The following is a 67,460-nucleotide window of genomic DNA, read 5'->3' as shown; positions in this document are numbered from 1 at the left end:
TTTTCAACTTTGGACAGTCTTTCTTCCAATGCCCCTTTTCTCGGCAAAAGGCACATTCATCTTTGCTGGGTATGGATCTTGACTTGGATCTTCCTTTCTTCGTTCTCATATGATTTTGAGAACGACCTCTCACGACCAGTGCTTCTCCTTCTCCACTCTTTTGTTTTTCTCTCTTTCTTTGTTCATAGCTGTACAAGGCAGAACAAACTTCTTTGAGAGACACTTCATCATTCCCATGAAGTAGAGTAGTTTCGAGGTGCTCGTACTCATCGGGAAGTGAACTTAATAACATTAAGGCCATATCTCCATCACTAAAAGTCACGTCCATATTCTGCAAATCTATCGCCAACTTATTAAAGCTGGTGATATGATCATTCATTGTAGTACCAGGAACATATGTGAAGCGTAACAGTCTTTTTTTCATGTAAAGTTTATTTTGACTGTTTTTCTTCAAGAATTTATCCTCCAACGCATTCCACAATTTACTTGCAGAAGTTTCTTTTGTGTATGGATACTTCTGTTCTCTTGCGAGGTAAGATCGAATGGTACCACAAGCAACGTGGTTGATAATCTTCCAATCTCCTTCTCCGATATTGTCTGGTTTATTTTCTTCTATGGCAATATCTAGCCCCTGTTGAAAAAGGACATCAAGAACCTCAGCTTGCCACATCCCGAAATGTCTTGACCCGTCAAAAATTTCAACTGCAAATTTCACATTTGACATAATTCTTGTTATAAGCGAAGATGCCAACGACGTATTACTGACACCCGATGTGGACTCTTCATTTTTATTATCTCTCATTTTGCTATAGATACTATTTATTTGCTGACAGTACAGAACACCAAAGTAATTCTTTTCTGATGTGGAAGTTCAGACTATGCTGCAACCACAGAGCATACTAAGATAGAATCTTGGCTCTGATACCAATTGTTGCGGAAGCCGAATATATCGAGAGTGATTAAATCATAACTAATATATCTAAAGGTAGCTAATAAATAGTAAATGAGACAATATAAAATAAACACCAGAAATTAACGAGGTTTGGCAAAATTTAATTTTTTCCCTAGTCCTCGGACACAGTCAACTCAAATTTATTTCACTCCAAAAATACAAGTGAAATACTACAAGAGAGAAAGAAGATTCAAATGCCTTAGGAGATAAGAAGGCAAGTGAGAGATGTTTACAAATAAACAAAACCCTTGCTATTTATAGAAGAGAAATGGCCTTAATAATGTCATGCATGACATCATATTAAGTGTGAATATGCAATGTAAATGCATGAAAAATGCATCTACCAATTTCTTCCTAAAAGGAGGCTTCAAATATTCACACTAGTTCACATTAATCTTGTCAAAATTCAACAGTTTGGAACTTCTCTCAGTTAAGGCATCTCGATTGTTGGTGTAGGTATTTGGACTCTCCTCAGACGGCGTCAGAAAATGAGGTAAAGGACTGGGTTTTGAAAATTTACAAACCGTTTCTGGGTTGATACCTTCTTGTTGCACAAAGGAAATATTTGAAGGGTTTAAGAAAGTGAAGAAATTGAAAATTGCTGGTAAACCACGGGAATTTCATAGTGAGATTGATACCAAATTGTAGGTATAGATCAATAGAACAGTAATTAAGCGAAGGAGAGGAAGAGAAGGAAGGAAGAGAGAAACAGAGGATAGGAGAAATCAGAAGTTCCTTAGCATTCAAAAACGTGTCTTTCCCCTTACAATTCTCCTATTTATATAACTAATACAAGGAATTCAAATGAAATTCAAAAGAAGAGCAAAATAGTTGAAAATGCCACTAACTAACTTTCCCGCCATTATTCATTTTGAATTTTCGGCACAACAACTGCATGCTAAGCCTAACTGCTGGTCTACATGGCATCTTAGCTGGCATCTGAGTTGGTATTAGGCCCCTTAGCAGCTGAAATATGTGTATCAGAGATGGGATGGCATAATAATCTTAAATATTTAGTAGAGCTCGAGGCACTAACTGTTGCAGTTCGGTATCGCGCGTCGTGTTTAATAAATCCAAGCCTAGGTTCTTTCCCACTAAATCTCAAGAAGTTGAAACTTATCCGCACTCGACTTCCTTGGAACTGCATAAACATTTTTAGCAAGTTGCCCAATCTCGAGGTGCTCGAATTGAAGGCTTTGGCCTCCCTAGGTGAAGATTGGGATGTAACAGAGGCAGGATTCCCTAAATTGAAGTTCTTACTCCTTGAGTATCTGGATCTTCATTATTGGACAGCCACCGATGATTGTTTCCAATGCCTTGAGCGTGTGTACATCAGAGATTGCCATAACTTACAAGAGATCCCAGAAGAATTTGCAGATAGTGTGACACTGCAGCTAACTGAGTTGCATAAATGCTGCTATTCTCTTGTGACTTTTGCCAAGCAGATCCAGGAAACGCACGAGGAAATGGGAAACTACATGCTTAAAGTTTTTGCCCCTGATTCACGTAAGCAAATGTCATCAACAATGAACTTTCAATACCCATCAATTGTTGTTAGGATCGGAAACCCGGGTAGTGCGGAATTTAGCCAAACAACGGTATAATGACAATAACAAAGACAATGGAAGGTGATAATAACGGCAATTAAAGAATATAAAGAAGACACAAATTTAACGTGGTTCGGTCAAGGTGACCTACGTCCACAAAGCGGAGAGGAGCAATTTCACTATACCAACAAGAGTACAAAAGAGAGTACAAAATTAGAGTAAATACTCTAATTAATCCCAAATACCCCAAGAGAATAACCTCACAAGATCACTCCAAAGTAAGGGTTCACACAAGTGTTTCTCAATACTCACTCTCTTACAAAATACTCTATAATGAAATAAAGGAGGAGAAAGAAAGACAAGAGTGAAAAGCTCTTGAATTGGTGTGTTTGCAAATGAGGAGAAACTCCTTTATTTATAGCAAGAAATCTTTTGCCTAATAATGGATATTATGTCATGGCAAATGTCATGATCCACAAATTTGTTATAATGGATATTATGTCATGGCAAATGTCATGAATCACAAATTTGTTATAATGGATATTATGTCATGGCAAATGTCATGAAAATTTGGTCATATTACAAATCTCCACCTTGGCCTAATTTCGGCTTATAGTAAATTTGCTCCACCTTCTCCGCAAAAACCCCAATGGGCAAAATCATTATTCATAAATGCCAATCAAGTTCACGCAAAGCTTGAATTTGGATACTGGAAGAGGTTTTGTGAACATGTCAGTAGGATTGTCTCTAGTGTTGATCTTCTGAACAGAGACTTTTCTTTCAACAATGGTTTCTCGGATGAAATAATACTTTATATCAATGTGCTTTGTCCTCTCATGATACATTTGATCTTTAGTCAAGTGAATGGCACTTTGACTATCACAGAAAATGATAATACCACCTTGGTGTAAACTGAGTTCCGCAAATAGACCCTTTAACTTTAAAGCTTCTTTGATCGCCTCGGTCACTGCCATATATTCTGTTTCGGTAGTAGATAAAGCTACTACATGTTGTAATGTAGCTTTTCAACTAATAGTGCAACCCCCGATGCAAAATACATAGCCTGTCAGTGATCTTCTTTTGTCAAGATCACCTGCATAATTTGAGTCTACAAAACCAACCAAAGTGTTAGTATTTCTCCCAAACTCCAAACATGTGTTTGAAGTACCTCGCAAGTATCTGAGAATCCATTTTATAGCATGCCAATGTGCTTTACCAGGGTAAGCCATATACCGGCTTACCACGCTCACTGCTTGTGAAATGTCTAGACGTGTACAAACCATTGCATACATAATACTGCCGACTGCACTGGAATAAGGAACATGTGCCATGTACCTCTCTTCTTCCTCTGACTGCGGGAACTGAGCAGCTGATAACTTAAAATGAGCAGCAAGAGGGGTACTAACTGGTTTAGCATCTTTCATGCCAAAGACTTTCTCCAAGTACTTCTTCTGGGTCAGAAATAGCCTGTTGGCTTTTCGATCTCTTTTGATCTCCATGCCAAAGATTTTCTTAGCTGCTCTCAAATCTTTCATCTCAAATTCACTTTTCAGCTAATTTTTCAAATTGTGAATTTCTGTTAAATCCTTAGCAGCAATGAGCATATCATTAACATATAATAATAGGTACACAAATGAACCATCATTTAGCTTCCGGAAGTAAACACAACTATCATACATGCTCCTCGAATAACCATGACCCCACATAAAGGAATCAAACCTTTTATACCATTGCCTTGGAGACTGCTTTAATCTGTACAAGGATTTCTTCAACAAGCAAACATGATCTTCTTTTCCTTCAATTTCAAATCTTTCGGGTTGATGCATGTATATTTGTTCCTCAAGTTCGCCATGTAAGAAAGCTGTCTTAATATCAAGTTGTTCTAATTCCAAATCATACATGGCAACGAAGGTAAGCAAGACACGAATAGAGCTATGTTTAACAACAGGTGAGAAAATATCATTAAAATCAACTCCTTGTACCTGACTATAGCCCTTTGCAACTAATCGTGCCTTATACCTTGCATCTTCAACCCCTGGAATGTCATCCTTTTTCTTGAAGACCCATTTGCAACCAACAATTCTTTTTCCTGATGGCAGCTTCACAAAAGACCAAGTACCATTCTTGTGGAGAGACTCAATTTCTTCATTCATTGCAATCAGCCACTTGGCTGAGTCAGCACCAGAAACTGCTTCTGAATATTTTGATGGTTCTCCAATTTCTTCAGTTTCCTGTGCAACTGAAAAAGTAAATGCAACATAATCTCCAAACCTTAATGGTTGTTTACCTTCTCTTCTTGGTCTATGTTTGGCTATAGAATACTCCTCTTCTTCTAGTTCAACTTCAGGAGTCTCAACTTCAGGAATTTTAGCTTCTGTCTCAACTTCAGGAGTTTCAACTGTATTTTGCTCCAAAGTTGATGAGCTTGGCTCAGAAGGAATACCAATCTCAATCTCCACCCGGTTCTGTGTACTCTTTCCTTTATCTGTATTACAAGAACTAGAAGACTCTTTTCTAGAATGTAACATAGAGGATTCATCAAAAGAGAGTGAGCAATTTCACTATACCAACAAGAGTACAAAAGAGAGTACAAAATTAGAGTAAATACTCTAATTAATCCCAAATACCCCAAGAGAATAACCTCACAAAATCACTCCAAAGAAAGGGTTCACACAAGTGTTTCCCAACACTCACTCTCTTGCAAAATACTCTATAATGAAATAAAGGAGGAGAAAGAAAGACAAGAGTAAAAAGCTCTTGAATTGGTGTGTTTGCAAATGAGGAGAAACTACTCTATTTATAGCAAGAAATCCTTGGCCTAATAATGGATATTATGTCATGGCAAATATCATGAACCACAAATTTGTTATAATGGATATTATGTCATGGCAAATATCATGAAAATTTGGCCATATTACAATTGTTTTGACTTCTGATGAACTATGTTAAAGCAGTAGATGAGAATTAACCTATTGACAGAGATAGGATTTTATTTGCAAACTGCTGAATATGAGTACATTGTTTGACTGTGATAAGAGTTTGTTACATTCGTTGCTTGTAATTGTCTTAGGGCTGTTCACAATTGATTTGAAGAATCAAAAATATTTTCTCTAATTCCAAGAATGTCTGAGAAGTGAGAACAAGATCAATGTTTTGTTTGCAAAATTTGCTGTTGGGAGTGTTTTGCAGTTCGGTCCTGAATGTTTTTCTCAATTTTCATTTAAAGCCAAATCATCGAGGGGTCTAATTAATTGATCCCAAACACTACAGCCATTCCATTTACTGAATGCAACTACTTCAGTTGGTTAGGAAGAAGACCTAAGCTTTCTCTTCAATGTGCTACGGATGTCAAGGCAATGCTCGAAATCAATGCTAGTGGCTGGTTGATCGGAAACTGTGTAAAATGGAAATTCAATGGAATCTTTTCCGGTAAGACGCATTTCACTTCTCTATAAATTGTAGTGGTTGTTTGATATTTCTAATTTTACACTTTGTCATGTATGTCTGGCAGTTCGATAAGTGTTGGTTGTCTGAAATTTTTTGTAGGGATGGTCTCTGTAAATGCAGAGACTGAGCCGTTTTAGTTTGAGCTCATACTATCCTTGTACAGTTTGGCTATGTTAATATTCTGAATTTGGCCATTCCTGCTCTGTCGATCCTTGTACAGCTTGCCTATCCTTGTCAATTTTCTTTGATAAATTGAGCTCATACTGTCTTTGTTACGTCATTCTTATGAGGGCTCCTTAGTGTTTTGTTGTTTGTTGTTGCTGTATTTTTCTTTAGTGCTCTTTTGTGTGTTGCTCTGATGGTAAGCAACCTCCACTTCCAACCAAGAGGTTGTGAGTTCGAGTCACCCCAAGAGCAAGGTGGGGAGTTCTTGGAGGGAGGGAGCCGAGGGTCTATCGGAAACAACCTCTCTACCCCAGGGTAGGGGTAAGGTCTGCATACACACTACCCTCCCCAGACCCCACTAGTGGGATTATACTGGGTTGTTGTTGTTGTTGTTGTTGTTGTTGTTGTTGTTGTTGTTGTTGTTGTTGTTGTTGTATTGGGGGGGGGAGGGTCAATTTTCTTTAGTTTGTTCTTGCTATTATTTGGTTCTTCCTTCCTGATATCAGAGGAAAACTAAACCACTGCTCATTGAATAGACAAACATGTAAAGGTGAATCACAAATAATATTAGGTTTACTCTCACAGTGAATCTGATTCCTCGGTGAATTTGTGCGATTCTTTAGACTGCATATTGTAGTATACATTTTGTACTTTTCAGTTCTACAATGGAAGAAAGAGACCTGAATTCAAATTGTAGGGAGATTTGGTGATAGAAATATGTTAGGAACAATAAACCTTTTGAAAGGTGCCTTGCTTAGAGAACCATATCTTTATCTATTGTCTACTACTTGTATACCAAGGCTTCCCCACAACATCAACAAAAATTTTGAACAATTGTTGTTTGGTTGAAATTAGATATGTTGAATCATATAAGCTATGTGGATATGTCTTGCTTATGAAGAAGAAGGGCTATGAACTCTAATATTTTTTTGCTACTTTCACTTTACATTTACTCCATAGTCATTTGGGAGATTCTTTCAACAAATTACATTCGTGAACATGCAGATGAAGACTGAGAGGAAGGTGCATAATTTGAGCTTTGCTATGGTTGTATTTTGGTTTCCTTAAAAGAGATTGCTAAGGGATTAGCAGCTAGTACCAAGCTGCAGCTGACTGATTTACAAAGATATTGTCATTCCCTTGCGAATTTGCAACGACATCCAACAAGAGCTAGATATGTCAAGAGTTGTGTAACTTATGAAAATGACACCATGTAGCCACTCTAAAGGGCTGCTATTTAGGCTGCTAGTTAGTTATGTCTTTCCTGTTTTAGAGATGACAATATACCTGTGGTCCTTAAGATAGATAGGAAACAGGCCTTGAGTTAGTCCTATGCAAATACACTTGGCCTGTTCAATGTCTTTCCCATTGCCGATTCCCGGTCCCAATTTTGGATAAAGGAGAAAGATTGTGATAGGTTAACAACATATAAAACTAGACAATTCACGATAAATTTTCACGTACAAAAAACATTGGGACATGTCACCTAGGCATGCGTTACATCAACACTCAACACTCAATGTGATGAAAAATGAGTAAAGAGGATAACAGGATAAATCATTGAGCGAACGTAACATTCTTGCTGACAAATCTAGCCTTCTAATATTTCCAAAGAAATACTTGTTCACTTTTTCTTTTAATTTTAAATTGAGATGTTAAACGGGTCAAGTTAAATCTCGTAAGATGAGAGATTATATGTGGTGCTTCATTCAAATATACCTTGCCAGATTAAGTGGTCGACCATTAGGCGGCCACTTAAAGGATATATCATGGTATCCAATTATCCATTCATTTTAAGGAAAAGTAGATGAAAATTAACGACGTTAACAAGACAATAGTGCATCTAATTGAATTCATTGCCAATTCTGATCGACATACAAACGTTTTTAGCAGAAGATGACAGCTCTAGCACAAAACTTCCAATAGACCCCATTATTCAGCATGTTGTTCTCATGAGTTCAACTCAACAAAAAGGCTGGCCTGAGGGTGTAATCCAGCATCTTTCAGGGACAGAGCAAGCTTCTCTGAGCCATACACTGTGCGGGGGAAGTTAGACACAAGGCTGTATTTTTCAACCTCCAGGCATCCCAGAGAATCTACATAGTCATACAGAGATTGTATAGTTGAAGTACAGTGAAATCTCCTATCCTTGCGCTCACCAGTAGGAAACCTTACCAAAACCTGAAGGATACAAGCAAAAACAAAGAATTTAATCATCTGCGAAGTAGGTATTTCTACTGCATTTAATATATGCGTTTTACTGTCAAGGTTTTCTTTTTGCATGCTTAAAACCAACAAAAACAACCACATATTTACGGTTATGATATATACTGATAGACAGGTAAATAAAAGAACCAAGACCAAGATGATTACTTGAGTAACATCAGGACCCTTATCAGGTTCAGGGCCCAGTGACAGTAATTTCTCCTCACGCATCTTAGCCAATGCAGCTTCTCTTTCAGTGGCTTCACGGGCTGCTCTTTCACGAGCCTCTTCTTCCTCCTTTCTTTTCCTCTCAGCTTCAGCAGCTTCCCTTTCCTGCCGCTCTTGCTCTTCTCTCCTCTGACGCTCTCTAGCCTGGTATAGGATAAACAGTTCAGCAACGCACAAGGTACTTTTTCCCTGTTCTCAAGATTGAACTTGTAAAGCCTATTTAGAACCTAAAAGTACTTACCTGATCAGCTTCAAGTGCAGCACGATAAGCGGCATCCTGCTCCTCCCTCAAACGTATATTAGTTCTCCTTTCTTCTGCTTCAAGCCTGGCAGAAACAAGCACAGGTGCACTTTCCTCAAGCACCCTTTGCAGTGCAGTAAGCAATTCTTCAGGAGATTTTGGTCCCTCCACCTGCAGAGTGTTCATCAGAATATAATATACAAGAAGACATCAACCTGAAGGAGAGGATAATGAAGTAGCTGTTGTAGAAACCAGTCCAGCAAGTTTGCTGCCACAAAACATCAAATAATATCTGGTATGATTTTGCACTACTTTTGGTATATAACATAGTAAATACAACTAGAATTGGATTTCGCCGACAAATGGGAAAAAGCTTGCACAGCTACTTTTTGCTAGATAGCTAAGAAGGATAAAGCAATAGAAAGGAAGTACAGAACTAACAAAAACCCGGGAAAGAATGTCCACATGATATGTCCGAATTAATGACAAAACATTTCCAATACGTCAAATAGACTAAGCCAAACCGCTAAGCAAAAATACAACAACGCCAGATGCTAACCAGCGCCAAGTGCTAACCAGTGCTAATCAATACTATGTTTTCTAAGATAATTACAAGAGAGACCGCACTCAAGGGTTTAACTTCAAATCTAGAACTTCAAACATCATTAACATATTACCTATACAAAGGAACAGGGAGGTCAAAACTTCGTTTCCATGAGGGTAATAGAGCACAGCAGTTCACCTTTTAGCTAGAAAACCACCATCTTTCCTCCTAGATTAAGAGATAACAACAGTAAACCTAAGCAAACAAGGAAAACAGATATGCTTAAGGCGACCCCACACAAGCAGCTAAACCGAAAGAGAATAAAGCTTCTCATATGATTTTATTTCTTGACCAAAAGATCAGACTCAACAGAGCATCTAACACAATTCACAAATACAATTTTGGACATTGTCATATAGCAGCAACAAGGAATACCACATGCTAACCTCTCCAACAACCTGATTAATGAAGCATGGAACAGGATGAAGCAGTGTGCTGGAAGAACAAACAAGGATCAATTCGCTTCATTACAGAGATAACACTGTGTTCAACGATAATTCATGGGTGCTGAAAACCGGCGCTTTTAGGAAATATGACATGATAATACTCGCCCTTTTACTCACTTAGGGATGGATAAAAAAGTAAAAGGTAAACTTTAGGCTTGAGATTTACGGGGAAAAGTTTTTATTTCTGATAGAAGTGATTTCAGATATTTAAAGAGAGATAAATTTCCTAACAGAAAATACTTCAAGTGTGCCCTATTGTCCAGAACAACTGAAAAGTAATATTTTAAAAAACTACAAGCATTATGTGTGCCACCATTGCTAGTCAATGTCGGCATGAGTTGACTCTTGTGACAAAAATTGCAACCAGACAGCTTGTTTGGATGGTTGTTACCCATCGTTTTATAATGTATTGTATTGTATTATATTGTATTGTATAGTTTTATGAATACAACGTTTGGATAGATTGTATTGTTTGCTGTTGTTAATTAACATTTTGCTGTTTGGTTTGACTGTATCGTACGGACTATATCTGGTAAGTTCACTAAAATACTCTTAATTGTTTAAATATTAAATTTATCAAGAATTACGCATAAAAATAATTTAAGAAAACCCCTTTCTACTAATTTATCACCAAATATGTCTTTAACTATCATTAGAAAAAATAAATAAAGAACTATGATAAAGAAAGGAACGAGAATTGGCAGAACAAAGGAACAAAGAATTAGAGTTAAAGTAATCAAAATTGGAGTTAAAATCACATTAAGAGAAAAAACGAAACAAAAAGAAGGCAAAACCTATACCTTTTATGTTGGAGTTGGAAGCGGCAGAAGGAAAAAAGGGACTAAGATAAAGTAGGTTACAGGTTGGAGATTTGGTGTTAAAATAAAAAAAGGTAAAGGATAAAATAGATTTATGGAGTAATAAGTTAGGGCATAATTAGAAAGAAAAATAGGAAACAATCCCACCACACCAAATCAGTTGTTTCAAAAGATGGGACTTTTCATTGTTCCGGAACAATGGATTCAACAATACAATACAACTAATTTTAATGAAACAATCAAAACAAACATTGTTTTGGGATAACAATACAATACGATACAATGGGTAACAACCATCCAAACAAGCTGTTAAACGAATATTGAGGTGAAAAAGACAATGAAGCATAAAACCAAAGTGGGCAATAATGTGCAAAAGTTGATAAATCTGCTTCTAACAACAATCGATTTCGTCACACTGAGTAGTGAGTACATAGCATACAGGGGTAAAAAAAAATAGAACCTTGATACTTAAAAATATTAAACCTTGCTCCAATAATGATAAAAGGAAGCTTGTCTAACAAAGTTTGTTTCTTTTTTATGACAGTTTTAGACATCATTTCAGTAGGAAAATCTTTCTATCTTGATTAATATATTTCCTGTATGATGATGGTATGAGTTGAGCTTAAATGAAGAAGTGATGATTCATACAGCTGGCCCAACTTGTTTGGGACTGAGGTATTGTTGTTGTCGTTGGTGTATTTATATATTTCCTGATATTCAAGCTGGCGCAAAAGGTGTAACTATGTGGACAAGGAAAGAATGAGGTAGAAAGACAGGATCCACCATTTCTCTTTCTACTTCAAAGATTACTATTTCAGCATAACAAAGAGGGACACAACCATATGACATCTACATACCCAAAATCACAAAAATCAGCTGACTGAGCATACAACAGTTATTGCCCTCAGATCATTCTCTAACTCTAGAAAATGATTCAAAAGGAGCTTTTGTATACTAGTGCAACAGTAGTATAGAAGTTAACAGAAATAGCCAGACAACTTAATTGCAGTCAGGTAAGTAACTATACTTCAATCCCATAGTCAATTAGATCCTCTTGAATTTACCAGCAGTTCTATTCCAAATTCTCTCATTTCGTCATATTTTATTAGTGACAGAAAAAACCGACCATACGCTCTGTGTGTAGACAAATAGACATCTAGGAAAAACACATTAAGCTAGGCATTACTGATTTCCGCACTGAACTCGTTACTTATTAGGAAAACAAGTATCATATAAAACAAAGTATGGCAAACTGAGGAGTGTTTTATGATAAACTCAGGTGGTTGACAAATTGTTCAATGTTGTCATTGCTTTGTCTCGACCTGACAAGTCAACAAAGTCCTTGAATCAAATCCTGCCATGCCATTAAGTACGAAATCATATTTTGACATGCATTGCTCTCCAATATCCTATGTGGTTAATAAGTTAAAGATGGCTCTATCATGGACACACAAAAAAAAAAAAAAAAAAAAAAGGAATCGAAGGTTTATGAAGACCCCAAGTTTACAGGATTTTTTCCAAGCAATCCCCAGTTTGTCCAAGATTGTGCTGATTGCTTTCAAGTTACTGATCCAAATTCAATCTAGAATCATAATTTCCCTCACATAATCCAAAGCTAGTCTTTGACTAAATAAAGCAACTTTAAGCCAGGATTTAATATGCATTCACTTCAACTAAAGTATTTCCCCGAAATGTGTTAGACAAGATACAAACAATTTCTAGATACTATTTCCATTATGGGCTCCCAGTCAATCCAAATTCATATACTAACACTATATCGACAATTTGCAAAGCAATATAACAACATTTGCCTGATACAAACCATATCTAGAAATTGTTTCCTTTACGAGCTCTCTATTAATCCAAATCCATACACTAACAGCACATTGACAATTTGCAAAAAACAAAACGATCATATCATTAAATCGCCTAACAGACTTCATTGTTTACCTGCTGAAGTAGAGCAATCCTCTGGTTTGTCGCAGCCATAACAACAGCACAAAAGGGAAACCTTGAGGCCTTCAAGCTATTACTCATCTTGAAACCTTCACTAGCTCTAATACTCCCACCCCAGGAAACAAAATTCTCATTAATAAATGCCACCAACGCCTCATTGCACAAAGTCCTTTCGCAAAACATAGGCGTATCAGGATGCTCATGCGAATGCAAATACACGAAAAGCAGCTTAAACTCATGCCTAGACCTCTGTAAAGCATCCATAAAACCTTCAGCAATAAAATTCGGCCTTATACTCCCAAAATCCCTCTCAAAAATATTCACAAAATTCATTGACTCTGAAGCCGATGCAGATACAGATACTAAAGGTGACGTGGACTCGGCATTACGGCCCGAATTGAGCCCGATCATTCTCAACGAATAGGAAAGTACACCTCCCGCGGCCCATACACCAAACCCTAAAGCACCTGAAATTAACCCTAGACTACCGGAAATGATGGAGAACGGAAGAGTAATAATTTTCCAAGCTAGTCCCGGTGGTTGTCCGGCGGTTCCACCGGCGACAAGACCGGTTTCTTCCGGTGGTAAATTCGTGCTTGTGGTGGGTTCGGAGGCATAGTCAGTAGCAGAATGGTGATTTTCTGAAGAGTTTGATGATGTAAAAGTAGAGATCGCAAGCTCGAGATCCCAGCCATGAGCGGCGAGGATTTCAGTGCACAAATCGGCATCTTCGACACCTGTGATCGCTTGAAAATACGCTATCTTATCAGCTACATCGCTCATTTTTATCTTATTGTCCAATTCAATTTGAATTTCCGCCTATATTTTGCTCGCTATGTAAAATTAAGAGACAATAATCGCTCTGTATTCTTCTGCGAAGTGTTTGATGAAATGACAATTACAGAAATCGCGAAGCTTCTTCGCAACTATAATGTAATGGACTATGGCGTTGGGTTTTATCAGTTTTACGTGACGTCGAGTCGTGAAAAGCCAAAAATGCCTCTGACTACCTTTGTAATTACGAATCTACCATTCTCATTTTCTTAGTAGGTTATCTTTAATTTTAAAAAAAATATCAATGTTTTTTTACTCTTGTTTTCATTTGGTATGGTGATTGACAAGAATTGAGCTTAAATGGAAGAATTAAGCTTGAACGGCGAAGTGTCCGTTAGTAGTTGTTGAATTATTAACACAGCTAATTAATACAACACACAATGTACCAGCCTCAGTGCTAAATCAAGGAACATGCAGCCTTATAAAACGAAATGAAGAGAACACTACCAAAACATTTAAGTATTACTAACTACGTCTATGTATAAAGTAATTAGAAACACGTCTTCATGAGACATCCAATGACCAAAAGGACACAATTCAAAAGTAGAGTCGAGACTTGAAGCATTATGTGTGTGTGTGTGTGTGTGTATATATATATATATATATATATATATATATATATATATATATATATATATATATATATATATATATATAACACAAGTAGGAGAGATTTTTGCATTTTCCATACAACCTTTTTTTTTCTTTCATTGTTAAAAAAGAATTTGTTTCAGAAACTTGCATAAAATTCCAAAGAGAAAATAGTAGGACATAAAAATCCAGGCAACAGGAACTCTGGAATACATGAAAGAATAGTCAGTTATTCAATTTCCTTAATCAGAGGCTTGCCCTCATTTTGTACTTTCTCCATTTTTGGAAGACTTGTCTTACTCCCTATGACATCCATTAATCGGCTCTTCTCTGCCTCGACAATGGCTGCTAAGGAAGACCATGCTTCTCGTGGCTGCTCGTGAGCCCAGCACATTATAAAATAAACCTTCCTTTCAGCAGACTTGAGCTTCGTTCTGATTTCAGAACTTCTGGACTTGCGCGGCTTCTCTGACTTCAAATCCTTCTCTGCATGTTGAATTAGCCTCCTTAGATCGCAAAGTAAGCAAACTAAGGCTGGACCCTCGAGATGAAGAAGGGCTATTGTATCATTGAGTAGCCCCAACACAAATTGTAGGCCACCCATGTGTCTAAAAGCCGGTGAACGCGTTTGCTCCAGGCAATGCGATAGAGCTTCCAGCAGTGTCTCCGGTTGCCCCCCTTGACCAAGAACAGACGAGACGTTCAACAAGACCGTGACTGATCCTATGGGATCTGATTGCCAATCACCATTGTAGAGACGAAGAGTAAAGCAATAACTGTACATGATGTCAACCAGGTGAACAGCCAACAAAGGGGAAGGCTCAGCTGCACTGAGCTTACTAACTGAGGGTAATGGAGAGTTGGGGCCAAGTGGAATGTCGTGTAACGGACCACCTTCTATGTCATTTTCTGAAGACACAGCTGTATCCTCCCTCACAAGTGGTTGGACAAGTTGAGTTCCGTCCTGACCAAGAGATATATTCTTGGCAGAAGGCTTCAACCACCAAGGCTCCCAGGGTTTAATCAATTTGCTCAACTCTCCTGAGGCCACGGCTCTTTGAAAATGTTTCCTTTCTTCAACAGATAAATCATCAAAATTTATCTCCTCTCCTGCAAATAAAAGGAAGCAGCCACCATTCCATCCCCGATCAGAGAAAAATATTAGCTGTAAGGATAAATAATCCAGCTGCACCCCTCCCCCGGAGCCCAAATGTAAAAGAGAAAAAGAAACAGCATCAGAATATGATATTTCAGGAACATACCAGATAGAACTTTTTGAATAGTCTCCTCAGACAACGGGGAAACTGATGCAACAAAACCAATAAGCGAAAAGTTAAAGTTAAGAATTGCATAGCAATAAGAAATGTTAACTCATTTTGTCTTCAATAGTAGCATGTTATGTCAGTTCATCAATTTCACCAACTTTGTTGAAAGTATGATAACCTGGACTGAGTATCCTTATCAAGAAAATGAATAATAATAATACAAAAAAAGAATCCCGCAAAACAAAACTTCTTGAGCAAATCAAACTTTCCCCCTTGTTGTAAAATACAACAAAAGTTATATCAATATAATTTGTTCTTCTACTGTAAATAAGCGGGGTTTAGTGCACAGGGCTGCCCTTTTTTTAGATTGTAAGAAACAAAAACAATATTCCATATTACTCCTCTCTTAAATAAGTTAGCAATACAAATGCCTAATAATTAATGAAATGTCATTCTGGGGAAACGCATCAAGCAGGAATAAATTCATTATTCCATATAAGAATGCTTACCATCTTCATCCATGGTGTCTGCTTCATCTTCTGAGTGGAATCGTTTTAGTATGTCCAGCATTTTTTGCTTACTCCCCTCATCTGATTGTAATTGTTGTAGTTCCCCCATGACATTCTCTCTCATGAAGGATTCAGTGCAACGAAGACTATGAGACTGCCAAAAATACCATTAAGAAAAATCAGGAATGATGAATCAAAAGGGTCTCCACAATATATTGGACTTATAGCCATCACAGGCTAATAATAACAACTCTCAGCATAGGCAGACTACAAAAAAAATAGCAACTGCAGAATATCATCTTCTTTTTTTCAAGCTTCTTCACTACAAGGAATGAATTTCTCTCACTCACCTTGTAACAAGGAAGAGAACAATAACGGGTATTACATCGAGGGCAGGTATACTGCGAAAATTGCTTTTGACAACTGCACAAAAAAGTAGACGTTGCTATTAGTTTAGCCAAAGTCCACTCACAATTTTGATAGGCACGTAACTTGCTAACCATGAAACTATCGGATTTTCAATTTCCCTATTATAATGAATAGGTGACAGGAAAGATAGAATACGAATCAATGCAACCACATGCATACACATAACACTACAAGTTTCAACCATCTTAACTACAACTTTTCTTTTGGTCTTACCAAGATTACCTCAGAAACCAATACTTCTCATGTGCCTAGAATAGTAGATTGTCAAATAGGCAGGTTCAAAACGTAGATGATGATGAAGTCAACATATTGGGCTTAGTGAAACACTGCTTGTATGCCTAGCATTGGTGGAACGTAGAATAAGCAGGAATTGCATAATAGAAGAAATATGTAGGTAAAACTTCCTTGTTAAGTGAGTTCAATTCTAGGAATTGATTCTCAATCATAAAATGATGGCCCTTTCACCTGAAATTATCTTTTCAACCTGAAGGGAAAAGACATATTCATCGTCAATACAATCAGAGGAAAGTATCAGATTTTGTTAAAAAATTTCTACCGAGACTTGAATAACCCCACAACGAGGATTTCCACTTGAAACCGTCTACTACCTTATCAAATTTTCAGATGGTTCAGTAACATGTCTGATTGTCACTTCGATCCCAACAAAATCTGCATCCGCCCATAATTGTGCAAGCAAAATGCATATTTAAGATACGGATCTTATAGGCGCTCTAATATCCCCGAACGGAGAACTAGTCAAATATGCTGTTAAGTCACGTAAGTTCATCCAAGATATACTACGACGAAAAGTTCATCCAAGATACATCCACATAAGTTCCCCTTGGTGAAAGGTCAAGCAGTTACCGAGAAGAAAATGCAACTTTGTACCTATTAATTATCCATAATTGAGCAGCTTGCATTCTGGTGGTACAATGTAAAAATCCCAATTTGAAATTGAAGTTTTAAGCCAGTAGCTTTGGTCCTAGGATACATTACCAATGTATGATTTCATTTTGTTTTCTTTTTTCCTTAATCAAAGCATAATAGTACTAATGTATACAATCAGCCCAATTGCTGGCAAAGTTAGAAATTTGTGACAAAATTGTTGCTAATTAAAAAAAAAACTAAAAAATCCACAGGAAAAGAAAAGGCAATCAAAAAGGGCATAGTTTGAGCACAACAACGAGTCAAGAACCAAATCAATAATACCCGACATATCATACGGGTTGAGCAGAAAACTCACAACTAGCTAAAACTGAAAAATTGAATCAAATTAAGCAAGATAAAGAAACAGATATTGAAATCAAAGAAAAAAATAAGTCATACTTACACCCGACAAATTATACGGGATGAGGAGTTCAACTGGGACGAACTTGAAGCTGCCTCCGATGTTAAAATTGTCTCACCCATAGCAAACAATAAAAGCAATAATTTAATTCAAGAGAAAGATCAAAACTTTGAAGCAGTAGCTGACAGGAAAATTTTTACATGGGAGCAAAAAACAATTCCAGCACTTTTCTGGAAACCCCGCGAAGGTTTATTTTGTAAGGAAGAAGATGACGGGCTTTTTACTTCTGAACTCCAGTGGGGTTCCGGACTGGGCCATAGCAGGTACACAAACGGGCTCAAAGTTATTGGGCCAGGAAATAGTTGGGCGAAGTGCACGAACAGCCGTTTTTAGGATTGTTACACAAATAGCCTATCAGAATCCATATTTACTTTTTGTAGCCAGTATACATATATTATAAATTAATTATACATACACATACATATATATATATACACACACATACATATATATATATATATATATATATATATATATATATATATATATATATATATATATATCATGGGAACCGGATTTTTAGTTTAAGAGATTAGGTGGGCGACTATTTAGGTTTAATCCTCCTCTGACGGAGATGGTAAGGTTCTGGTGGAAGAGGCGTGTATCAGGAGTAGATGGCAGGAGTATTTCTATAGACTCTTGAACGAGGGAGAGGACACAAATATCGTGCTAGGTGAGCTAGAGAACTCAGGGAGTTCGAGGGATTTTGGATATTGTAGGCGTATTAGGAACAAGGAGGTTGAAGGGGCGGGCAATGCAGAAGATGAGCAGGGGTAAGGCAATTGGGCCTGACGAGATCCCAGTGGAATTTTAGAAGGAAGTGGGTCGGGCTAGCTTGGAATGGCTTACTGGTTTGTTTAATGTCATTTTTAGGACGAAGAAGATGCCTGAAGATTGGCGGTGGAGTTTGATGATCTCATTGTATAAAAACAAAGGTGATATACAGGACTGTAATAACTATAGAGGTATCAAGCTGCTGAGTCATACCATGAAAGTTTGGGAGAGGGTGGTGGAGAGTAGGATGCGACGTAGTGTTACTATTTTCGAGAACCAGTTCGAATTTATATCAGGGACAGTCTACTACAGAAGTCATTCACCTTGTGAGGAGATTGGTGGAGCAGTATAGGGAGAGGAAGAAGTACTTGCATATGATATTCATTGACCTAGAGAAGGTCTACGCTAAAGTCCCGAGAGAGATCCTATGGAGATTTATGGAGGCTAGCGATCGGGTGGCGTATATTAGAGTGATTAAGGACATGTACGAGGGAGCAAAGACTCGGGTGAGGACTGGGAGAGGAGATTCTGATCATTTTCCAGTGGAGATAGGGCTGCACTTGGGATCAGCTCTTAGCCCATTTTTGTTTACCTTAACGTTAAATGTGCTTACCCGACACATACATGGGGGGCATGGTGTATGCTATTCGTTGATTACATAGTATTGATTGACGAGACGCGAGGCGGAGTTAACGCTAGGTTGAAAGTTTGGAAATAGATGCTAGAGTCTAAAGGTTTCAAGTTGAGTATGTCAAAAACTAAGTACTTGGAGTGCAAGTTTAGTGATGAGTTGTATGAAGAAGGAGTGGAAGTGAAGATTAGTACTCAAGTCATCCCCAAAAGAGATAGTTTCAATTATCTTGGGGCCATTATTCAAGGTAATTGGGAGATTGACGAGGATGTTACTCATCGTATTGGAGCAGGGTAGATGAGATGGAGGCTCGCCTCAGGGGTTTTGTGTGATAAGAATGTACAACCCGGGTGGTGGTTAGACCAGTTATGTTGTATGAGGCTGAGTGGTGGCATATCAAGAAGTCTCATGTCTAGAAGATGAAAGTAGCTGAAATAAAGATGTTGAGATGGATGTGTGGGCATACCACGAAGGACAAGATTAGGAATGAAGTTATTAGGGGTGAGGTAGGAGTGACATCTATGGATGACAAGTTGCGGGAATCTAGGTTGAAATGGTTCGGGCATGTGAAGAGGAGAGACATAGATGCACTGCTCAGGAAGTGTGAGGGGTTGTCCATGGCGGGTCTGCGGAGGGGACGGGGAAGGTCTAAGAAGTATTGGGGAGAGGTTATTAGGCAGAACATGTCATTGCTTCAGCTTACCGATGATATGACTCATGATTGAAAGGTGTGAAAGTCGAGGATTAGGGTTGTAGGTTGATAGTTAGTAGTGTGTTCCTCCTAGGCCTACCAGTAATACTAAGATTAATTTTGTATTATCTTAGTCTTGGTGCTTTATTATTACATGTTGTGTATGTTGTTGTTGTGTCATTCACGCCTGTCACGATAATGTATTCATGTTGTCACCTTTGTTTACTACTTGACTGCTTTATCTTATCTATACTGTTTCTTGAGCCGAGAGTCTATCGGAAATAACCTCTCTATCTTTATAAGGTAGGGGTAAGGTCTGCGTACACACTACCCTCCCCATACCCCATTTATGGGATTAAACTGGTGTTGTTGTTGTTATTTAAAGAATAGTGGAAGCTTATAAGGTTTTAAACTCCAAACCGAGAATGGTATTAATATACAATGCATCAAATAAACATTTCGTACTAGCCGCGTATTGTTTCATGCACAGTGAAATGTTAAGAGTGGGATGGGTAGTACAACATGAGCATTTGGTCACCTGAAAATACTCAGACACATGAAATTGTGAGTAAAGTTTATCTATTAGGACTACTAGTTTATGATTTTGATGACTGATTTGCTTTGTTTCATCTTCTCAGCATCTTCAATTTTGAATTTGGCCATTTTGGATAATTCTTCAACTGCATCAACAACTCCTTCAATCCTCGTAGCGATTTCAATAACTAAAGAAGCAAATGTTGCAGCTGGTATAATTTCCACCATTGGTATAACATTACTAGTTCTCACAACTGGTTTTTCTTCATCCTTCTCATTCTTAGCCCCCTTTGGCACAATGAGTAAACCTGAAGCTTGTTTCAGCTGAGTTTCCAACTCTTGAATCGTGCTATTCTTTTCTTGTACTAAAATATCAATTCTGGAGGATTTTCTCATAGTTTTCATGTTCATTGCTAACTCTCTCAATATCTCAGCTGTACTTGAACTTACTCGTTGGCAAGTATTAGTAAGCTGCTTCCTCAGGAACTCAGATGCCTATAACACAATAAAGATTTTCGCCTTTTAGAAAATTTTAGAAAAAAGGGATTACATGACTAATGGATTTAAGAATTCAGATTATGAACCTGATTTTTTTGATTGACGCAGCTAGTTAGTGCCTCAATGCAACAGGCACAACTTCGCATCGATGCACTGATCTTAATATAATATTTCCATGGATGTTGAAAGTTAAAATTGCCATGAGCTGGTTCCCATCTAGCAAAGTTGGCCTAGAAAATAATTCCATGTTATAGCAGTAAAAGATGTGAAGGGGAGCCTTAGCATAACTGGTAAAGTTGCTGTCATGGGATCAGGAGGTTCCGGGTTCGAGCCGTAGAAACAGCCTCTGCAGAAATGCAAGGTAAGTCTGCGTATAATAGACCCTTGTGGTCCGGCCCTTCCTCGGACTCCATGCATAACGAGAGCTTAGCGCACCGGGGATTCCCTTTTATCAGTAAAAGATATATATATATAGTACTAGTAGTACTAAGTTTGGTTTAATCCCTGAAAGTTGTCAAGGTTTTTTATGTTGATGTTGACAGAAACTTACCATTGTTTCTTCTGAGGCCTTAGCATTCAGCACACACTTGAAAGCTAGCATTTTCTTAGTATTTGTTGTTGTGTCTTCACTGTCACTAAAATACTCAGCTACACAACCTAAAATGACATTTGAGGACCAAATTTAAGACAATATATATAATGAAATTTCAGAAACTATATCAAAAGTTTAGGCAAAACACATACATTCTAAGGAATCTGCTTGCTTTTCCAAATTACTAATGACAAGTTTATGGAGCTCTTCACCAGCCCAAATTGGATATATGAGAATGCTTGTAATAACACACAAAGAAGCTCCGATTATGATCGTTGATACTCTCTCGTGAGCCATGGTCAATAAGTTCTTAACTCGATATCCAGATATTGAAACCAAAGTGAAAGTCAAGATGAATATCATAGCGCCATAATCAAATCGCGCTTTCACTGCAGGAATGAATCTTGAGAAGGTTGCTGCTGAGCCTAATTGAGTGAAGGAAAAAAAAAATGAGAACAGATAATCCATATCACATATGCAAAAAGTAATGTTTATTTACAAAGATCACTCACCTAATATGAAAATGGAAGTTCCCATAATTATAGGCTCAAATCTTTTGCCTGATTGATTGGCAATCCAGTGGATTCCTATTGCAAGAAATCCAGCAAGAAAAGTTCCAGTAGCTCTGTTTAAGCATTTGTAAAGCGTTGCACCTGCAATTTTCTTGAAACATTTAGCCTTTTCATTTTCACTGTACACAAAAGAGTAAAATGAAGCTAGTAAAATATGTTTAGAATTGATGAATACCTACCTACAGTGTACTCAAAAACCACCACAACAGTCAGAACTGCCCACATTGCAGTTCCTCCAACACCTTCATACAAAGGTTTCATATAATAAAACAACGATACAACGCTTAGAGCTATTCCAACTTTGATACAGTGAATCACTTTTCTAGGCTCATTCATTCCTATGTTCCATGATTTTTCCAAGAATCTACAGAATACCAAGATTAAATTTTTAAAGAAGCTTTTAATCGAAAGACTTATTCTTGTGACAAGGCTTGATTCTGGTGCCAAAATCGCGAACGAGCCATCAGCCATCCTAATACTCCACTCTGCTGCCACAGCAGCAGCATTAATGGCATTCATGTTAATGTAATATAGCAGAGAAAATGAAGTAGATGAACAAAAATAACAAGTTTACACAGCTACAGAATATTGTGAATGTTAGTACTTCTTTAGGAGCTTAATGCCATGCACTACTAAGAATTGACCTTAGCTATATATTAATGCATGTATATAAAGATGATGCTGATGTAAAACTTTGGTCAGATAATTAATTTTTTAAGAAATCCATTTTCTTTTCAAGATTTTCAAATACTATTTGAGTAGGTCATGACTCAGTCGTTGCATTTCTCTATTTCCCTCTTATTTCTTGTACATGAATAAGCTAAGTATCAAATATCCGTTCATTTTATAAAGCAGTGAGTTTATAAATAATAAAATTCTCTCAAGATAGTAGGTCTAAAGATAACCAAAATTCCATCACAGTTTGGCTTAAACAGCTGGTGGTCACTAACTAATCCTTACTTTAAAGTATGGTTTAGGTCATCTTGTTGTTTATATTAGCTTTCCAGTTATAGTAATCCTTTCAGATTAGTGCTTCTTTCATCAGAATCCTCTAGCTATCAGTTTCTGACGATTAGCTTATCTAGCAAAGTCACTTAAAACTATGCTTTTTAAGTTTGTTTATAGTCTTTTTCTGCTATCTTAGTTTTAATGTTTTATGGTGGTATATTATGATTTGAGCTTGGGATTTTTAATTAATTCGTTTTTCCCCAAATTGAGAGGAATAGAGGATTTATTTACATTATAGCATCTAACGGTGTGGCCTATCCATCAACGAAATGATCATTAAAACCATGAGAGATCAGGGTCCAAATCTCAATAGAAAAAAAATAAAATATTCGGTGAGTTCTTTCCATTTGCCTAAATCTTGATAGGAAGAGTTACATGAATGTACACGATGAAATAGTCGAGGTGCACGTAAATTGGATCGATAATATTGTGATCAAGATATTATTTACGTTATAGAATAGACTATAGTGAATCTAAAACCCTTTCGGTACTGGGGTTCTACCAAAGTTGGGAAAACATTAGGCCATGAATGGACCCATCTATGTTTGGTTACTAACTTTATATAGCTTTATAAATCAGGTTTCAGTTGGTTTTTTCTGCTTTAATTTGAACTGTGACAGCACTTATCTCCACTATTATTGCACTTATTTGAGAAAATACTTCGGTTATCAAAAGTTTGATTGCTGCTTACTCCATTGTCAATTTCTGTCTAAATGATCAACTAATTCTACACACTAACGAAGTGTCAAAGTTCTACTTTTGGCCTTTCTTCAAGTAAGTTTCAACCATATTACACCTGTCCTTTTCCACCATCAGTACTAAAATGGTAGTAGCTATTAGAGGATTCATGTGTCACTTTTTTCATTAATGGAATATAACCATGCACTATTTTCTTTTATAAACTGCAAATATCCGACGGCCAATGCCACACGGTTCGAAACTCGGTAGATAATATGTGGCTATGAAACTAAACTCATGTGAGAGCTTTAACTTGGTACAGAGGAGTCATCTTTTATATATTTATTTTAGGTCTGCACAGAGTGAATTTAGTTTTTTTTTTTTTTTTGAGGGGGGGGAGGGGGGGGGAATACAAATTTTAGCCTGCTATGAAATGAAAAAAACAGGTTTTCACCAGAAAGGTAGGAAAAGGTAAAACAAAGATCATGAAGGATGTTAATATATGTCAAGCAAGACTAATGTAATTTCTTCTTAGTAATCCATGTTTCAGAATTACAGAAGAAACAACAGAAATTGCAAAAAAGAACAATCAAAAGTAACCTGGAACTACCTAGCTAGTCAGTCAGCTTAAAGTTATACTATCAAACTCTACTAAGAGAGAAAAAGAAGATAATCCTAAGGTGTAAAAGAAGGAGCAATCTTGAAAAGGGAAAAACTTTTGAAACACCTTCTTCTCAATATATGCTCCTCTGCATATTCTATGTTACCACAAACAGATCCTATAGTAAGTTCAATGTTCGCTATATTACACATCGAATTGTTTCAGGTAAGCTGCTAGATATGGGCAGAGCAGATTTTGGGCAATCGTTTTTTAGAGCAGTCGTTCCACCAGTTATATTCTGAAGCTGATTGTTCAGACCGACTTCACTTGTATTCGTCAAGTGTAACAGCTGAACAAGGGATGAAAAAATCTCGTGTCTTGTTACTAGCCTGTTTGCCTGCAAGAAAATTGTAACGTTAAATAGATGAAAACAGATCAAAGGAGAAGCAAAGTGGTTTTATTTGCTGCTGCTGTTTTCCAGTTTAGCGTTTACCTCAGCCTCAACAACAAAATGTGCCCACATCTTTGTCTCGCGAGATTCCATCACTCCCTTCAATATGTTCAAGCCAAAGCCTCGAATTATATCTACCATCTCCAGAAAGAAACCTTGTTCATTGCAGAGTATCTGAGTAAAAGAGCACACATAATCCAATGTTAATCATTTACTTAAGATAAAGGTTTAATCAAGACTCATCGAAATAATTGTAGGTATGATAGGTGATAAAGAAACGATTACTTACTTCTATGAGCATTTGACCAGGGGTACTAAGGTCCTCAACTATCAGCGGACAAACCATTGTTTGATCGCCAATTTCACATGCCCATGTAACTCCATTGCCATTAGTCTTGGACATCTCTAACCGAATTTTAGCATCCTGCTGGTTGAAAATACGCATGTTAATTGGCAGTGAAAATAATGTTTATCTTTTTACCTGCTCAAATAAATCAAAGTGATTGATTATTACCTTCAAATCTTCAGTCCTTTTGAGTCCTTCAGCATGTTTAGTAACACCTTGCAAGAAAAGCAAGTGCTTTATAGTTCTGTGTAATAAGCGATCAATGCTCATCTGTCAAAGAAACATTTCCAATGTTAATTTATTTCTGTTAGTTCTTTAAGCAAAACATAGAGTTTAGAGACAACACCTTCTCGCCATTGGGAATAAGCTCTCGCAACTCTGAAAGACGTTCATAGATCAGCTGCCGATCTTTAGGAATAGGCCGAGTCCCTGGTTTAGCCTTCTTCTTAGTAGGCTTTGAGGATTTTTGATTGCCTTTAACTGGTAAAATGGTATTGCAAGCGTTGATGCTGCATCTGTCTCCAATCAATGTACTTGCATCCAATTTCGTGATGGCCTCACTCTTCGCCTCAAGGTTGCTGTCCAACTTTGTAATCTTATCAAAGCTAGAAAAATTAGGAGGCATTGCCAGATAATTGCATCCTGAAGAACTTCCAATTCTTCTTCTTTTATTTGTTACTGACAACTGATCATCGGAAACAGATCCAGCAAATGAACAAGATCCGTTCAAGGCGTCATCAAGAAGCTGGTCTATTCCCAGTTTTGAGAATAACCTGTTATCCGGCCTAGATCTGAGTTCATTAGCTTGACCAGAGTTCCATCCACAGTTGGAAGTGCTAAAGTCCGGGTAATGACCACTAACATCTGGGTTCAAACCAGTCATTTTCCCAAAGGGAGACATGTTTGAACAGTTTCCTTTCTCAACATGGTTAAAGGCATTGGTGATGGAACTCTGTATTGAAACAGAAGCATCACAGTCTACATTAAAATTACACTGCTCGTTTAGATTGGCAGACGCTGAGATAATTCCCATCATATCGAATAGGGTGTCATTGATAGTACCAACTGCTCCATCATTCCTCTGGTTGATCAACGGTGTGCAATACTGCTCGGTGGTCTTAACCCCATTAGCAAATACTTCGACTCCACCTGAGGAACTGAATGCTGTGCTCTCATGAAAGTTTTGAGTTGCATCTGCCCCATATCCAAAATGGTTTGGCTCCGTGGAAAGGACATAATCGAAATCTTGTATGCTCATATCTGATGTGAGATCTTCCCAGGTTGAAGTCAGACAGGAATCCTGGAAGCCGGTAAAGACACCAGCAGACTGGAATGTCGATTGCTGTAATTGAGTGTCAAATTGGCCGCTGCAGGAATTGAACTGAACTCTTTGAAACTGGTTTTCACTCAAAGATGATGTAGCTGCATCAGATGTCATTATCTGATCGTCCGCTATGAGATCTTCTAATAAACAAGATTCCTTCATAAAACTTTCATTGTTTGCAGTTGGCAAAGCATTGGAATTCACAAAATGCAGATTCTCCCAAACTGAACAAGAAGGTGAATGTTGTGATGGAAAATTTCCTGCTTTGACTTCTATCCCCTGGAAAAGTTTTCTAGATTGATCCACAAAACATGTCCTCTCTGGAAGCTGCAGAAAACATAAATAATTAAGTAGACATATATACAACTTAAGAATATACAGGTTGAGGTTTCAAAATTTGATCGAAAATGAGAATGAAAAATGAATTAAATTTGCATAGATCATTGAGCAAACCTTCTTTCACTAATCAAAGAAGTAATTGCCTACACCAATATATTGTAATTTTCTAATTCCTTTCCCTTTCACAATGACTAATGAATTAATGAGAGAAAGAGGATTTTAAGCTGAACAAGTTGATTGTGCAATATGCTCGGATTGTTGAATAAGAAATTACTTAGTGCTAACCTTAGTAGTAGAACCAAATTGCAGAACGCCCAGTGGTTCAACTGAGATTACAGCAATTGTCTGCAAAATAACAAGAACAATTTGTTATTAGAGTAAACCAACATTTCCAAGTGCTGGAAGTGAATCAGGCAAACTAATAAGCAAAAAAGAGTACCTTGATCCCAGTGGAAAATTGCTGCTCAAATTCAGCATCATCCTACAAAATGAAGTTACAATTGCCAGTTTTAAAATCAGTAAAATTTGTTATTTAACCAACAACTTTCACAAAAAGAAAAGTCAAACCAGTCTGCTTTTGAAAGCAAGAAAACAAATTATAATTACCTGGAATAAATTGGAATTATTAGATGATCCAATGGAGATCTGCTTTTCATGATTAGCATCAGAAAGCATCCATTTGTGTTTCTTAGTAAATGCTGCTTGGCCAATTATCCTGTAAAAAAGTCATATCATCAAAATTATGGTTGTGAAAACTTGTAACTTTTAGCCATTAAAATTTAACTGAATTTTCTGAAGAAAGATATAATTTTGCAGCATACCCTGCTCCAACAATATGGACTTGCAAAAGCATTTCATCAATCACAGCTGCCATTTGTTCCTCATAGTATGCATCTTGTAACGTTAATAATCTGACATGCAGAAGATTTCAGTGCACCAAAAAATATTTCTCAAAAAAAAAAAAACTTTTCCAAATGAAAGCAAACTCTTTTTGCCTTCAGAAATCTTTTCTTTTTTCCAATTAACATATAAAAATGAACTTTCAGTAACAAAAAAAAATTAGCTTTTCTCCAAAAATCTAATGCTGTAATTTCATTAAATATGTTAAGAAAATCATAAAACCAATTTGAATTTGGCAGAAGAGACTGAACTAGAAATATCTTTTAATTAAAAGACCAATCAAATAAATCTAATGATCCAAGACATTCATGTAATTTTCGATTTAGAGAAATTAAAGACTAGAAATTATCACTTATCATTTTAAAAAGGACTATTATTCCACAACTTTAACTTACCAAAAGCATCTTATTGTAGTATTTGTAAAACATATGAAACAAGGTACTAAAATCAAAATTCTCAGCCCAAAATAATAAAAAAAAAAATCTCCTTTGAAAGAAAAGTAAGCCCTTTAGAGTAAAAAGAGAAAAAAAAAAAGATCTTTATTTCAGTAGTTTAAAAACTACAGAAAAAATAAAGAAAAAGAGAAAATAAAATGGTGAGCATGAGAGAGAGAGAGAGAGGAGTTGAAAAGCTTACAAAGAATTTCTGTGATCAAAACCCCAAAAAACTCCATAAGACCAGCCATGGCTTCTACAAAGGATTTTGAGTGTCTCTTTTGCCATAGAATCAAACTTCCCTTCACACATTTTTACTTCTTGAAAATAACCCAAGAATGCAACTTTGCCAGCAAAAAGCAAGTCTTTTTTGTGTATTCACTGTTTAAACAGCTAAAATATCAAACTGATCTCAAGCAGAAACTTCATTCACTAGCAAAAAAACAAAAAAAAGTCTAAAGTGGAAAACAAGTGATTTTAATGACTAGTCTGAAGCAAACAAGAAAAAGATAAAAATGGTAACACTGCAATAAAGTTTTCAGCTTGGAGAAGAATTTTTGTGAGACTTATCACAAATATACTGATGGGGTCTTTCTTATAGTATATATATGTTTAAATAATAAAAATTAGAGATTGGAGAGAAGAGAGAGAGAAGAAGATGGATTTTGGGGGGTAGTGGTGGGGGTAGGGGGTTGATATTGTCTATGCAAAAAAGGAGAGTAAAGACCAAATTAGAAACAAGTTGGAGCTACAAACTATAAAGGAACTGAAATTTTCCTTTTTATTGCTATACATTTAGAGTCCGTTTAGACATAAGAAATTTTTTCTTTTTTCCTCAAAAAATTTTTACCTTTTTTTCGAAATCAACGTTTGTTCATGAAATTTTTAATTTTCACTTGAAGATGCATTTTAAAAATTTTCGAAAATTTAAAAAACTCCAAAAATTTATTTTTCAAAATTTTCACTTAAATCACCCACAAAACTTCAAAAACAACCCAAAATTATATTCATGTCCAAATACAACTCTAAATTTCAAATACCATTTTCACTTAAAAAAAAATTTCCCCTATTTTGTAATTTTACAATTCTTATGTCCAAACGCCCACTTAGAGCCCGTTTGGACATGCGAAATTTTCCTTTTTTTCAAATTTTTTTTTGAAAATAATATTTGGTTATCAAAATCTTACGTACAATTTTTTCAATCTTAATTGAAAATGTATTTTCAAATTTGAACCAGTTTTTCAATTGAAAATGGGAAGGTTGCTAGTGTTTAGTTGCAAAATATGTTGAAAAAAAGACATCCAAATATGTTGCAAAAATTATAACCAAACACAACTTCATCTTCAATTCAAATTTTAGTGAAATTCTAAATTTGAAAAAAAAAAAAAAATTGAAATTCATGTCCAAACGCCTACTTAATTTATGTTACGTTCATTTCCTGTCTTTTTCTTTGTTTTTCACTGATATTCCATACCTTGCTTTAATGCTAAAGTAATTTGCATTCTAGTTAGAAAATTTTATTTTGGGGGCAAAACATTCCTTATCAAAAGTGATTTTATGTTCTGTGCTCGAACCTAAAACTAAAATTAAGAATAAAGAAATATTTATCATTTCATTAATTTTGATAGTTTCTTTTCCGATGTCTTGCTATAAGATCTATGAAGATCTTTTTTGTTTTTTCCTTTTCTATGACAAGATTTCAGGTTGTTACTTGGGAGCTAAAAAAATAATCTACTTGCACCAGATATAAATAATTTAACTCTATATAAATCGACAGTAAACAAAGTATTGTTGCTATAGGTAATATCAACAATTTTTAGGATCTTTTTTATGAGCCATTGTTTAAGTGGGGCGAAGCTACATTGTTAGAAGGATTGTCAATTGAACATCTTTCACTGAAAAATTATATCGTGTATATAAGTAAAATATTAAATTTTAGATGTACATAATATTTAGTTAACACCCTTTGTCGAGAATTTTTGTATTTATTTCTTTCCAGTTTGAATATCATTGAAAAAATTCCTGCTTCGCCCAATGCATTTAACATTAATTTTTATAGTTTATGGATTAAATTAAATTCTCTTCTATCTTTTTGGTAAAGTCATGAATCTTCGTTATGTATTTTGCTGTAGTAAAGTTCTAGAGCAAATATAAGCTGGTTTGAGAGCTCTTGAGAAAAAGTTCTATGGTGCTAATGCATGAATGTGTTTAATAGTAGATTTTTTAGTTATGAATCATAAATTGCATTGATATACTTATCTTCTGCGCAAACCAATTAAAATCATCTTTGATAATGTAACATAATTGTCGAATATAAAGACACTGATTCTTTGCGTCCATCAGAAATAAATGTTGATTTTAATTAAAGTCCCCTTTAATGTAATCATAGAAATGCATACACATTAACTTATCGCAAATTTATTAGCTAATTGATTTTACGTATTTCTAGAGGGACAACAAAAATTAAAACTAAAAGTAGGTCATAAAAAGTTTTGACTAGCTCTCGTTTGAATGATATATAGTGGTGTTATAGTCAACTAAAGAAGTGTACATAATTTCCTAGCTAGTTCAGGAGCTTTTTCAAAAACGCTATACGGTCTATACTCTCTATTGTTATCATTATTCCTCTTCTCTCCTTTTCCTTTAATATCAAGTTACTCATTTTAAAATCTAAAATGGCTCCTTTTGCATAATTACTTGAAAGAGAAAAATATCAGAGTGAAAGTAGGACCTATACAGAAACGAAATGTCCGAACCTCTTTTTTGGAAAATCAATTTATATATTGATGCTTAAATTATATATATATATATATATATATATATATATATATATATATATATTAGATGTTGAATGTTATTCTTGCATTAAAAAGTATAATAAAGGTCCTAATTAGCTGAGATTGTATTAGGATGTAAAGAGTTATATCGTGCGATATCTTTAAAATATTATCACATTCGTATCCGATTCTCTAAAAATATACGCACCCGATAATATTTGTGGAAAGTTCAAATAATACAGGCGAAGGGTAGTGTTATGACAACAAGGGGTGTGGGGTTTGTAGTGATCAGGTTCTGAGCAATCCTTCTTGAGCATAGAACAAGGAGCCAAAGGATGTTACTGGACATCTTTTTATTTTCTTTATTTCTTCCACCTTTCAATTAAGCAAATTTAATCTCATTTCTTTTGTTTTTAATCAAAAATCCTTGAGTTCGTCCCTTATAAATGAAGAAACATGTAATAAGAAGCCTTTCTCATTTAGTGAAACCTATATATGTAATGCGAATTGAAATTAATTGGATCATTACCTTTTTAATATCAAATGCATAAAGTAAAAGGAAAAAACTATGTACTAACTTGAGAGGGTGTGAGTCCAAAAGACTCACTTTATACATATTGAGATACTTGGTAAATAAAATATTTTCAATGTAACCAAAAAAAAACTTGAGAGGGTGTAATTTCAAGTAGGATTTTACATATACATGGAATAAAAGAATTTTACGACATTAGCTATTTTAATATGATATACCTGGTTGCTTGCTTTTATTTCAGTAACTAATTATGAGGTAATATAATACTACTTGGTATCTTTTAAGTGATATTATACTTGAAAATAAGTTTTGTATGAATTAATATGATAAACTTACAAAATAGTTTTGATTATTCAGTTTGTTCTCTTGAACTACATATCATAAATAATTTAAAGTGTATTTTCGTTTAAAAGAAGTGTCAAACACCGAATATATATACTTAGCTCATCAAGCAAGAAGAAACAATTTTAGCGACGGACAAATTCTGTAGCTAAACAAAAAAATCCGTCGCTAATCTCATTTAATGACGGATTAACAACGGATTATCAAGAAATTTCGTTAGCTACAAGCGTTTTAACGACAAATTAACGACGATATTCGTAGTTAATTCCAATTTTTTTTCGGTGAACAGCTCGCAATTGTGAAAAAAGAAACAAGAGCTAGTGTATGCATGGATATATCCTAGCTATAGTACTATCTGCTGCTATATAGAAGCAAAGAGGAAAGTCATTGACACTGAAAAACAAACAATTTTGGAAGTAGCAACAGATGATGGATTGATGATAACCTGTTTTTACTCTTTACCCCTCAGTAAAAGTAGTGCACAGTCAAAACCTACTGAAGTAAACCTGAAATCTTTGTCTTTGTCTAATTTCACTTTGAGTACTCGATCATTCCATTAGTCATTTTACTTTTTGATGCGTTGTCAACCCTTTTTCTAGTCTTTTTATATATTTACAATCAAACTAATTTTTCCGATATTTTTTGGTTACTATAATAAAATATTATTATAGAAATATATAATATAAGATAACATAAAAAATCGATTTCAAAATAATTTCATTGTTATAGCAAAATATTGTTATAAAGAATGACGGTTACCGATAAATTTAAGTAAGTAATTTACCTATCAAGTGAACTTTCCATACAAGCATCCATTACTACTCGATCCCCACTTTTTTTATTTTAAGGTTGAGGAAAATCCCTTACGTCAAGGGAAAAAGAGAGGAACAGAGAATAGAAAGTTTGTAGTATTAGGGTATCCAATGCTCACAATCTAATAAAGGGGAACAATATCTAATATTATTTGTCATGATACAAAGGGAAGACTCTAGTGCACAAAACTTAAGGACTGTTTTGTATTGGTCCCCAATGCAACATCTTGATCAATATAGTTTGAGAATCTTGACTTAGCCACAAAATCTACTCCTCACTAAGCACTTAAACACTTTAAGCACACCCTAATCTAATTTATCTACCTTTTGAAAACCCAACTCAACTTTTTAATTATCTTATTGGCTAATGGTACTTTTTTGTGATTTAACTTGTCAAGACCAACCTACACAAAATCACCTAGCCAAGGACAACGTATTTAAAATGCTTAATTTCTTATTGGAGTCCTGACATCTGTATTTGGACTCGACTAATTCAGATTTACGTGGCGTAAGGCTCATTAAAGGTTCATTAAAGTTGTTGTCACGTGACAAGGATGTCATTGGTTCAAGCCGTGGAAACAGTCTCTTGCAGAAATGTAGGGTAAGGTTGCGTACAATAGACCCTTGTAGTCCGTTCCTTCCCCGGACCCCACGTATAGCGAGAGCTTAGTGTACCGGGTTGCCCTTTAAGACTCGTTAAAGGAAAATGATTTCCTAAAAGGATTCTTTCCGTTTCCAGTGGCTTGACCTGATACCTCTAGTTAAGGATGGATGGATTTTATATCTATTCCACCACAATCATCGGTTGTAATATATATTGAAACATCAAAGTTATACTAAGAAGATTAATTTGATTAAAGGAAGGGTCTAAAACATTTTGAATTGTCTTGTTTGCTTGTCACTCTACATATGGCAATGATAAGTTACCCTAACTAACAGCCCCAGCCAAAGTTTGGTGGGTAGGTGCCTAAACAAGAGAATCAAAATAAGACCCGCAACACACTGATTATTGCAGACGCAAAGTTGCCTTCCATTTACTCTCTTTGGATCTTTACTCTTTTAGCAATTAGCACACCAAAAATATTCACCACCTTTCATCTTTAGGTAACAAAGCTTATGATTCTATGTCTGCTTGAAACAGCACACGCTTCATCATCACCGTTGATACCTAAGTCAACGGCATCTCAAAAGTTCTCTATGCTCCTTTGTCTTTTCTAATTCCATGATAATTCAAACGAAGGCACCAAAAAGAATTGGGGTGGAGCGATATACTTTTTCGTCCTTAATTAGAGGTCTCGTATTCGAGTTTTGGGTGTAAAGTCATTTAGCTCCTAACATAAAATTTCTCGGTGCGAATCTGAATCTAGTCAGACCCCTAGTCAGACCCCAATGTAGATATTGAACACATGGTAAAAAACTAATAAAAATTCATTATGTCAAAAAAAGAAAAGGTAAAAAAAAGTCTAACGAGTTGGTAAAACATCTTTTCCTTACTTTATTTTCTCATGTCTTATAAAAAAATTACATTATTTTAACCATATTAGACTTGATGTAAAGAGTTACTACGTACCTATTATTGTAGGTCCACTGTACTAATTAAGCTCATAATACATTTGAAAGTTATTTACATTGTAAGTGCGTAAAATATAATCTACTTTTACAATATATGGAAGGATAAGATTCTAATGATATTGAATAAGATGTAGATGTCCCAAATTAGGGTTAAACAAGAACATAATATTTGAAAATGCAATGAATATTCATCTTTTTAGGAAGCATAGGACCCAACAGAAGACTTTTCTGTTGTGCTAACTGATAGCCAGAATGATCGTCTTATGTTTTTAATTGTACTTTACAGCTAAAACTGACTGTAATTAAGATTATGAGAACTAGTAGCGTTTGATTTTGCATGGATATGAGGAAGTTGATATTGACTTTGAAATTAAAGATGCATAGGGAACCATTTTCATCAATCATACCTCTATTGATTATTCATATAGCAAATGTGTGATGAAAAATAACTTTAATATATACGCCGCTTATTACGTTAAAAAATTCTTATGGTTTTCATTGTATTCAAAGATTATGTTAATTTAAAGATAAAGATATAGGTACGATCTACTTATCTTGAAATGATTGTCGTCTTTTATTTTTCATGAGTTAAATTAAGTGAACTTTAATTAGACTTTTTAAAATGCATTCATTTTTATATGAGAAAATTAAACAACAAACTTCTTATACTTCCATTATAATTTCTGAATATCTAAAGTGAATTTTATATATATATATATATATATATATATATATATATATATATATATATATATATATATATATATATATATATATATATATATATATATATATGACAGGCGAATTCAAAATTTCTAAAGAAACAAAATAGTGTGTTGAGACATACCTCTCAAGAAAATTGAGAAAATCCTAGTAGACTATATATGTTAAACCTAGGATAAGGACCATATATTTGGTCCAATTTGTCTTTCCTTTTGTTTTACGGCAATTATTAACGACAATCTAACTGTATGAAATGTCACTGTAAGTTATTCCTTTTCTATTTTATTTATAATCATGTGATATTCTATGATTACTGATCGAATTAATTCAACTTAATTTTTTTATAGCTTATTAAAGAGGAAAACGTTTTCTATCATATGTTTCTTCATTGAAGGTAATCTCATCCATGTCACCACGGCGGTGCTATATTATTCCTTCTGTTGCAATTAAACTAGATATTTGTGTTGGATATGACAACTCCATCTTTTGGTGCGTACTCAATCCTAGTAAAAAGAAAATTAATTAAATTCAGTATTATCCCCCTTAAACCATAAACTCTCCTAAATTATTTAATTTGTGGTGACAAAATAACTCTCGTACCTTTATATGTCTTCTGTGCCTCTGTGGTAATAAGCATTCTAGGCCAAATAATACTAAGATATTTTCTAAAAGTTCGAATGTTTTCTTTTGGACTATGTTGTTATTACTGTTTGAGTTTTGCTTCATTGATGAAGACATATACACCATATCAAAATTAGATATTGTTCACTTTTTGTATCAATTTATAATAGTTACAGTTAGTTTACGTATTTTTCACACACATGCCAAAATAACTATGCCAATTAGACTAAAACTGAATATAATAGCGCAACAAATTTTTATAGCGAGATAATATCATTACTCTTACCGAAAGAATTACAAGAAAATACACGTGACTTCACACCATAACAAAAAATTGCCCATGTTTTTAAGTTTTATCCGACCTAGTCCATATTGTACATATTTTGAAAGTACTAGCAAATTCAAAATTTGTCTTCTTACAACCATTGCTTCTAAAAGCTATGGAGTTAAATCTGTATTCTCACAAGCATTGCTTCCACTCTCTCTTCTTCTCACATCATCTACATATGCTTTAAGGGACCGTCCGCCATTACCACTTCTCCCCCTGTATCATCTGGTTGCAATGTAAGAAAATTTAAGAGTAGAAGTCCACCATTGAAGGTCATTCAAAGTTTTGCTTTCGAAAATAAGATTTTTTGAGTTTGTTAGCTGTTTAGATTGGGTGTTGTTCTAATTGATCGAAAATATCAAAAGATAGTTCAAAATTTAAATTTGAAGTGATTTGGAGTAGATTTGAGCAAGATTTGAGTTAAATTTAAGAAAAAACGCAAGGAAGAAGACGAAGTCAGTTTTATGTATAATTATGTATAATCTTGTATAATAGTGTATAAGAGAGTATAAACACATCTTATATACTTTTATACAAGCGTCTGTAGACGAACTTCTTCCACGATTTTTAGTTACAATTCTTGTTCAAAACCAGTCCAAATTTCCATTAAATGATTTCAAATTTTATATACAACCTCCTTATACTATTTCTAACAAGTCTAAATAACACTCACTCCAAATTTCTCACAAAATCAAATTCGAAATTTAAACCCACATATTTAAGCTTGTCAAAAATTTAATTTTCACCACCCAGATGGATTTGATTTGTTGAACTAATATTTTAGTCACAGTTAATGATTCGAAAATTAACTTAAAAGCTTGAGCAATATTTTTTAAAAATTAAATAGTAATTTCGAGAACCTTTTGGAGTTGAATGTTTAATTTTAACCTATTATTATTGGGCTAGTTGGTTGTAAATTGAAATATGGGCTATAAAATTGAAAAGTAGTAATTCAAGTTGTTCTTATGTGAAATTTTACTGCATTTACTATGACCATGTGACGATAAATGCGAACTTAGTATAGACATATTTATTAATAACTTTTTACTATTTTTCGAAATTAAGACAGTATAATGAGTTTGCAATAGCCACAAAAATGGGGGACTCAACCTGCTTTTAAATGTGGGAAACAAAAGCTGCCATGAGTTCTTGACTTGGTTGACATTTTAATTAAAGGAAGAATAATTAAAGAGGGGAAGAAGGAAAGAAGTTGGGCCATGCTATACAAAAGGGTAATAATCCTTTCTCCAGGTTTTTGCTACTTGATTGCACTTTACAATGTATGAGATTCCTCTAGGGGTAGGTAATATATGAGTGCACAGTAGCACTTAAACTTAAAAACACTACAAAAAACTGAATTTAGCTACAAAATTCATAGTGAATCTGTCATTAAATTATGGAAATTTTACCTCCTATAGCAAAGATATACACCTTATTTATTATAACCAAAATTATTTTAAAATATTATTTTCTATACCTACCTTTTATATTTTATAGCAAAATAAGTATTTATGGTATATATTACCATTGAGGCGTGAAATAAGTCATGAAATACGTTATTTATATTTTTCCTCTCTTTCTTTTAATTAACACGCGATTCTCTCTCAGAATTTTTCTTTTTTCTCTCTCTCTTTCTCCTCTCTTCCAGCAAAATAGGCTGAATCATAGATACACAAAAGAGAAACAAAGCATGAAAGAAAGCCTCAAAATCTCAAAACCGGAAACATGAAAGTAAACCTATAATCAAAAAAAGGAAGCGGTGATACCTTTGATGATGGAGAGATTGAAGAGAAAGAGGGATTCTTAGTGCGGTAAGTAAGAGCGAAAAGAGGAAGAAAGTGGTTGAATTGAAAGCATTGTAAATTGTAATGGATGAGATAGTGAAAGCGATACAAGGAGTCTTAGCTTGGCCGGAAAACGCCATGTATTTTTTAATACGCATGTATTTATTCATGCATACTGTAACAGTATACATGAATACATGATATAAACATTGAAATACACTGAATAAAAATATTAAAATAGAACAAAATATAAATAGTGAGTATATTTAATTTTAAAATATAGTAAAATACAATGAATACAAATAGAAATATAGTGAATACAACCAATGAAATATACAGAATACAGCAGTAATAACATGTATTAGGAATAACTAAAATACTGTTAATACAAATACATTTGAATACATTGTATATAAAATAGCGAATACATTAAATACAAACATTGAATCTAATGAATGCAATAGTAAAGCTGGGCTGCCCTAATTTTAGGCTTTTTTGCTGCTGTATTCATGAATACAGCAACGCGAATACAACGAATACACTATCGTAACAACTGAATAGTAGCTACAGGAAGTAATTATGTATATGATAGCTATAGGAAGTTAATAATCACTAAACAATAGTGATTTCTGAAAATTTCTCTTAAATTATTCGTAGCACTCACTCACGGTAAACGATTACTAACTAATTGGAAATACGAATGAGATCAAAAGGGTCAATCTCCCCCTCCCCAAATTAAGAAGTAGTGGGAAGGCCCTTTTCCATGTATGCGCCTTTATTTATATTCTTTCTAGTTGACAACAAGATCAACGACTGAGCCAAGAATGTAGGAAAGAGACGAGGAAGGGCTAATCCCGAGTCAGGGACATCTATCTTTATTTATGCAAAGTAGAGCTATTTATTGATATTAATTTAAATATGTTCTTTAGCTCACATGAATTGTTTAACTCATCTGAATGAAATACATAAATATACCCTAAAAATGAAAGAAGTCTTGCACTATGTGTTATTGTATGTCTCAAGCGACGCAGAACTAGCTACGACGAATCTCACCATATCATGTTATTATATTTTATCTCTCGTATTACCGCTATCTCAGAAAATAGCAATGTCACTATTTGAACATCAAATATATACTTGTCACAATTGTTTTAAATTACAACTTAAAAAACCTACATTATATTTAAACTCACACTTAAGTCTACTCTTTTTTCTTTTTTTTGGGTGAAATGCAAACATAATTTGTTTCCCTTAATGTTTGATATAGGATTAAAACTCCAACTAACTTGAATTCGAGTAAAAATAACACGGGCTAGCCTGTTTTCGGATTGGTAATTGAAAAATAGTCAGTATTTACAAAGTCATTGAAAAATAGCCACTATTTTACTGCAACACGCAAAGATCCAACATAATATATTGGAGATTCGTGCACCTGTGTATGAACTTCCAGCATATTATGCTGGAACTCCATCACACAGAAAGTTTCAGTATAATATACTAGAGATTGGAGCACATGTGTATGAACTTACAACATATTATGCTGGAAATTCACATATAAAAAATTCGAACTCCTATATATTATGCTAGAATATTTTTCGAATTTTGAACAGTATTTTTGTTCAAATTTATCTTTACATAAAAAATGGCTAAATTTTAATTATTTTTAAAATTGTGAGTATTTTTTAATTACTACTTATAAATCTGGCTATTTTTAAATTTGATCCTCAGTTCGGAAAAACGCTCCATGTCTTTTAGGATATTTATTAACAAAAGGCGAGGATGTTAATAAGGTTGCTGTGAGGCACTAATGATTCAATGATGAAGAGGCATATATTATCACAAAGTTCAAGGATATCGTTTGGGTTTTATCAATTTTATACTCCGGTAGAAACTATTTACATTAGGTAGCCGAAAAAGTGTATAAAATATGTATAATTTTTATATATAGATATATATATATATATATATATATATATATATATATATATATATATATATAAAATATACAAATTTATATATTATTTCGGTTATTATTTTTATAGCGATTATATAATATTATTTTTTTAAAACTTTTTCTGTAGCAGTAAGTCAGGCCCATGATAATTGATAGGTCTTTCAAAATGGGCCCCCAAACCCCTCGGAAACAAACAAAAGCCTTTATTCTGTCCAGAGAATGTCTCCCATTTTGCCTCCTCGTTGTTTGTTCTCTTACCTTTTTTCTTGTTTACCCTCTTATGGAAAATTCAGTTCTTCTTTCTTTCTTTCTTTGTCCGGTTAAATTGTTTCGTTAAAACAATTATTATTCCGTTTGTTTAATTATTCAAGCTTAAACACAGAAAGTTATAATTAAATTAACCTAAACAATTGGCCTTCTATATTGTTCTTTCAAGTCCAGAAAATGCGAGTATTAAACAGTTAAACGTCAAGTTCAAGTTTACTTAATTACATACTGCTACCGTTATAATAAAAATGTCTTATTTCCATTTTCAGTATTATTTAAAAAAGTAGTACTATGTCTTTTTATATTTAATAATTTTTAAATTCTAACATTCTCATTACAACATACTTTCTTATAGGAATGATATATCATATTTAAAATCAGAAAATTCAAAGATTGAATTAACGTATTTTTCATCCCAACACTTGTGAGATCATTATGTGTATGTTATTATTGTAATTAACATATCTTTCATTTAAGAGAACATAAAAAATCTTCTTTATTTTCTTAGACTTCACACTCACTCAAATTGAACTCACTAGAATGAGCATCAATACTTTAAATCTTTTATTCAGTATTTTCGTCACAGTTTTTTATTTTTGTATTTTTTAAATCAGTTCTGAAAATATTTTTCTCGAGCCAAGAGTCTATCGAAAAAAGAAAAAAAAATCTTACACAAGGTGAGGGTAAATTTGCAAACACTCTCTTCTTCCAAATTCTACTTATAAAATCACACTAGGTGTGTTGTTATTGTTACAATAGAATTAGCTTCAATCTTGTAGTGCAATTAGTGACATGTGACATTCTAGTAAGTATTGCCCTCCGTTCTAATTTACGTGAACTTATTTTTTTTTGGTCCGTTCAAAAAAGAATGATCTTTTTATAAATTTGGAAATAATTTAGCTTAAACTTAGAATTCTACCTTTAATGAAAAGTTTTTATAACCACACAAATACTTAATTTGTTTAGAATCATAAATTTTAAAAATCTTTATTTTTTTTTAAATTTCGTGTTCCGTTAAACATGTTACCCTAAATTGAAACGGAGGTAATAATAGGTTTAACATCAAGTCTTAATCCTACTTAGACCAAGTGGTACCTCGAGAGCTAGGGTTTCAGAATTCAGGCCAAGAAACAAGAAATAGGAATTGGACGGTTTACTTATTCGAGGCGTCAAATGTCGGTGATAAGGTAGGCAAATGAGCTCTGTAAAAACTGACAATTGACACTGACTTTTGTTTATCTTTTTCTGTTTTGGGGCTCAGAGTCATTGGTAGTTTTGGGACCACTAACTGAGAATGAGAGATGATGCCTGTAGTATAGTGGGGCTAATTATGACATTTGCAGGCTTATGATGGGATTATACATCATCACTTACCTCTTCCATTTTTCCAAGTTAACTGTAACTTGCATTTAAAAAACTAACAATCGCCCAGTGAAATTTTAACACGGGAGGATAGCGTGTACGCAAATATTTTTTTTACCGAGAGAATAGAGAAGTTGTTTCCCAAAAATTCTCCCCTTAAAAAGACGAAAAGAGAGTAACTTGCATTTACTTGTCACAATTATTGGGCTATTTTGGGATTGAATGCTTGGGCTTCATTTTTTGTCCATTCTTGGATGAATGGTTGACAGAAATAGCCCTGTAAGATGTTGGTCTTAGCTAATGTCTTCAAAATTAGCGATGTTTTAAAAAAATATATTCCCTTGCACACTATTATTATTTAGTATTGTTCTATTGGGTTGGTAAAGTTTATGCTATACTTACTTTACTTATCAGTTATGTTGTTCACCAAAATATACATGTTGGCATGATTTTTCTCTTCGGGGACAGATTTCTCTACCGGAATGGTAGATTTTATCATATATTTATTTTCTATATTTGTTAAGTTATTTATCAAATTCTACTCTATTGTTTTAGTTTTTCTGTGTTGTTTTAACAAAGCGTTCTTCGAATTTGTAACTTCAATTTCGATCAAAGTCACCTCAAATCTAAGCCAAATAATTTTAAATTTGAAATAAAGATTTCAAATACTAGCACAAATTAGTCACCAATTTAGTCAAATAACATTAAATCAAACGGATTTACTTTGTCTTTTTCAACACTTTCTAAGGTCCAATAATGAAGTTTTGAGCTTTTTATAGTAAATCACTAAATCGGTGATTGAAATAAAAGTTTAAGGATAAATTATCAATATCCAAATGATTTTAACAATAATGGATCATTAACCTTCTACTTTTTACCATCAAACAAGAATTTTAAGCTTTAAATATTGAGGAACTATAATGTTCAAGAGAAAAACACGAATATTTTGCTAAGACCCTCAAAACCGAGAACATTCTATTAAGACCAGTCCCGTTGGGAACATGCCGTGTAATTTTTTGTTGGAATTTTTACCTTACTATACTACATATGAAACTTTATTATACTCCCTAATTAAGTTTTAACTTAATTATATGTCCATGTACAATTTACCAATTATACACAAATTAGTTTTAAATGAGTATCCATTTATATTAGAAATTGAATAAGGAATGAGTTATTTCTCATCCATGTTCTCTCTCTCTCATGCGCTCTCTTTCTCTCTCCTACTCTCTCTCTCTCTCTCTCTCTCTCTCTCTCTCTCTCTCTCTCTCTCTCTCTCTCCCCGCGTCTCTTTGTATCTCTATCTCTCATTCTATATTCTTTCTACAATTTTTCTTCCTCTAATGTTCTCTACTTTTTATCCTTTCATGTTGTATATATTTTAAGTGGAATTCATCAATAGATTTCAATCGTTTTACTATAGAGTTTTAACTTAATAATTTCCTTTCATGTTGTACAATTGGTGTTCAAATTGAAATTTTTTTACTCTCCACCATTGACAGTCATTATAAATCTTTGAACCTTTGAATTTGAATTTGAATTTGGGTTTTTAAAAACTATTATTTGTTTGGATTGGGTGTTGTTGTAAATATTTGGGAATATTGTTTGGAGTTTATATCTCAATTTTGAGGGTGTTTGGTGAAGATTAGACTTGATTTTGGCTGAATTTCAAATTGAAACTCGAAGAAAAGAGAAGAAGAAGAAGAAGAAGAAGAAGAAGAAGAAGAAGAAGAAGAAGAAGAAGAAGAAGAAGAAGAAGAAGAACATATGACATTCAATATACTTACGAAATTGTAGTAAAGTTGTACTATAATTGTATGTAAATTGTATTCTATTTTAGTTATATATATTTTTTATTTGAATGTTGTATGAAAGTTGAAAAATAGTTATATAATGTATGAATCATTGTATAAAATTTGTATTAAAGTTATCAATACTATATTTTTACATAAAGTTGTTGAAATATATCAAAATTGTATTAAGAGAGAAAGCTTTGATTAGAATTTTAGAGAGGAAGAAGCACACACCACATACAAAATATATACAATTCAGATACAAAATATACAAAAAAATATATTGTATAAATTTTGTATGAAAATTATATTTAAGTTGTATGATGTTGTAGATGTATTTTAACTGGTAAGAATTATGTATGAAAGTTGTAGATAAGTTGTGAATAAGTGTATACTATATAATTAGTTGTATGAAATTTATTTTATTAATGGAATAGCATATAGTTGAACGATGGCAATCAATTGCTAATCGTTTTATATAATGAAAACGGTATAGTACATACTTGAATTCGAAAGTTTTTGTTTTGTTCCCAAATCTCAACAAAATTAACGTGCTACAGTGAATCAAGAAAATGGTGTGCTAAATAGATAAAGAAGAACATACACAGCTAAGAAGTTGTGACTGGAGCAAGTTTCAAATGTTTTTGGACGAGTTTGTGTTTAGCCTAAAATAGGTAATTCACAATTGGAAGGAATCTTATTGAAAGAGAAGAGGAGAGAAAAAAAAGGAAAATGGGGTAATTTAATCCCTTAATTTAAGGCACTAATAACGGATTGTATATAAATTATAAGCAAATCTTATTCAGGACGGGTAATTTTCAAATCCGGGACAATTTTGGTAATACGGTTTCATATAGTGTATAGGAAAGAAAAAAGAAAGAGGAAAAATACCACCTATGTCCATTTATAAATAGCTTATTACAAAAATTGGCTAATTCATAAAATATTATTAATATTAGCCAATTAGCTATTTGTAGCCAAAAAGGTCAATTTTTTGCTCTTTTTTTTGAGTGAGTGTTATTAGAATAGATTGGGTATATATTAAGGAGCTTTAATATAAGTTTTGCGATGATTTGGTGGAGTTTTGAGGTGGTTTGAATTGAAAATTTGAAGTAGAAGATGAACATTAAAAAAATGATAGGTGTATCACACTGTATATCACATATGTATCATATATGTATCACATGTATATCTGCGTGTGATACATGGGTGATACATGTGTCGCTGGAGAATTTTTTGAACTCGATTTTAACTACCAATTTTGATACCAAATCGGTCCAAATCACCTCCAATCTTCCTCAAATTTTGTATATTGATTCATCTATATGTTTTCAATGAATCTCAACCATACCCATTGAAAAAGTCCCTTTTTGCTTAGATTTTTGAAATCTTGTATATATTTTTTTTTTGTATTTCATCACCTTGTTTGCTACCTTATTCATAAAATTTCTTTTCCGTCTTGCAACTAATGTTGCTAATCACACTTAAAAATATGGAAGGAGATCTTTGTGTGTGATTTTTTGAGAGAAAGAATCTTATAATGCTTATGTTAAATTACATAATTTAATTTTATCAGTTAAGAATGGAAGTAAACATACATATCTCTTAACCACATATTTAAACATAACCTTTTATAATAAATAATCACCAGATATTATTTCAAATATAGTTCTATTGTAGGGAAAAGGGCCAAATATATCCCCTCTATTTTAGTATATTGTTCATATCTGTTTTTCATTATACTATCGGGTCACATCTGCCCTTACCGTTAGCCAAACTTTTTAAAAATACCCTCCACCTAACGGAAAGCCACCAAATTAAAAAAATACCTATTCTTTTAAAACCCATTAATAACCCGTTAAATCTTTTTTATTTACTGCACTTCTTCCTTACAAATTAGTCATCTCCATCGTAGTCATTTGTTGAACTTAAGACGTGAAAGACATAAAAATACCGACAATCATATATTCATTTATATACTGAGTCGCGATTCTTTTAATATCCTTATTGTATGTTTATTATATTCTACCTTTTCAATTTTTTCTTTCTTCTAGCCTTTTTCTTTGTTATTTCTCACCATGCATAATTGTGCCGAGTATTTATCATGATTTTTTTTTACCATGACGTGAATGTTTATAGCATCTTATTAGGTTGACAATTATGAAGTCTTAAGGTAGATACCGAAGTATTTCTTCCTCCAACAATGGGCCTTTGTTGATGAGTATTCACGCACCATATTTCCTTATTCTGCTATAAGCATTTGAGCAACGAGTAATTATTGCCAAATCACGCCTTAAGAATCAAAGTTAGATTTCAAGCTATGAGATGAGATACTCATAATTCTTAGTAACAACTGAACTTATAAGGAACAAATATTAGAAAATAATTAGAAGAGATTCAATTTAATATCAAGCTGGAGTCTACAAAAATCATCAAGAATGAAAGAAAGTACACCAACAAGTTGGAAAGCAACTTAACAACCTAAGTACACTAACTTCATGCATTAACTAAACACAAATATTGATATAGTATATATCGGTTGCTACTCGCATACAAACTAACTATCAAGTGTGCATTGCATTAGATATAGGGATGCCGTATTATAACCACAAAAAATACAACCAAAAGTGATAACATGACATCCTAACGCCACCATGAACAACTAAGAACCAAAAATATAAATTCTTACTAATCATACTTCCACCGCTATTCTCGATCTCTCTCTAAATGAATAAAATGTGTTAAGACGTCTCAGAAACTAGGTTATGTATTTTTATATGATGGGTTTAACGGATTGTGGGTTCTTAAAATGGTTATTTTATTAATGTGGTGGATTCCGTTAGATGTGGTATTTTTAAAACGTTTTGTTAATGGTAAAGGTAGATATGTCCTGATAGTATAACGGAGGGTAGATGTGAACAATATATCAAAGTAGAGGGGGTATATTTGGCCCTTTTTCCTATTGTATTTCAATATTTGATTATTCAGAAAAGGGCCAAAAATGCCCTTGAACTATTTGAAATAGCTCAAAAATGCCCTCATTTTAGAATAAATTTTTGGAAAAATTATTTATTTCGGAATTATTTATTAAAATACAAAATAAACACTTATTCCGAAAAAAATAAACGGAAGACATTTTTGAGCTATTTTAAATAGTTCAAGTGCATTTTTGGCCTTTTACGATTAATTATTTAACACCTGTCAAAAGAGAACAAAAAGTAGTAAATGAAATAGGAGTAGTTAAAAAAGCAGCAGAAATGAGGGAACCTCAGTGGTCCTACCCATCAAACTCACCGGCTAATAGAGTCGCCGTTTCATATCAACAACGTTTTGATCAAATATCTTAAACTATTTCCAATAACAATTAATTCCCATTTTCATCTTCATTCAATAATCGGAAGCTTCATATTCATCTTCCTAATTTGTATATACAAAAACTCAATTCAGAAAAGGATTATCGGATCTCGTTTAGTTGAATTGGAAATTGTGGATGGCGAATTTGTATGTGACGGCGGTGCCGCCGACGGATCTGAATCGGAACACTGAGTGGTTTACGTATCCAGGTGTATGGACAACTTACATCCTAATTCTATTCTTCTCATGGCTCGTTGTTCTCTCCGTCTTTGGTTGCTCTCCTGGCATGGCTTGGACCATCGTTCATCTCTCTCATTTTCTCGTACGCCTCTTTCTCTACCTTCTTATTTTATTTAACTTTTTCGTATTCTCGTTTAATTTAGAATTAAGGCTTAGTAGTAGTAGTAGTAGTAGTAGTTGTTGTTTTTGTATTCACCTTCTCAATAAAGGAGGAGGGTTGTGGTAAGTGGAGGAGCTAGAATTTTATACAATGGGATTCGAAAATATCAAATGTTACACCTGATTTTTGCACTTGTGATCTAAAGCAACTTTTGAAGCCTCGCTGCCACTTTACTAGAATTTTTTTCTAATGTCAAGGGGATTCAACAGCTTATATATGATCAAAAATACTAGTTTTATCTTATCTACACAGTATAATTTTCTGGCGAAGGGAATTCAATTGAACAACTTTCTTTGAGCTAGCTCTGCGCCTATGGTTGTGGTAGGTTGATAGTTTGCTTTAAAGTAGTCCAATCATGATGAATTATATTCACAACTATGTTCTTTTGAAATGGGTCCGCACAAATAAATGCATAGTTGAATGATTGACTTATTGATGTCTATGTTTCTGCCTTTCTGGATATTTTTTTTGGATTCCAAGTCTCGTTTGTCTTAGTGTTTTCTGGGTTTATGGTACTGCACCATTTGGGGATTTGTCTTGGAATTTGTAATTGATCTGAGTTAGGTCTAAGCTTGAGTCATTTATTACTTGTTTATGTCAACTTGAAATCAGAGATTTTGAGAAGTAGCTTGAGGGGTGAATTGGAATTTAATTTATCCGTCTTGATTCTTAGATAGAGTAGAAAAGGATACAGCCGACTCCTACTATTTTGTGATTGATGGCACGCACAATTGATATATTTGATTCTTAGATAGATGGACATGCAAATTGTAATAAAAGTTTTAGCTTTTTAGTGTCTTGTATACTTGGTTTTTGCGTCTTGATCAATTTTACTAGACATTACTACTATAGTCTTATATTAGTTTAGAGTACGGAGTCTATGGCTCTATGGACTTTAATCTATTATAATGTTGAAGAACTCTCACCACTTGAACTATCTTTACGGTTGATTTAGCCCAAGGTTCGTTCTTCATGACATGGTATCAGAGCTAGAGTTATCATTGTTGAGCTCTCGTGTTATGTTATTCATGCTCTAGATATCTAGTCCTAGTTGTGCCGGGAGAGGAGGGTAGGAGTAGGGGTGTGTGTGTGTGTGTGTTAAATTCCCACATTGGTTGAGGGTACATTTTATAGTCTATTTATATGGTTTCGAGAATTTTCACCACTTAAACTAGTTTTTTGAGTTGAGTTAGGTCTAAGACCATTTTCATGACAATTATGATGCATGATTGACGTACCTTGCAATTCTCTATTTAGTCACCAGTATGCGGAGTAACAAGTACATTTGGAATTTGGGGATTATTAAGATTGCTACTTTGAAAGCTTAATATCTCTATTATCCTTTTGGCGTCTTTTGCCTTATTCTTGCTATGCTTGCCTGCCCATGTGTTTAGTAGCAAATAAGAAACATTGTTTACCTATGTTATATGCTGTGAATAATGTGCGTATGCATAATTCCTAAGCGTGCCAAAGTTTACTTGATGATCTTTACCTTCTCTTTGGTCCCAATTTGTGTCTCTCTGTGTACAACAACAACAACAACAACCCAGTATAAGTCCACTAGTGGGGTTTGGGAAGGGTAGTGTGTACGCAGACCTTACCCCTACACTGGGGTAGAGAGGCTGTTTCCGATAGACCCTCGGCTCCCTCCCTCCAAGAACTCCCCACCTCGCTCTTGGGGTGACTCGAACTCACAACCTCTTGGTTGGAAGTGGAGGGTGCTCACCACTAGAGCAACCCACTCTTGTCTCTCTGTGTCTCTGTGTGTATGTTTTTTTCCCTGGTGTTGTAGCATGGGTGGAAACCTTGTAATATACCTACCCTCGATTTTATCTCTCTTTTTGGAAGACAGCCTTCTCTACTTATTTCACGTCATTTGTCACTATTTTCCACTGGAAGAAGGGAATAGAATTTGTACATACTCCAAATCTTTTGTTGCTTTACTAACGACTTCGCCTTGTCTGTTTATCTTCAGGTCACATATCAATGTTTTCACTGGAAGAAGGGAACACCATTTTCTGATGACCAAGGTATCTACAATGGATTGACTTGGTGGGAGCAGATAGATAATGGGAAGCAGCTTACTCGCAACAGGAAGTTTCTAACAGTTGTCCCTGTGGTGCTGTAAGTAGTCAATATCATCATGTTTTTTGCTATATAGACTTCTAATGCTATGAAAGATATCGTGCTTGCAAGTATAGTTGACATGTATATGAGCTCTCCAACTGACTTGAATAAGCTTCTAAGTTGCACATGCATTTTGCAACAGTGCTTCTAATCATTGTATTAGTACATATATTGGAGGGCGTAGTATTCTTAGGCTCTGGTTAACTAAAACTTGCTATGTTTCATTTTATATGACACTATTACTATTTGAAAGTTATCAATAAACGGGACAAGAAGTCAGGACATAGAGTGTAGTTGTTAGACCAATTAAGCATCCAAGCTTATGGAATTGGTGATCATGTAGCGGTTGAATGAAAGTAACATGGATTATGCACAAGTCTTTGTCATTAGCATTATGTTCATGCGTAACTTCCATGATCAATCATATCAGCCCAAGTGTTAATTATTTTGAGCTTGATTACTCTATTTTTAAGCTAGTTTTTGGGAATTCCTTATCAAACAATATATGATATAGTCCCTACATAACAGGCTGTACTGGAAGCATGTTTTAACCACTTATTCTTAATAGCTTCTCCAACAAAGCATCATTGCAACACGAGCAAATTTATCGAATCTAATGCTATAAATTTTTATGGAGGATTCGGTGTTGAAGATACTACCTCAAATAAGTGGATTATGTGTTGGACAAGAGAGTGTTGCTCAAGTGGGAAGTACCTTCCACCTCCAACCTTACGTTGTGGGTTCGAGTCACCATGTTACCATTTCAAAAAAGAGGATAATGCCTCTGATTAAATCTCATAGTCGCATTTTTGGGACTCTTAGAGTGGAAAAATTGGCATCAATGTCTCCTAGAGAATGGCATGACAAAGGAAGAATTAACACGTAGAAATTAGAATATGATCACTCAAAAGGTGGAGTGATTTACGATAGGTCTACCTACCAAGGTGAAGACCATGTTTTGGAAAATGGTTGTGGGATTGTGGCACCGGCAATATTACATGGAAGTGAGTGTTAGCTTACATATGAGCGAGATGAATGTTTCAAGTTGCTGAATATCTCTCAGAATCAATGAAAGTTTAGCTAAGAATGGAATCAAAGGTTCTGTATGGCCGATACTAATTAGTTAGAAATTAAGGTTTACTTGTTTTTACACTTAAATTAGGCCTGATGTTTGTTAGAAGTGTCTTTATTTTGGTTATAGATTTATATGCCCGTTTAGGGGTAAGTGTAACATTTTGAGATCTCTATTTCTGGAAAACCGCTAATTTGTGGTACAAGACAACTTATTTAGTAGTCAAATGAAATTGACCTTAATAGACCAGAACGGGCGTTGAGGATTTCATTAGCTGACCCGGCTAGTTTGAGGTTGATACATTGCTGATTGATATATACCCCAATTGTATTAGTTTAGTGGGAAGTTGGTCCCATTTAGCTTCAAGACCTACATATTACATGGTAAACCAAAATCTGACACTTTTAGAAAGTGTTAGGCTGTTAGCATTTAATTTCTGAAGCAGAAGGTATCTGGACATGCCATGGTTGTACGACTGTGACAGGTTCCATTAGCAATTATTGAGCATTCACAGCTTATTGAGCCACTAATGGAATTCTCCCTAAGGTGGATATAGAACTGTTGAGTTTTTAATTAGTGCTTATAACAATTAACATTTATGAATTTGCTGAGAACCCAAATGCTTCATGGGAAAAGAAACAACGTTTTCCCCTGAAAGCAATATGCTGAATTTTCATTTGATTAAAGTTAGCGTTCAGTGGACCTACGCCCCAAAAAGGGGAAAAAAAATAAATTCACTGTGAACTTTTCCTCGAAAAAAATTGACTGTGAATCTTGATGGGAAAAGAATCATCTATAATTTGTTTTACAACTGTTGGAGGTAGCTATCCTAAAGGTTATTACTCAAAGTTTATAGAAACTAATAAACCTTACCTTTGGGCCTGGAAAAATTACCTAAATTGTGGAATTGAAGGAGGAAACTCATAGTCTTGTGGCGTCAAGTCTCAATCTTTGCTCTTTATCTCTGGAGTCATCGAGTTGTCTGGAATGTGGTTCTCCTCATAAGATTTAGTTATTGAATGATCTAAAACAAAAAGTGCAGAATAATAAATTCTTTTGAAAGCATTACAAATTAATTTCCACATTTTAAACGCGCTATTGCTTTTTCAATATTTCTTTTGGGTGACCGAGAAATCTGTTTGGGACCAATCCTTAGGATGAACTGCAGCCTTCGAAACTCGGGGATAATGGACCCGTCCCTCTACCCTTCTCCACTTAAATACCAGGCTTAGTTCGCATGACGCAAGGCTCGAACCTGTGACGTAAGTTATAAGTCCCTCAACCTTTGTCACTTGAACTAAGCCCTGGGGCACTGATTTTTCAGTATTTCAAGGATAAAAATACCATTTATTCACAAGAAAAGCATTATGCATCCTTCGTTTAACAATATGTTTTGTTGTTTAGGAAGCTCTCAAGTTCTCAATGACATAGAGCTTATGAAAACTCACTTTTGGAGTCAGCTACAGCTGAGCTGGCTCCTGAAACTTGTGTTTGCATTGTAACCTATTTATTTTGGGAGTCGCACCAGGAAATATGTTCCTTTTTGGTATTTAATCTTTGTAAGTGTAGCAAGCTTTCTTAAGGCAGTTGATTTATATGCAAAACAATTCTTGTTGACAGAGTTCAATTTTAAACTTAGAAAATAGCAGAGAAAATGATGAAAGAGCGATCAACCAAATGCACACTCATCAAAAGAAAAATGGAAAAAGAAACCCCCAACCCCAACCCCCACTTTTTTGCGCATAGGAGTAAAATGATGAATCAGCACTAGCATCTTGATACCATAGTCAGAGTCTTTTATTTATGCTATGGGCCTATGCACACATCCTAGTTTGCTTTGCTGCATAACGTTTCTTTTTCTGCCTTTAATTTCATAAAAAAGAATCACAAAATTTGATGGGAAAGGAAGTAGGAGGGGGGAAGTTAAACGGTGCATGTGCACTTAGTTGGAGGTAGTGGAGTGATGGGTGGGTGGGTGTGTGTGTGTGTGTGGGGGGGGGGTGTTGCTGTGGCCATGCTTATTACTTCCCTCTCTGGAATTATGTTTATTGATATTTTGCAGCATTCTTTTCTTATTCATCCATCGTAGTTTTCTTCTGATTAGTGATGAAGCATTGTAGTTTCCTAGATATTGGACTCTCCTTCCTCCTTTATTATTCAGGAACATTAATTTTTGTAAGGCAGATGCTTATTGAACAATACTGTGTCGTATTAATGATACACTTATGCATTGTGAAGGGGAACCTTGGTGTAACTGGTAAAGTTGCTGCCATATGACCAGGAGGTCACGGGTTCGAGCCGTGGAAACAGCCTCTTGCAGAAATGCAGGATAAGGCCGAGTACAATAGACCCTTGTGGTCCGGTCCTTTTCCGAACCCCGCGCATAGTGGTAGCTTAGTGCACCGAGCTGCCCGGGCTTATGCACTATCACTTTAAAGAGGAACATTGAAGGTAGCTAAGGTTGATGATCAGCAAGTGGAAAATGTGGTGTTCTCATTTATTGTACCCAGAACAACAACTAGTGCAGCTTTTGTATTAATGATGCGGTAGGACATTGATTTGTTTGCCATTTGTCTTGCCTGTGCTACCAACTACACAATGATCCTCTTTTTTCCTTTTCCCTTTGGAGAAAAGATTCTTTTTTCTAACTAATTTTATTTGTGGTTGTCTTTTGTCCATCTTGAAGGGAGCCTTGGAAGTAAAAAGTTACCTACATGTGACCAGGAGGTAACGGGTTCGAACCGTGGAAACAACCTCTTGCAGAAATGCAAATTAAGGTTGCGTACGATAGGCCCTTTGTGGTCCGGCCTTTCCCCGGACCCGCGCATAGCAGGAGCGTAGTGCACCTAGCTGCCTTTTTTTTTTTTTTTTTTTGGGTCTTTTGTCCATCTTATCCTCTGTACTGTATGATGCCTTTGCAGTAGTTGTTCTCATACTTGGTTTCTATTCACAGGTACTTGATAGCCTCTCATACAACCGATTATCAACACCCAATGTTGTTCTTCAACACTGTCGCAGTTTTTATACTGGTTGTTGCCAAATTTCCAAATATGCACAAGGTTCGTATTTTCGGGATAAATGCAGATCAATGAGCTTGGTTTAATTGAATACATAACACAGAAAGAAATAATATTTGATTTGCATTAGCATCTTGAGTAAACTAAGATGCCTCTGTACACGGTTTTGAAAGATTTCGATTCGATATTTTCGCTTTTTTATTTTAAAAGTGTAATACCAGTATCATATCGAAATATATTTGTTATGGTTCTATTTTTCCCTTTTTGATTTCGATTGATAACTTAGTATTTTTGTAAACTTATATTCTATCAACCAAACTTGTAATCGTGATTCATGAAATTGATTTTTCAAACTCAAGCAAAAAGGAGAAAAACTAAAAGGAAACAAATTAAACCAAAATGTTACTGATGTTTCATTCTAAAACAGAAACTCTCATTCTTTGCTTGAAATGAAAAGTAAAGAAAAAACGTAAGACATAATATTACTAAGGAAATTATACGATCCAATAAATAAATAAATTAAAAATTATTCATATGATCATATATATCGTTGATTTCTGTTGAGAAATCCCGAATATCACGGGATAAAAAGACTCATAAATGTGCAAACTTTTGTTGGGGGTTTTCCAACTTCCTAAAGAGAACACCTCCTAAAATGGCCTGAAGAAAATGACCCTTCCAAAGTCCCAAACTAAATCCTTGAAATAGGATTCAGCCATTCAGGCTCTGATTCTCCACCGAAAGTGACTTACTGCAACTAATAATTCTTTAAAAATTATTTAAATAAAACAGATTTACGATTTGAAGTTTATGAGTTTATATAGCAACCTCAAGTTAATATACAGTAATAACTGTATTTACACTCAAATATTTACAGATATTTAGTGAATTTCTTAATACATATACATAGTTTAGACAAAAGCTACTGAAGTCTTATGTTTCCGTGAATTTCAGAAGTGTAAGCCGTATTAAGAGTGAATTAAGGAGAAAGATTGTCATAAGTTGATGATAAACTTTAATGATAAATTATTAGAACTATGAAAAATAGAGTGAGACTTTTAATTTGCAGTTAGTAGATCCGAGTTAGTTCGATATTGATGTTTTTATTAAGAAATTAAAGAGAAATGGAGGGTGTAGATGTGGAGTAAAGTGGGAGAGATTATTCCTTAGCACGCTTGTCAAAGGGGAATGTTTGTGGATCCCACATATGACCAAAAAAATTAGAGTTTGTCATATCTTTCTCCTACTTCCTTTTACTTTTTAACAATTAAAAAACATGCGCAATTATCATCCCATTGAAACTGCTCCTTAGCCACCTTTCTTCATTATATATATGCTGAACAATAACAAGAGTCAAACTTATGGTTAGATACTATCGTTTACGGTTTAAATTATTGAATTCTAAATTAATAATTTATATATATTCAATAGATTTTTGTAAAATAAATATATAATTTGGATCATAGGTATTAATTCAATCAAACTCGTAGCGCGTATGCTAGTTCCACCCCTTATGCAACAACAATTACGCCTTAATTCTAAAATTATAATAATAATAATTACATCACAATCTCAAATAAAAGAAAAAAAACTTATTTAGTAGCAACAATTTTTGTGCATCCCGGAATATATATATATATATATATATATATATATATATATATATATATATATATATATATATATATATATATACACCTTATGAGATCCAAAAAAGAAGAAGAAAAATAAACCATAAGAAATACTATATGAATAAGTAAAATTTTACAAAGTAGAGATAATTTCCTGGTTCAACATTCAACAATAGAAAAAAGAGAGTTGCATACACATTCTTTCACCATTTTTATATATTAATAAGAGAAACAATCTTGGATGAGAGTCCTTTTTTTTTTCTCCTCCTAAATACAAGCTTTTTAATAAGCCTATGAGATTACTATAGTATTTATTAATATAAGTACAAATATAATAAACAACTTGTCACATTCCATTATATTAAACTAACGTAAAAATATATGTTAGTGTATATAAATTAATCGTATTTAGATTCAAATTAGATAACTCTAATTAATAATCAAAACCACTATGTTATCAAATAATTAGAAGGGAAGTCTTAGAGCAACTGCAAAGCATTAATCAGGTCATGGGTTTCGAACTGAGAAAACAACTATTAATGCTTATATTAGGGTATACCGTGTACCTCACACCTTTTGGGGTAGAACCCTTCTCCGAACTTTGCGTGAACACGGAATACCTCGTGTCAATTTTCTTTATGTTATCAAACCTGGCTACTGATGCTCATGGCTTAAGTCATATACAGTCATTTGAAGTGAAACAGAACCAGACTACCTTAAAAGCTTTTTTGGGAAGAGAGTAGTAAATCATGAAGTAAGCCATGTTTATGTTCAGAAATTATGCTGCAAAACTATACTTTGCAGAATAAAGTAGCTCAAATAAATTAATTAATAACAAGTCTCACAAAGCTCAATACAAACTTGAAAATTATACATTATAATACATTTATTTTTCTAATGACATTAATTGAAACAACACTAGTGGAATCTCTTTGCCTTCCTTTTTGTGATAATAGAATAATTATAGGCATCACAAATTCTGGTCTTCTTGCCCTCCAAAAAATCTGGGCTTCCCTTTCTTTCAGATAACTTCCACCAACTATAATCCAAAGTAAATTAATGACAACTATATGAAAAATGAGAGAGTAAAGTAAACTAGAAAAGATTAATTAGGAGAAATCAGAATTCCTTTTATATATCCTATGAGTTAGTTTTGAAGAACTTAAATCCAAACAAGGCCACCCCACCAATAACCACTTAAAGAAAAATCACAAAATAGGTGCATGTTCAATTCTCGCTGTTTTCTTAACCCCCAAATGTGATAGAAAATCTTTTTTTTTTCTTTCTAAAAGAAAAAGGAGAAATCCCATAAAGAAAATAGAAGAAAAACCCTTGATATATATATATATATATATATATATATATATATATATATATATATATATATATATATATATATATATATATTACCAACCTCCTCCTCCTAACATTCCATTCCAAAATCCATTAGTAGATTCTTCAGCAGGCTGATGATGATCTCTATTATTCTCATTACCACCATCATTTGTAGTATTTGTGGTTGAAATTTGTTTTAAACCTACAAAAGGAAATAAAAACCTTCCACTTGTATTTGTCTCTTGGAGATTATTTCCATAGGCTGCATTTCCAAGTCCATGATCCAATGAGAAATTTAGAGATGGCAAAGAAAATCCAGATGAGTTATTATAAACTGAATTTGGATCAGAAATATTGGCCATTGACATAAATGAATTATTATTCATCCCTCTTGATGTAATCCCATTAATTAATTCCAAAGCTGAAAGCTGAGATGAGGAAGACGCAGAAGAAGAAGAAGATGGAGGAGGAGGCAAAGGTGAAATACTTGGACTGTTGTTGTCCTTGTTGCTTGCATCATAATTTGGTACCTGTTGATTTTGAAGGAGCAGGAGTCAAAATCAGTAAAGCAGCTCGGACACTACTGATATAAAAAAAAAAATCAAAATCAAAAATGTATTTCTGAACGAATTATCGTAATTTTGAGAAGTCGAGTAGCTAGTAACGTTAGAACATATAGTTTAGACAACAATCGTCACTTAACATGCACATTTACACATACATAAATACAAGTGACTTTTTGATTCCTCAAAACATTCATAACATAACATTAATTTTGACCCGATTAATTATTTCGAAAAGACATCTTTTAAAACAAATAACAACGCATAAAAGATTCTAGCTTTTGTTGTTGTCACTAATCTATTATTTATTTTCGTCTTCTTGAGTAGCAGGTGTTTCGAAAACAGCCTTCTTCCCCTTTGGCAGGGATAAGATATGCGTATACTCTACCTTCCCATACCTCAATTGTAAAATTTTACTGAATTGTTGTTGTAGTAACAACGCATAAAAGAATCCAATGAATTCGAAAGAATTAAACGAGAAACTGTATGAAGTGAAAGTACCTGAATTAGCTCAGTGATAGTCTTGAAATCGGATGAAAAACCCAAGTTAAGATCTTGGCTCCCTTCAATATGGATCTTACTAGGGTTTTGATCATGATTATGAGATGGTGGATTAATCAAATCAGGAAGTTTTTTCAAAGGATTATTAACATGATTTGAATAGGAGGAAGAATTAGAGGAAGATTTCTTGTTTTTTCTTGAACCACCACCAACAGGAATATTTCTAAGAGATCCACCAGCAGTCCAATATCTTCTACAAGTCTTGCAAAAATACCTTGGCTGAGAAAGACTATAGTTATTGTAGTAACAAAACTTTGTGTTTGTTGAATTACACCTTGGACAGTTCAAAGCTTGGTCTTTTTGTGGCCTAACTTTTCTTTCTACACATGAATTAGGTTTTGATGAGCCATTTGTGTTTTGTATTATCTCTTCCATTGGCTTCACCATTATCTCCTACAAAAAAATAAGAGGAAAACAATGAACAATATTTTTAAATAAATATATATGTGAAAAATACTCAAATTTCAACAACTATTAGATTCTGATCAATCTATATATAATTTCAAAAGTATAGTAATTCAGTGGTAAGAATTTAAAAACGGACTATATAAAATTTAAATTTTAGATCCTGAATTTCATGACGAGAAGTGCAAGACGGCCATCAGCTAGCTAGTAAGCACCACAAAGATTTTCAGATGAGTAATTAGAAAGGGAAAGGAAAAAAGTCAGGTGCTTTTACTTTAAAACTTTAACTGTAGTTTAATCTTTTTCACTTTCTCAACCTTTTCATAATCACATATATGTATAACAAAAAAGAAGAAGTGTAGAAACAAAAGAAATAGAGACTAGAAAGTGGGGAACTATCATCTTTTCTCAAAAGTAAATCAAGATTTTTATCTACAAAAACTCTAATCCAAAAAATATAGAAAAACAAGAATTAATGAGATCAAGGGAAACAAAGAAAAGACTAAGCTGAAGGATCTCTTTAAGAATTCTCTTAGTTTAATTATACCTGAGGCCATTGAACAGTATCCATGGATGAAGAAGGAGGAAGAAGCAAAGGAGAAATGGAGTTTTTTTTTCTTTCTGAAAAGGAAAATAAGCAGCTTTATGAACAAGTGGTTTTAAAAGAAGAAAAAGGAATGTTTGAGACGTTTGGTGGCTGTTGTATGTGCTTTATGTTTGTGGGAAGAAAGAGAATGAATAATATATTTTTATGTTTCTCTCTAGGATTTTGATATTTAACTTGATTAATTCGAAATTGCAACAAATATCACTTTAAACGGTATCTAAGGTTTGAATCCGAAAAATCTAGTTATGTCAGCCCACTTAAGGTAGAGAAATTTATTATTAAAGGCGACTCGAGTTCGAAACTCTAATAAAAATAAGGAGTAATTATTACTCCACCATAACAATTCATAATTGAAGTATGTTCTTTTTCTTTAACCTATTGACTATATGTACAGTAGTAGTAGTTTTTTAAATTAGTTGTGGAAGAATATGTGTCTTTTCAGAAATAATATTTATATGTGATGGTGAAGTTATCTTTTCTGACTCGAGAGGAGCCTGGCATTAAGTCAAATTGGTCTCTTTTTATATTATATTCTTAAGCATATGAGTTATCTTTAAATTTACACCTTATATCGTTTAACTCTTAGATCCGTGTGATAATCATGTCTGTAAATTGCATCGTTACTTCTTTCAACTGGCCCCATTACTAGTTTGAAGGAACAAAAGGTTTAGATGGGTTTTTAAGAACTTTTTAGATTCAGAGTTTCTATTACGCATTGGATTTATTTAGCTGGAAAAAAAGAACAAAGGAGAAGTGAAACAAGTAAAATATTGTCACTAGATGAAAACTTGAGTGATTTTAAAAAACAAATCCTTTCACAAGCCAAAAAAAGGTACTAGTATATATAATATTGTTGCAGTTTTTGCATTAAGGCTCTTAATTTGTAGCTCAAAGTCTCAAAACAACAAAGTTAATTACCAAGGTATATTATAAAAAATTGAACTATTAAGAGATGTCTGGGATGGAGAACTTTAATCAAATTCTCACATTCACGTTAGGAATGAAGAAACTTTTAGTAGGGAATACAACATTACTTTTTTTATTGAGTATATTTGACTATAACTTGAATAATTCCATATATAATAGACTTACGACTAGTTATAATTAGGAAGAAAGAAAATAAAAGAAGTTAAAAGAACTATGATGTTTCAAGTTCAAACTCCAGCAGTGTAAAAAAAAAAATTAGGTGATCTTTTCTTATTTGTCCAAAACCTTAAAGGACAAAATTATCGATAGGTCGATACCTCTATTGATGGAAAATAATAATTACCCCGTAAAATTGATTAATATGTACGCAAGTTAATTAACTCTGAATAATATGACTATAAAAATATAGATGATGGTAATTTTATTTGACCTAAAAGGAAGGATGGTGACATATATAGTGTAGGGTCGAGGGAACCAGCACATAGAATAGCACTCCACGTTAGAAATGACTAGACTTCATCCATAAAGTAAAAGCACTCAAAACCTCTCTTGCCGCCACAGAATAGCACTCCCCATGTTTTAATTAATGGATTTTAGGGGTGAAATTAGAAAGCTAGTTTTGAGTTTGGCCGAATTCAATATATAGTTTCAATCTAAATTTTATTTTGTTTTAACAAATCCAATAAATATGTATAAAAGTTAAATTCAAAATTTAATAATTAACACCTGAGATTACTATTCAGAAATTTAGACTCATAAAGTTCAAGGTATGCGTTTGTAATTTTAGGGTTTCATATCTCAAAACATTTTATTATGTTGATAAGCTATATTGCTTTTTTTTTTTTGTTGCTAAAACGACGAGATGTATTAAAGCAGAAAATTAAAAAGTGTTATTACAACATGGAACCGTTCTTAACGATGCAACTCCTAACAAGTCTTTGCGGTAATTAAAGAAAGCAAATAAAGGCACTGAGCCCCAAAATGTGTCTTCACGTTCAACATATCCTTCCAGCATCTATGTACTTGCGTAATGTGCTAGAACGTGTGCGACTGAGTTTGTTTCACGGTATATGTGCTTGACTGGTGGCTGATCCATTGATGCGATGAGGAACCTGCAATCATTAGTAAAGTTATGTGAGCATCATTAGTCATGTGAGGTTTTATGATTATTGACAATACCTGACAGTCAGATTTCACAAACCCGGTTGCATTAAGTTTTTAGTAAAGGCTAGCTCTAGTCCATTCAATAGGGCTGTAAGTTCCGCTTGTAGTGGTGTATTGGCCACAACACGGCTAGACAACCCTACTATCCAGTTACCCTGGGAATCTCTAATGATTCCTCTTGCTCCTCCATAGTTGGAGTTTTTTCTGTGTGCACCATCTATGTTGAGTTTATAGATATTTTGTGGTGGTGGCACCTACCGTACTTGAATTCTTGTGGATTGCTGGTGAGTTATTCTCTGTTTGGTGAGGCTGAGGTATTCAATAGCTTGGGCAACTGGTGTGTTGCTGGCGATTGTTATGGAGGTTTTTTGAATAGGTTGTTGTTGCGGTGTAGTTAGATATGCCATAGAGTAATGGGTGTGATAGTGGATAATGTGACTTGTGTTTGGTTTGGTAGAGTTATTGAGTCAGTGGAATTAAATAGTTTTTTAATCCACATACTGAAATTTGGTGGATTAAAGTCTATATGTAAGGTGTTCCAGATGGGGGTGTTGCGTGGGCAATGGAGAAAGATGTGTCCTGGGTCTTCCACTAGATTGCATAGGGGACAAAGGGGTGATGAAATTATTTTTTTGTAGTATAACATGGATGTTGTAGGTAGGCATGTTAAGGTTAGTAGCCACATGAAGTATTTTAGTTTGTTATGGCAGTTGGCTTTTCCATATCCAAGAGTGTTCGAAGTCCCTTGGTGGTTGTGTAGATAGGCAATTCCTAATTAAAGAGTAGGCTCACTTTGTAGTGAAGGAGCTGTCATTGATTGGTTTCCAAAAAAAGTTATCTTTGACATTTTCGGAGAATGGTATATAGGTGTTGTGGATTAATGATTGGGTATTTGGAGGGAGTTCAAAGGATAATTTGCTTAGATATAATTTGCTTAGATCCCAATAATTTGGTTGTAATATGTGCGAGAGATTTGTCCCCAATTCCGTATTTGTTAGTGGACCTTGGATGAGAGACCACAGAGGCAAGCTATGCGATGATCCAGTTATCTTTTCAAAGGTTGATGTGGTTAACATTCGTTACATTCGAGGCTAATCCTTTTGCAAAGAATAATAGATGAGCTTTAGATAGGCTTTTCCACACATAAAAGTCAGCTGCAGTTGTGATGAAATCTTTGTGTTCTTGTCTTGCCTTGTATTTGTGACTTACCACCTGTGCCCATAGACTGTTGGGCTATAGTGGAGGCGCCAAAGAAAGAGCTAAATTTTTGCTCTTGAAATTAAAAAGACCTAGTCCTTTTTCTTGTTTTGGGGATATTACAGTATCCCAATTAACAAGGTGCATGGACTCTCTCTTTTTCTGTGGTTGAACCCCAAAGGAAGTCCCTTTAAATACGGTCTATATATTTTTTAGTAGACGTAGGCAGGTAATTGAGTTGCATAGAGTGTGTAGGTATAGTATACCTGTTAATCGGGTCGGACTGACCCGTTTACAGCCCGATTCAGCCCGGTCCAGCCCGGTTCAACCCGATACTGTAGCGTGGAGGGCGGGCTGGGACGGTTTGGGCAGGGAACGGGTTTCAATCGAATAATTTTTTGATACCGGTGCACCGGAACCCGCTAAGTGCGTTAACGGATTGTTAGCGGGTTACAATCCGGTTCAGCCCGTTAACCCGTTAATGGGTTGTTAACGGGCTACAGCACGGTTCAGCCCGTTTATTAACTTTTTATTTATTTATTTATTTATTTATTTTTAATGGACCAACTGAAACTCCTGATATTGACACTTGTATTTCTTATCTACACAAATATTTAGAAATATTATATAATTATTATGCTAACATTGTTGATGCTTCTTCTATTGTAGATGCAAATATTCCTTCAAGTTCAGTTTCAACATCTGGGACCAGTGCTTTGGATGATAATGATGGTGTTGAAGATTATTTGATTTGGTCTACAATAGGGGAATATCAACAAATCAGTAGCAGGAATATCAATGAACTTCAATTCTACTTGCAAAAGTCAGCAGATCCCCGCACAAAGAAATTTCTACCATTGGGTTGGTGGAGGAGCAACTCAAATCAATTTCTTGTTCTTTCGGCCATGGCTCGAGACGTGCTAAATGTGCTGATTTCAACAGTCGCATCAGAGAGCGCATTTAGCCAAGCAAGGCAGCAACTAGGAGATACCCGTCATTAATTGGGTAGCAACGCTTTGGAAATTCTAGTGTGCTTCAGAGATTGGATAAGATCAGAACGACGAAATCAAGGGCGTGACAAGGTAGATGAAGCGGAGGACCAAGAAATTATAGATATAATGGTTTATGGTTCTGATTCAACCAATGCCGGAAATCAAGAACCTCATGTTGACATGGATGAACTTACAAAAATGATGCAAAGCATGTGATGTACTATTTATTTTTTTATAATTGTTGTAAACTTTTAATTTGCAAGTTCAAAAATAACAAAATCAAAAAAGAACTTGCAACTTAATTTGAAGTATTATATATTATTCAATAAAAATATCAAATGAAAGTCTTCGGAGCTTGATCCTTACATATAGGTCTTATTAAATAATTTTTTGTAACCACTTACTTTCAAATTTTAATTTTAACATTATAAAATTCAAATTTAAAGTTTAAAATTTTAAACTTCAAAATTTAATTCTAAGCCTTAAAAGTTTACAAACACTTAAGTATCAATAACATTGAATAAGAAAAATAAAATTTACTTTAAAAAAAATAAAAAATTCACGGCCCGCTAATAACTCGCTAACAGCTCGCTAAGCCCGAACTTGGACGGAAAAAAAAATCCGAAAAAATACAACCCGCTAACAGCTCGTAACGTTAAACGGTCATTTTTTTTTTTTGTCCAGCCCGTCCCAACCTGCCGTTAAACACCCTTAAGGTATAGCTGCCGGAACCGACGAGACAAGAGTGGTTCTTCCTACTTGGGAAACTATATTGCTTTTCGTCATTTTCCATTATGAATGAAATCTATTGTTCTCTTTCCTTTTTTTTCTTAATTCTTGAAAACAGTGATTTTTGCTTGGTTTAGAAAAAAACTAGACGGTTAAGATTTCATTATATACAACTTTTCCCCTTTAAAATCTAACGGTTGTGGAGGAGTTGAACGTCTACTAGTTTAAACTTTAAACTCGAAAGGAATGTAAGATAATTTGAGAATCCTAAGAAGGCTATCAGTAAAAGGTAGAGAAGCTATATTCATTACCTTTAGTTGCTCTTTCTTACTTGTAACGAAAGGTTTTTTTCGTGTTCTTTTTTAAAATTGACAAAAAGATGAATAAAGAAAAGTTAAAGGTAAATTTGCATTTTAGTGCATACGTAGCTAATGAATTTGTAACTACCATTAAACTCTTGATTAACTCAGATCTTGGCGCATTATTTTATGGTGACTTTGGCTTCTAATTAAATTAAAGTTTGGTCACACGCGTACACTTAATTAATTGAATAATTAATATAAAAAGTGACAAAAACTTGATATATGAGAAACTTCCAAACTTTCTGAATCAAAACTTTTACATGAAATTTAATTTCTTTTTCCCCTCAAAAAGTTTGGTTTTCCACTCCTCTCTTATTTTATAATAATAATAATAATTAGTCTTATAAGAAATACTTCTATGGATACCTTTCTTTTAGACGAAGGAGATAGTTTATAATCAACACATAAGCTAGTTCCTAATACTTAAGCATTTACTATTTGTATATATTTGCTTTTGCTTTTCACTTCCTTTTTCCTTAAAGTCCCTTTTCATGATTTGCAGCTTGATCCTAGTCAAATTGTCTTCAATCCACTCTTCACTTTTATGGTCTTTTGCAACCGCAATTTATAGAAAAGACAATTATCATTTTTTTGGTTCCAAAAAAGTAAATGTAAAAAGTTTAAAAATAGAGTAGTGAGATTTAGGTCAATATTTATTCCATGCTTTGTCGGTTTTGTAACTTGAATATATCAGAGTCAAACAATGATGAAAGGTGCGCTTCTAATTTGATTTAAGGCCACGCATACCGTGACAGAACGATAAATTTTATTAAGGAGTGTCACAATATAAAAAAGTAAGGGAAGTAAACATATAGTATATATATAGAAATAAATTTTAACCTAGCTAAACAATGTAATTTTATAACGAAAGGATATCAATTGACACCTCTTAACATAAGGTGACTCCGTCACTGACGTATTCCACCGACATAAGGGATATATGACGAAAATATTCATTTACATATATGGAAATTTTTTCATGAAAAGCTTATATTATGCTTCTTTAACCATCATTTAATACTAGTGGTTGTAATCCTTTCGTTGGCTTTTCAAATCGAAATTACAAACAGATACGTGCATGGATATGTCTGAATGCTCTCATCTAACCTACCACTTGAACAGTGATCATAATCATGATCAGTATCAAATTCGATTTGGTCACAATTAATTACTTCTGTATACCATATATAAATTTGAAATATGTTGAGAAAAAATAATATTTTTTCCACATATTTACTTAAAACAGAATACGATTAATGTCTAGTTGAACAATAGTACTGTGTCAGTTGATATTATTCAAAGTCATAACGATGAGGTTCGAATTTATAGTCCCTTGGCAATAGAAGTGGAGAAGCCAAGATTATTACTAAGTTTATATATATATACATATATATATATATATATATATATATATATATATATATATATATATATATATATATATAAAAGAATTTTTACACTATATACTTACCGTATAATTTTTCGACGAATGGATTAGTTGACTATCCTTCTGTCTATTATTTATAGGTGGTTGTGACAAGAGGTGGTAAACACTGTATTTATATTAAGAAATTCATTAAATATGTTCAAATATTTAATTGCAAACCCAGTAACTAAGACGATCTATGGGTTTCGAGACAAATTCAGAATCCATAAACTTTAAATCCTGGCTCCGTCTCTGGACGTAACACTAGGGAATTGGATTGTCCCCTTGAAATTCTAAAAGAAGCAGTCTCAAGTGACAAAAAAGTTTCACTATTACCATTGCATTTTATAAGATTTTAAGATTTTTCTTTTTAAAATTCTGAAAAAATACCTAACTCTAACTGACCTAATTAAGCTATATATGTGAAGATCACATGCATATATAAGCAAGAGAATGATTAAGCTATATGGCTACAACCGAATAACGCAATCAAAGTCACATCCTAGCAATGAATAATTGAAAGAGATCATCCTGATTTGGTTTTGAATAATTCAAGCTACCATCATATGTTTCATTCATTCCCCTAATTATAGTATGCTGATAAAAACAGTATTATTTCTTTTTTTAATATTATGTCATTGTACGTCAATCTATATAGCTATGACTCTAAAAACCTATACATTAAATGCATCCAAACAAATTGGAAAAGGAAATACCGGAGCTAAATTAACAAATTATACAAATACATGTCTCTCGGCATAAGACAAAGTCTAATGTCTAAAAATTAAAAATTTTAAATCATACTATATTATAAGTATGAAGATCAAAAGTTAAATGTGAAAGACTAAAATAACCCTATACTATTATTGGACTTTTATGCCCTTAAAAGTTATTTTAATAATACCTTCAATATTAATAATAAAAATTAGTTTTGTAACATTAAATTTGACTTGGAGATTATCAAAGAATTTACTCAATTTAGTAAGGTCCATGTATCTAAATTCTTCACTTTACAATGTTAAGCTCTTTAATTTCAGCGTATAATAATTTTTTTGAGCTAACATATACGGTTCTTAAAAAATCAAATAATTTTTTTGAGCTAGCATTTTATCTTCTCCTTTTATTTTTCTTAGCTTAAATATTTAGATTGTTATTAGAAATGATTTCTAAGCGCAATCTTTTTCTTATAAATACAATCATGATTCAAAGCGTTTTACCATTCATGTACAAGACGATATAATGTTTTACTAATTATATGGGATAGACGCGCAACGCGCGTGCCCAAGAACTAGTAATTAAAAATGCATCAAGTCCCAACGAATAGTAATATAATACGGTGATTATTTTCCATCTGATCCATGCATCCAAGTTTTAATTGACAGAATTACATGATTCGTATCTTGGTACGACTCCATTCGAGATAACAGATACCTTGTATGTAATATTAGTTAAACTGTGAGCAAGTAGTCCAATCACAACGATTATTAAACAAACAAAAAAAGATTTGCATCAAGTCAATAACAATAAATAATAACTTAGTCGTTTATTATAAGCATTTAAATGTTTCATTAATTAACTATTTACTTGATACTATTGAAACCCAATGGTAAAATTCAACTTTAAACTGATTACCTACTTAAATATGTAAACGCCTGATTAAAAAAGTCATATAAAATAAAAAAATCTGAACGCGATATTCAAAGTGATTCAACCACGTTAGGCATCTTTACTTCTTTCAAGCATCATGTGCATCATCAAATAATGTTAATTTTCAATACAATCTGTGCTTAAAAAGTTTGGTGTAAATGCCAAGGTATAGTAATATGCTCGACAGTTGTACTTTGTATAACTGGTCCATCATCACTTCAGAGTTCAGACTACTTCAAAAGCATTTGAAACTTTCCCATTCACAATTCATTAGTTACTACTACTTAATTTAGATTAATCGGATAAAAGGTCATTCCAGTGCACAAGTTATCCTGAATTCAAATAGGGTTCGGAAAAGGGCCGTATCCTAAGGGGTGTGTGACATGGACAACCTACTATAATGCAAGTATTAATATCTGTTTTTACGATTCGAACACGTGACATATAGGTCGCACTGAAACAACTTTATCGCCGCTCTAACACTTCCCTTCAAATTTGTATTAATTGGACGGGTAAATTTAAATAGCGAATACCTAGAGAAAAAAGGTAGAAAATTTCCATTCATTAACAGAGGAGTTGGGCTACATTGGGCAAGAATACTTTTAAAACTTCAATTTTATAAGAAGTACTTAAGATTTTGAGCATTTTAATCTTGCAATTCTTATGACCTTTTATATTGTTAGTGTCTATGATTAATATATAAGGTCATAAGATTTTAGTGTAATATTGTTATTATATAGCAACTGCCGTATGTTATAATTGACTATCTATCTCACTAGATAATACATACTTATTACACAAAAATATTTACTAATTAAGAAATATTGTTGGTTGAATCTCACTAAATAGAGCAAGATATTCTTGCTTCAATTTGAAGAAATTTTTGTAAATTTTCGATTGTATTTTCACCAACAAAAAAATTTGTATGTGAGCGACACGTGGAAGAAAAATGGTAGTGTTTTTAGTGGTGTTAGTTTGTGGGGCCCAAAAGCATATGCGCGCGTGAGAATTGATTCGGAGTAAGAAGGGGAGATAGTGAAGTAATTATCTTTTGAGGAACCAAACCCAACCATCCAAATAAGGAAAAAGGTCTTCTACCTTTGATGAATCCACGTGATT

At 34.0% G+C, this 67,460-nt stretch overlaps 5 protein-coding genes across 6 annotated transcripts; 1 reads left to right on the top strand and 4 right to left on the bottom strand.

Moving 5' to 3' along the window:
* Positions 1-7,934: 7,934 nt before the first annotated feature.
* On the bottom strand, positions 7,935-13,547 carry LOC107830718 (plant UBX domain-containing protein 10). The gene is made up of 4 exons (XM_016658350.2): positions 12,604-13,547; positions 8,786-8,956; positions 8,485-8,688; positions 7,935-8,292 (listed from the first exon to the last, which is right to left on the bottom strand). Exons 1-4 carry the CDS (start codon positions 13,390-13,392, stop codon positions 8,062-8,064), a joined length of 1,395 nt encoding a protein of 464 aa, XP_016513836.1. The 5' UTR covers positions 13,393-13,547; the 3' UTR covers positions 7,935-8,061.
* Positions 13,548-14,124: 577 nt separating this feature from the next.
* LOC107830717 (uncharacterized) lies at positions 14,125-17,776 on the bottom strand. The gene is made up of 5 exons (XM_016658349.2): positions 17,568-17,776; positions 16,159-16,231; positions 15,809-15,962; positions 15,297-15,338; positions 14,125-15,144 (listed from the first exon to the last, which is right to left on the bottom strand). The coding sequence occupies exons 1-5, from the start codon at positions 17,645-17,647 to the stop codon at positions 14,264-14,266; spliced, it is 1,230 nt and encodes a 409-aa protein (XP_016513835.1). The 5' UTR covers positions 17,648-17,776; the 3' UTR covers positions 14,125-14,263.
* A 6,234-nt stretch (positions 17,777-24,010) lies between these two features.
* On the bottom strand, positions 24,011-28,711 carry LOC107764268 (transcription factor bHLH157-like). 2 transcript variants are annotated; one of them, XM_016582824.2, is made up of 10 exons: positions 28,161-28,711; positions 27,446-27,535; positions 27,231-27,339; positions 27,064-27,105; positions 26,910-26,969; positions 25,308-26,612; positions 25,130-25,231; positions 24,905-25,039; positions 24,658-24,789; positions 24,011-24,561 (listed from the first exon to the last, which is right to left on the bottom strand). In XM_016582824.2, exons 1-10 carry the CDS (start codon positions 28,268-28,270, stop codon positions 24,364-24,366), a joined length of 2,283 nt encoding a protein of 760 aa, XP_016438310.1. In that variant the 5' UTR covers positions 28,271-28,711; the 3' UTR covers positions 24,011-24,363. The 2 variants fall into 2 exon arrangements, with proteins under 2 accessions (XP_016438310.1, XP_016438309.1); XM_016582823.2 differs by having other exon boundaries at positions 24,905-25,042; positions 28,161-28,531.
* Positions 28,712-46,068: 17,357 nt separating this feature from the next.
* On the top strand, positions 46,069-53,054 carry LOC107761410 (uncharacterized). The gene is made up of 3 exons (XM_016579637.2): positions 46,069-46,501; positions 48,555-48,703; positions 52,732-53,054. Exons 1-3 carry the CDS (start codon positions 46,316-46,318, stop codon positions 52,868-52,870), a joined length of 474 nt encoding a protein of 157 aa, XP_016435123.1. The 5' UTR covers positions 46,069-46,315; the 3' UTR covers positions 52,871-53,054.
* Positions 53,055-55,169: 2,115 nt separating this feature from the next.
* Positions 55,170-58,057, bottom strand: LOC107806131 (dof zinc finger protein DOF4.6-like). The gene is made up of 3 exons (XM_016630241.2): positions 57,838-58,057; positions 56,826-57,278; positions 55,170-56,291 (listed from the first exon to the last, which is right to left on the bottom strand). Exons 1-3 carry the CDS (start codon positions 57,859-57,861, stop codon positions 55,833-55,835), a joined length of 936 nt encoding a protein of 311 aa, XP_016485727.2. The 5' UTR covers positions 57,862-58,057; the 3' UTR covers positions 55,170-55,832.
* Between the last annotated feature and the right edge of the window lie 9,403 nt (positions 58,058-67,460).

Source organism: Nicotiana tabacum, chromosome 23, assembly GCF_000715075.1.
Source record: "Nicotiana tabacum cultivar K326 chromosome 23, ASM71507v2, whole genome shotgun sequence".
Classification (NCBI taxonomy): Eukaryota; Viridiplantae; Streptophyta; class Magnoliopsida; order Solanales; family Solanaceae; genus Nicotiana; species Nicotiana tabacum.
This window is presented reverse-complemented; position numbering and strand designations above follow the sequence as displayed.

What these genes read in the sequence shown, in the direction of transcription:
- LOC107830717 (XM_016658349.2), bottom strand. Translation starts at nt 17,647, where the DNA reads ATGGGTGAGACAATTTTAACATCGGAGGCAGCTTCAAGTTCGTCCCAG. An exon ending in TCCCGTATAATTTGTCGGGT is followed by an intron (nt 16,232 to 17,567) that starts GTAAGTATGACT and finishes TTTTTTGTGCAG; the next exon opens with TTGTCAAAAGCAATTTTCGC. An exon ending in AGACACCATGGATGAAGATG is followed by an intron (nt 15,339 to 15,808) that starts GTAAGCATTCTT and finishes TTGTTGCATCAG; the next exon opens with TTTCCCCGTTGTCTGAGGAG.
- LOC107761410 (XM_016579637.2), top strand. Translation starts at nt 46,316, where the DNA reads ATGGCGAATTTGTATGTGACGGCGGTGCCGCCGACGGATCTGAATCGG. An exon ending in TTCATCTCTCTCATTTTCTC is followed by an intron (nt 46,502 to 48,554) that starts GTACGCCTCTTT and finishes GTTTATCTTCAG; the next exon opens with GTCACATATCAATGTTTTCA. An exon ending in ACAGTTGTCCCTGTGGTGCT is followed by an intron (nt 48,704 to 52,731) that starts GTAAGTAGTCAA and finishes TTCTATTCACAG; the next exon opens with GTACTTGATAGCCTCTCATA.
- LOC107806131 (XM_016630241.2), bottom strand. Translation starts at nt 57,861, where the DNA reads ATGGATACTGTTCAATGGCCTCAG. An exon ending in ATACTGTTCAATGGCCTCAG is followed by an intron (nt 57,279 to 57,837) that starts GTATAATTAAAC and finishes ATTTTTTTGTAG; the next exon opens with GAGATAATGGTGAAGCCAAT. An exon ending in CTATCACTGAGCTAATTCAG is followed by an intron (nt 56,292 to 56,825) that starts GTACTTTCACTT and finishes CAAAATCAACAG; the next exon opens with GTACCAAATTATGATGCAAG.
- LOC107764268 (XM_016582823.2), bottom strand. Translation starts at nt 28,270, where the DNA reads ATGTGTGAAGGGAAGTTTGATTCTATGGCAAAAGAGACACTCAAAATC. An exon ending in ATAATTCCAATTTATTCCAG is followed by an intron (nt 27,106 to 27,230) that starts GTAATTATAATT and finishes TTCATTTTGTAG; the next exon opens with GATGATGCTGAATTTGAGCA. An exon ending in ATTTTGTTGTTGAGGCTGAG is followed by an intron (nt 24,562 to 24,657) that starts GTAAACGCTAAA and finishes ATTTTCTTGCAG; the next exon opens with GCAAACAGGCTAGTAACAAG.
- LOC107830718 (XM_016658350.2), bottom strand. Translation starts at nt 13,392, where the DNA reads ATGAGCGATGTAGCTGATAAGATAGCGTATTTTCAAGCGATCACAGGT. An exon ending in GGATTGCTCTACTTCAGCAG is followed by an intron (nt 8,957 to 12,603) that starts GTAAACAATGAA and finishes AACACTCTGCAG; the next exon opens with GTGGAGGGACCAAAATCTCC. An exon ending in AGGGTCCTGATGTTACTCAA is followed by an intron (nt 8,293 to 8,484) that starts GTAATCATCTTG and finishes TGTATCCTTCAG; the next exon opens with GTTTTGGTAAGGTTTCCTAC.